Here is a 72089-nt window from a genome sequence, read left to right on the forward strand (position 1 = left end):
AGAAAATTCCCAAACTGGTAAAGTCCTAAACAAAATCTAGAATGAAATATATGAATGGCAATTTAGAATTCTCTAAAATAAAATCCATGGCCAGAAATTGTGGTTTTATACAAGAGGAGATAAAACTATACTAAACAAAATTGAGAATTGGAAATAAGGCAAAAAAATATGTCAGAATAAAGGACAAGAAGATATCAGATAATACAGAGTAGAATCACAGAACCATTTAAGTTGAAAGGGACCTTTAAATGTCATTTAGTCCTACTCCTCTGCCATGAACAGGGACACGTACAGCTACATCAGGTTGCTCAGAACCTCCTCCAGCCCGATCTCGAATCTCAGGGCAACCTGTTTCAGTGCTTCACCACCATTATTGTAAAAAGCTTTTTTTCTTATATCCAGTCTAAATTTATGATAAATCTCACTTCTTTTAATTTGAAATTATTTCTACCTTGTCCCATCTTAACAGATCCTGTTAAAGTTTGTCCCCTTCTTCTCATATTCCCCCTTAAGATACTTAAAGGTTGCTACCAGGTCTCCTCAGAGCCTTCTCTTCTCCATGCCAAGCAGCCTTAGCACTTTTACACTATGCTCCATCCCTTGGATCATTTTTGTGGTCCTCTTCTGTATGCGTTACAATGGGTCCATGTCTTTCCTTTACTGAGGGTGAGCCTCATCAGCACGGAGTAGAGGGGCAGGGTCACCTCCCTCAACCTGTTGACCATGCTTGTTTTGATGTAGCCTGGAATATGGTTGGCTTTCTGAGCTGTCAGGGCATTTTGTTGATTCATGTCCAGTTTTCCATCCACCAGTGTCCCCAGGTCCTTTTCAGCAGAGCTGTGTTCTATCCATATGTCCTCCATCTTGTATTGACAATAAGGGTTGCCATGACCCAGGTGCAAGACGTTGCGCTTGGCTTTTTGAACTTCATGAGATTCTCCTGCTGAAGCCTGTCTATGTCTTTCTGGTTGTCATCCCATCCCTCAGGTGTTTCAACCATACCTCACAGCTTGGTGTCATCCATGAACTTTCTGAGGGTACACGTAATTCCACTAATTCCACTACTGATGTCATTGGTAAAGATATTAAAGAGCATTGGTCCCAGTACTGACCCCTGTGGGACACAACTTGCCAGTGATCTCCATCCAGACACTGAGCTACTCTCTTGGTATGACCTTGTGGTTAGCTCTCCATCCACTGAACAGTTCACCCATCAAATTCATATCTTTCCAATTCGGAAGGAAGAATCTTACGAGGGACCATGTAAAAGGTGTTACTGAAGTCTAGATAAATAAGTAGAAGTCACAGATGTGGAAATGTGATGAACTAAAAAATTAGGAATAGATGCATATCTGGCAGTTTTGAAAAGGTTTTTCCCAACAGAGGAGTAGTAGTATTGTTCAGGATGCAAAAAGGACATAAATATTCAAGAAATGTTTTCCCTTGCATTTCAAAATAAGGAAAGCAATATCCTTCTGTTTAATTAAGATGATGATGTGTATTACCAATTTTTATCTCTGCTAGTGGAACAGAAAAAACAGCTTTTAGATAACAAGCATCTTTTAAATTGAGAATAGAAATAATGATTTTACTGCTCAGTTTGCAGGTTTGATTGACAGGATGTTCTGTAAGTGTAACAGATTTTAGTAAGACCTTTTGAATTAGTGAAGCATAATTTTCTGATTATAGAGCCAATGCTATGCAACATCAATAAAGAATATGTTAAATGGATTAAGAGCTGCCCAAATGACAGCTCTCACAATTGCAGTCAGCAGCGATCAGTGTTGCATCACTGTTGAGTATTTGTGTCCTAGTGGTGAGATGTCACCATAAGGATTAATGCAGGGCCAGTATTGTTCAGCATTTTCATTTGTGATTGGGAAATAATGAATTCCAGCTTTGGAAGGTTCTAGGTGACAGAGAAATTGTGGGGGCAGGCACACAAAAAGATTTGAATCAGTTGTAGTTAAGATTATTCAAATGAACTGTTTTGAATACAGATAATTAGTCTTATCTAAGAAGAAAAATAGATCTCATGACAATACTAGGGTGAGAGAAGGGAAAGACTGTTGCTTGGAAAACAATGCAACTAAAATAGAGCATATGAGGCAAATAGCTCTCAGCAAATTTCCAGAATGGCTGGAAGGCTGAAGGAACTACTACCATCCACACGTAAGGGAAGAGAACAGAGAACATATGCAGGAAAGTGATCTCGTATGCATTGGCAAATGGGTTTAGAGTACTCTTGACCATAGTTTTTTATTAAAAGCAAAAATGAAAATGAAGGACACTGAAATACTGGAAGAGGTACAGAAAGAAACACAAATGTTTTCTGAGAACAGAGCAAACATAGTCTTTTCAGTTGATGAGAAGGATGGGATTTGACTTGATCAAAAGGGTTGTTGAAAAATATTTAGTGCTACTTAAAGAAGAGGGAAAAATAGAGATAATCAAAGGCTGAAACTACAGCCATTCAGAGAGAAAATAAAGTGCACATCTTTAGCAGTAGTGCTGGGGTGGAATAAATTGCCTCAGCTGAACACTGTTTTGATGGGCCTTCAAATTAATACCTTATGTCTTTTTTGAAGATATACTTTAATCAAACACAAATAATTGATCTTGATACGTGGTAATGCATGAGAATTGCAAGAGTGTAGGATATAGAAGAAATATGACTCAATTTTCTAATGGTCTTTCTGACCTTATACTCAATGAATACATGACTTAACATCTCCAAAATTTCAGCTCATATGAGCTTCCTTTGAATTTTATGTAATCATTTGGTTTCAACCATATTTCATAAAAATCATTTAGTTCACACCTTTGAAAAGAACAGCCATGATCAGTAAGAGACTCTTGAAAACACAAGCTGAGAAGGGAAATTATTTCTTCATTAGCCACATGTTACTCTTTACTTTTAAAAGACAGTTTATCTCTTCCCATCCCATGTTCCACATAAGTGTTAAGTCAACTACCTTATATCTGGTATCCAAGTGCAAAGTCTTGCACCCAGATCAGGGCAACCCCCTCTATCAGTACAAGCCAGGAGACAAAAGGATAGAGCACAGCCCTACTGAAAAAGACTTGGCATCACTGGTGGATGGCAATCTGAAGGTCAACCAGCTATATACACTTGCAGAGCAGAAAGCCAACTGTATCCTGTGCTGCATCAAAAGAAGCGTGACCAGAAGGTCAAGAGAGGTGATCCTGCTCCTCTACTCTGTGCTGCAATATACTGCCCAGAGAGGTGGTGGATTCCCCATCCCTGGAGACATTCAAGCTCAGTCTGGTTGGAGCTCGGAGCAACTTTATGTAGCTGTAGGTGTCCCTGTTCATTGCAGGAGAGTTGGACAAGGTGACATTTAAAGGTCCTTCCAGCTCAAAGGATTCTGTCTTAAAATTCAACTCACATCCTTACTTTTTTTTTTTTTTTTCTCTCTTCTTATGGATGGGGGGAGGGGGTGTGGAAGGGGGGTGTGCCTAATTTTATGTTGCCATTTCATTTCTTTCTTTTTCATCTTTGTTTTGTCCCCTTCCTGCCACTTTTCGGATGTTTTCCATGCAGAGCAGGCAGACTTGGAGAGCGGTAAGGGGCCATGAAGTAACGTGCCATTTAAAAGGCATAAAAAGCAAAAAAAGAAAAGAAGCAGACATCCACAACTATTTATCATATGCTCCACTTTTTCTTGGCATATCTTGATCCCATTGTAATGAAGAGTTTCCTAATACTCATAATATTACCTAGCCTCCTAATAGTATTGAAGCATGGAAAATTTAAAAGTGTTTGTGGCACGTAGCTGATTTGGTGATATTATCTAGGATGGTATTAATGTAGCTTACTGACTGTGATTACCTGTCTCTACATGCAAACAGTGATGAAGCAGTGAACAAAAGCTTTGTAAATGAGGGAGGAAACAAGGTACAATCTGAAACTGTTAACCGTAAAATAGAACTAAGAGCAAGAGTTAAAGGCCTGAAAACAGAATATAAGGTTACAATTTGAAAGGAAGAGAAGGAAGTGTGAATGTTTCTACAACAGTTTTTGTTTTTGTTTATTTCTTAATAGAACTTGCCTAATTTAACCCTATAATCTCATACCTGAAAGTATCATTATGTAGCATCCACTCTAAAAGAAGTCCAGAGCTGAAGACAGATGAACTGTGGAGCAACTAGTATGAAGACTGACCTTGTTTATACACATGTGAAAGTGCAGAATTGGATCAGATTTGTGCATGAAGGATACATCCTGTCAAAAACTGGAGTGCTGGTAGCACTGTCACTGTTTGCACTGTGAGTAGATAAGGGTCGAATTTAGCAAAGGGATTTTATGGAAAAAAAAAAATTCAAATTTGAATACCTTTTTATAAGAGTAGGTCAAGCATCATTATCTCATTTTGGTGAAAGGAAAAGAATAGTCTCATGATTATTGTACTTACTATGGAGACATTTACTGCTATCATCTTACTCCATACTTTGGGCTGATGATAAAATAAAACAGAGCAAAGGAGTTTTGTATACATTTCCTTGATATCCCAGCTAAGAGAATAATTCAGGTTTGGTCTCCATTTTATTTAAATTGTCCTGTCCTATGCAGGGAAAGATCACAGCTGAGATGAGTTGCTCTATCTTTATTTACATGGTTTCAATTGTTACTGCCTCCTTTAGGGCTCTTTTAGTCATATTTTGAGGTAGGAAATCTTCTGTTGCAAGAGCGACTGTACTGATAACACTTGAGATGCTCCAGAGTTGCTGTCAGTACCTGAGGAACTGGGATAAGCCCTGTAAAGAATCTGATTCTCCCTCTTCTTCACAGTTCCTTTAATTGAGGAGAGTTGAGATTATATTTTGATGCTGTGAATGAACACCCACAGTTACAGAGATATGAAATATATTTGCTTAGGCAGGTGTGGTGTCATTTCCCCTTCCCAGATTTGCATGTTGGCGATATACAAAATCATTATTCCAGTCCTCTAAGAACTCCATTAGAAAAGAAACTGGAAACGTATCTCCTGCAGCAGAAGTGCCAGTAGGCTGATGGCACTGAGAAATGGAGAAACTACAATAAGCATTTTTAAATTCCAGAAATGAAATTTGGGTTAGCTTGGGTACTGAGTACTGAAGTCAAAGATTAATACAGAAGAATTTAATTCTTCTAGATGTTTCTAAGATAGAGCAATGAATCCCAGATTGTCCACTTTGGAAGAGCATGTGATTTCTGCCATTTCGTTGTTTTACCACTATTATCACTGAACAGCAAAGTGTCCAGCTACATGAGCTGAATGACTAGCTAGACATTTTACTCACATTAGCACTTTGGAGGCAAAAAAAAAAAAAAAAAAAAGCCCACCATGAAACATCAGTAGTGTAGAATATTTCCTTGGGAAAGCTACTGTAATCTTATTTTAAAGAAGAATTTAATAAATTAATTAATTTTTTAAAGAAGTTTTAATTTAAAAAAAAAACATATTCAATATAATTAGGATATAGGAGAAGGTACTCCAGATATCTCTTTCCCTTTAGGTGACCTCATGGAAAAGTGCTTGTATTCATCAAGAAACTGCCAACAATGTTAGTAGTCAGCAACTTTCACTCTTCTGAGAATTGCAGTAGATCCACTGATAATAGAATTTGTGCTTGAGCATGCAGCATTGACTTAAGGTTAGTGCTTATGAATGCATTAACTTTCCGCTCAAATTGTAAAGGAACAGAAGAACTTTAAAAATAATTAAGTGCATTCAGGAGTCTGCTGCTCCTCTTATATGTTGGATTATTCTGCCACTGAGACCTCCTTATGGTTGTGGTCTTCCATTGCATGGCCGGAGTTTAGAAACTATGAGTGCTGAACAGAGAAAATGAGCAAGCTGGTTGGATTTGTGGGCTTTTTTTTTTTGTTTTTTGATTCTTTTTGTGTGTGTGTGTGTATGTGTGTATTTGAGCATCAAGGTGCTCTCTCTCCTTCATATCATGTGAAAGTTGAATCGCAGGTCTACCCTGTAGAGCATCCAAGCACCAAAGGTTTGAGCCTCAAAGTTTAACTCTAAACTTGGAGCTATTTCTAAGATAGAGGCATAATAACTCATCTTCCCACAGAAACTGGTTCAATTTTTTTTTTTTCATCAAAAAACAAATGCGCTTTCTCAAACAGGTAACTTTATGACATTATAATGCTGCAAACAAATGAACTACATCTAAGAGCTTCACCTTTGGAAACACATATTGTATATTTGATTGTGTGTAAGTGCCCTTTTTTTATCTTACTTGTCTTCTTCCAGTCTATAGCAATGATTTGCTTATAGAACTCTTGGAGTGGGTCCACAGGAGGGCCACTAAGATGATCAAAGAGCTGGGGCACCTCTCCTGTGAATAAAGGTTAAGGGAACTGAGCTTGCTTAGCCTGGAGAAGAGAAGGCTCTGGGGAGACCTCATTGTGGCCTTCCAGTACTTGAAGGGAGCTTATAAACAGGAGGGGGAATGGCTGTTTATGAGGGTGGACAGTGATAGGACAAGGGGGAATGGTTTTAAACTGAGACAGGGGGGGTTAGGTTGGATATTAGGAGGAGGTTTTTCACACAGAGGGTGGTGAAGCACTGGAACAGGTTGCCCAAGGAGGTTGTGGATGCCCCATCCCTGGAGGCATTCAAGGCCAGGCTGGATGTGGCTCTGGGCAGCCTGGTCTGGTGGTTGGTAATCCTGCATGTAGCAGGGGGTTGAAACCAGATGAGCATTGTGGTCCTTTTCAACCCAGGCCATTCTATGATTCTGTGATTCTGTGATTTTGGAGCACAGAGACTCAGTGTTATTGAGCACGTGCCTTGCCAAGACAGGAAGACTGAACATGATGCGCTCACCTATGTGCGCCTCTGATGTAAACAGAACAGACAACTCTGTGATTTTGCTGTTGAATGGGGCCTAGAGGCTACAGCAGAAACTTCCGTGCTCTCAATGATATATCAGTGTTAGGAAGAGGATACTATTTCTCTCAAGCTTTCTTTTGCAGCTTTAGATTACAACAAGATCTTAGAGGTATGGATTGACTGGTTGTAGATGTGTATTTCACAGTGTGCACTGGAACACAGACACAAGCAGCACTTCTAAGAGTTACTGTGGAACAAATAACAAAGAGTATTGATGAGGAAATATGAACTGCTAAGAAGTGAAGGAAAATACTACCTCCATTGCTGTGAAGTCCAAATTAAAGAAGCTTATGTGCCCTCTGCTTTTCTCCCTGTGGGTGATGCATATTCTCACAGCCTTCACTAACCATTTCAGAGCAGGACAGCTGACCTTCAAAAGTAAATATGATTAAAGCTGAACAAATCAGGTAATTACAATAAAAACATGACTTGACAAGCAGCCTCTGGACAGAATTACAGTTCTATACACAGACTTCACATTCAATTAGGATGATTGGAAATGGCAAAAATATTTATTTTACTTCTGTTTGATATTTGTGTGGCATGGTGTTTCTTATTTATATTAGAGTCCTTTAGAGAAAAAAAAACAAAAACAAACAACAAACTATTTGATACTGAGTTATTGCAGCCTTCCCTGGAAAGGATTTTAGCAAATTGTTACTGGAGATACCTGGACCCTGGTCTCTGACCAAGTCCCTTGTGACACAGGATTTCCCACCCTAGCATTCTGCTCCTCCCTCACCTGCTCTCTTTCTGCAGCCCTTTAGCAGCTCAAAATTGGCACAGCTGAGGAGCCATTCAGAGAATGGAAGCATATGCCTGTCTTCAGCTTCTCTTTCACCTTTCCTCATTGGGGAGAAGTACAGATAGCAGTCTCTCAGCTCCAGGGCAATTCTAATAAAAACAATGGGAATGGTGAGAACCATTTATGGAAAAACATAAATGCCATAAAAAGAGAAGGACACAAGACTAATGCCATGAGTTTTACTGTGTTAGCACATCATAATATTGGCATCACCACTTAGTCAAGGAAAACACTTCGGTGTTATTGTCATTACTGCACTGTCCAAGCTGGTGGATGTTCCTGAAACAAGGATCAGCAGCAAAGCCCAGATAAAAATGATGAGCAAAAAAAAAAGGTAAACTGTGAGGACATGCTACAGCTCTTTGCATAAATATACAGCAGTAGAATCAGAATCATTAAGGTTGGAAAAGATCTCTAAGCTCATCTAGTCCAATTGCCATCCCTACCATGCCCACTAACTATATCCCTCAGTGCCACATCTACAGGTTTCATGAACACCTCCAGAAACAGTGACTCCACCACCCCCCTGTGCAGCCTGTTCCAATATATTGGACGATGTCAATTCTTTAATGGACCAAAAATTTGATATCCCCCCATGATAAAAGTCAGTGTCATGTAAGCCTCTGAATATCCCATTTACTTTGAAAATCTCACCCCATGCTGACAGTGTGCAACATTTCACTCTGTAGAAATAAAAAAGGAAATATTCAACTAAGCAAAAAAGATTGGAAGTGCACTGCAAACTCTGTGGGATCTTGCCATACTGCAGTGTGTGAAAATTGTGATGTCCCTGAGGAGCAGGACCTGGATACGGCAGGAACAGATTGGATGGGGATGAAGAAGTGGAAGATCTTTTGGTTGGGAATGAAGGAGAAGCAGAAGAACTTTTCTCCATGGACTGCATTGCAATCCCACTGCCCAAGGGCTCAGAGTAGGATTATCTTTAATGGTATTGTGATATGGTGCTTTCTGGTGAAATGTTCACTGCAGGGACAGAGAATGGAAATCCAGAATGTGCACTGAGAACATGTAAGTAGGCTAGCCCTGGAACATAGATGCATAGGGGGTAGTCAGTACTCCTTGGATCTGCAGGACATCAGTAAATCCTTCTGAGCACTGTAAATCTTAAAGCACTCCAAAAATTCAGACAAATTCTTATAGAAACAGCCTCCTACAGAAAGGCCCTTCTGCAGCTTCCAAGTCTAAGAGTTTGGTAAGGTCAGGCTCATGGTGCAACCAAGGTCCAGGTAGGTGGGAGGTCTGGAGTGGCTTTGACGAGTCCAGCAGAAGGGCCTGCCAGTGCTTGGGATCCAAGTCAGAGAAATGTGTGCAGGGCTATATTTATTAGCAGCATTACTGCAGTGCCTTGGAGTCACATGCCATTCTATACTGGGCCTGAGTTAGTGGAGATCAAAGCTGGCAAAATCCATGTGGCACAGCTCCGTGCCATACAGCTGTACCAAGATGGATCCCTAAGTGGTGTGATGGCAATGGGACAGCAAGTGGTGCTTGACAGAGGCCTGCAAGAAGCTGATGGTTTTTTAGCAATGTGGCACAGCACTACACTGCTGTCTCTGCTCCCAGCAGGAGCCAGGTGCTGTTGTCTTGGGCATCTCTGTGTGATGTAAAAACATCCAGTCACAAAGCAGAGTCCCACCGTGCAAAGTACTTGACAAACACAGCGCACAAAGATACCTTGCCCCAAGGAGTTTACTATCTAAATAAAATGGAACTAGTGTAGAGCGCATACTGCTCTGTGTATAAAGCAGTGCTTGTCACTTTTTTTGCCAGCAATGTGCCAGAAGTCAAGCTATTAAATTGCAGTTAGCAGATGGGCTAGGTACTCCCATTGCTTTTGCAGAGTACAACACAGCTATCAGGGCCCTTCATCATACACCTGATTCCATCAAAAATCCATAGTTATATCCTAAAGAGTGATATAATATCTCCAAGCTGAATGAGTTATATTCCTCTCATTAATATACCCTTTACTTTCAGGGAGCTCCCGTCTTTTGAAAGGGTGAAGATTACTTGAGGTTTTAATAAATGAACCTCTGCAAAGGAACATGTTGCCTTCCTCCTCCTAAAAAGACGCTATTTATATCAATAATCCCATTGTGAGTGTTACTCCAAGCCTCAGAACAGAACAGTGACAAGTTAACCAACCACTTTTGTAATAACATTTACTGCCCTTTATGAAGTTAACAAATCTATTTTTCAAATTTCAGTCATTTGAAATACAAAGGAAAAAGCCATTTTTTCATATGATAAAATGTAGCTGCTGCTGGAATCAAAGAGTCAACCACATTTTTTTCATTAATTTGATTATTCTGAAATGATTGATAAGATTAATTAAAATTGGCTTGATTCAGAGATCTTCAGAGGACCCATCTACACAACTCTTGCAATTTCCACTTGAATAAAAATGGAACAGCATCTATAGGGAGACAGATATACCCAGAATGCCTCTTTTCCTCTCTAACTGTATGATAGTTATTATGCCTATTATTCTCCTTGTGAAGCTGCAGTCCATCCAGAATATCTTGTGATTTTTTTTTAGTAGGGCATAGAAAAAAAAAAAAAAATTCTTTGAGACAGACAGACAGAAAGAAGGAAAGAAAAAAAGGGAAGTAAAAAGAAAGGAAGGAAAAAAAGAGGGAGAATGACAGAGAAAAAGGAAGAAAACAGGAGAGAGGAAAAAAAAAAAAAGGAGAAGAGGAAGGAGAGAGAGAAAAGAGAAAAAGAAGAGCAAGAAAGAGAGGTAAAGAGAGAAAAAAAACTCACCAACATTTCTACTAATTAAAGCCACTTAGCTTCTCTGCATTGAACCTTTTGAGTAACAGATAATTTCCCCTCCCTGAACATAATGCCTTAAAGATTTCATAAGGGATTCCTTTAAAGATGTGAATAAGCAGTAGCTCTTAACCCCTTCCCCCCTCCCTCTCCTGAGCTGTGATCTAGAGCTCGGTGTACCTAATAAAACAATAGTGTTTGCACAGATAAAATCAAGCCTGTATTAGCAGATCAAGGCTTCAATATTATTCACATAAAATTTGGGCAGGACTTACTCTCTGGGGTCACAGAAGTTCTTCCTAAGTACGTCTAGGAAACTCTGTTAGCAAGCATCTATTTTCTCATTTCAGGATGTGTCCTGCTGTTGACTGCTCTGCAGTGTGACTTGCTTTCTCCTATAAATACAACCAGCAGAAGGACGTGGATGATGCTGGACTCCCATCACTGTCCTCCCTTACAACTGTTTTCCAAAATATTTGTTCACCAGAAGAATTCTTTTGTAATATCACTGTAGAAGCAGACATTTCAGGCAGATTTTCATTATTGTTATCTCTGAAATTACTTGATTTTATCGCTACTATGGAGTCACCTCTGGATATCTGCAGATATTCATAAAAGAGACGCTATTACTTATTAAGCAGCCCTCATACTAATTGGGACTCTTTAACAAATAACATATTTAATAGCTATGAGAGGGGAAAGTAATCCCATTTAAAGAAGTAAAAAGAAACAAACTACCACTTCAGGTGGGTGAAGTAAAACCACTCATTAAATAAAATGGCTCTTGGTCGATCTAACATTAGAAGTGCCAGTTGTTAAACATTACAATGCAGTGGAAAACTGTTCCTTGTCCAAAGTCAATGGGAATTTAGGGTATTTATTTTACTAGTTCCAGAATTTTTCTCAACACTTTTCACAGCCATTCGCATGCTTTGGGTAATGCTCATGCATAACAGATGTATTTTAGGTTACCATAGCATTACAGTTTAGTCAGAGTGCATATTAAATTTCTCTTTACAGAACTGGGCAATGATTTCCATATCTGCATGAGTCTATTTTTTGTAAACTCATGTACAATGTAAGCCAACATTTGCATGTGAAAAGTCATCAAAAATCAGGAGGAAAAGTGCCTACCTCAGTCATTTTTAAATAACTCACACCATTAATTGGTAACCTTTGTTTCTATTTCTTGCATGGCTGTAAATTAGTTTTATGGATTAAGTATATTTGAACTTTTAAAAATGCTTTTATAGCTTACAAAGCAAAACAGTGTATTTCCAATCACCTTTCAGAAACAGCAGAGAAAAGGTGTGAGGGGGGTAAATGATTAGGATGCCAATTTCTTGCATCTTGATTATAAATTGCTACTGGACAACAAAAAATGCAGCATTTCGTTTGTTTATCAAGGAAATCATTAAGAAATGAACAGCCATAAGCGAGCTGTATGTTGCATACCAATTAAAACAGAGAATATGAGAAAGCTCCCGTGTTATCATAAAACTATAACCCCCGAGTGCCACTGAAGATCTCATGATCACTTTGATCTCCTTACTTACAGAGATCCAACATGATCTTAGGTACTGGAATAATCACAAGTTGTCTTCCATTTTTTCTGATGGAAAGGTTGATGTTAAGTGATGTAAAACCCTCAGCTTTAGAACCAGAAGGGCCAGTCTGTGTGGCAGCATCACCCTGGTGGTGATGGACTTGTAGAAATGATGAACAGCTGTAGAAATCACCTGGTCTTCCTACAAAAATCCACTCACAGAAACATTCACTACTGCTGAAGAAAAGCCTTTCTGAATGCTCCCAAAGCCCCTCACCTGAATCAGGAGAATCAACCAATGAACCCAGGAGTTCCCTGTGCTTGCCTTGTGCTTTCCAGTCTTTTGTTCTCATATCCAACTTGTCTTTTCAACCACGCTTTAGAAGAATAGGCCATGAAACCATGAGTGTTTTGCACAATCTCATGATTCCAGGAGATGGAGCCTTAACAATACAATTTCTGGATATATCTTTAGTAACTCCTGCCTCTGTTTTACCACTCTTGGCTTGAAATAGGCAGTAGCTTTTTTCCCGTACTCTTTTCTCCCAAGGGCAGCAAAAGATAGGTCTCTTTCTGCTGCTAACTGCTAGAGAACTTCTCAGACCAGGTAACAACATAGGCACAGAACTGAAGAAACTTCCCATCATGACTGTCTTGCAGTGCAGTTTCGTAGACATGTTTTTCCATTCCTAGCATGTATCTCCTGTCCTGAATTAGAGCTAAAGAGTACATCAAAAATACCTGCTTCAGCTCTAATTCAGGAGATAAACTAGATGGAGAAACTCCTCAATCCTGTCAATAATTGCCCCTTGGCAAATACCTTCAAGTCTGTGATGGTGGGTCTCACCATAGTGGACATGCATGCTTTTCTACTTCTCTTGACTGCAGTATGTTTCAGTACTCTTTTAATTTGTGCTCTTTGGTCCAAGTCTTTTGATACATGCAAAGTGACTGGGGAATGTCACTCAGAAGCGTATCCAATGGGATTAGTGCTGCACCCTCTCTGTAACCCAGTTATTTAAGCTCATAATCTTTCATCACCTTTGTAATAGCTCTGATTTGTAGTTCATCTCTTCATAGATGCTGCGAAGGATTAACACAACTTTTCAAATGTCCTTTATGCCATTAGCCTAAAGTTAAGTCTAAAAGACAGAGCCCATGCAAATACTGAAATAAACATGCCCACTCACTTCCTGAGTTTTCTCTCCATTCTTAAGCATTTATCTGAATCTACCAGGCCATTCAGGATCTCGTCCTTCCCTTTCCATAAAGACTTGTATGGCTCTGCCTTGACCACCTGGCATCCCGTCTTATTCCTGCAACCAGTGAGGTAGCCAAGCACTTCTCCCTCTCAATAAATGAGATGACAGAAGAGCTTTTCCTTTGTAATTGCCAGATTTCCTTGTCAGACAATCAGTTACTTAGTTACTGGCAGGTGATTTTTTTCTGGGTGGCAGCCAATTTATTACCTGCAAGCAACTTTGTGTGAACAGATGATTATTAGAGGCTCAATAATTTTCTATTCTCTCTCTGTCTTTATCCTGTGGAATTCCAGTCCAGCAAGGAGGTAAAAAAGAATAACTATACAATTCATTCCTAATGGATAGGGTGCTAACATCATAGCAGTATTTCTCAAATGTATGTGCAAAAATTCACACCCTTAAAGAGAAAATGATTATTTGTACAGTAAGAAATTCTCACAGTTGCTGTGGAGATCCTATTCGTATACCTCTAGATCAGTTATTTTGCATAGATGAAATTTTTTACCAGATTGCACATGTTTGTATCTTGATGAAACATGGGGCTGATAGTGCTTTTCATCAGACAGGCCGGATCAATCCATCAATCAAATATTGTGCATGACTAGCAAATGAAATCTATCCTTAGTCTATCAGTCTTTCATTCCTCCCTATCTTCAAAGTTGCCCACTCCCACAGAGCAATTAATTCGGAGACTGACAGTTGTACTCTTGCTTTGATTTCTCTGTGACAGAGTATCCAAAACTATTTCTTGGCTTGTTCTAGCACTTTCCTTTGCTTAATGGTTCAACAACAAACATGCACACTATTGCTAATTAATATGTTTGAAATTCTATCCTGGTCCACAGAATTAGAAAAAAATCTCAGAAGTCTTTGACTACGGTAGCTATTAATCAGCCCTGAGCCTTTGCATGTGTCCTAATTCAAAGCATTTGTTTCACAACATATTTTCTGCATACCACACCAGTGTTGATCAACATAAGTTTCAGAATTCTTGTTTATTTTATTTTACAGCATGTCAGTCTGGGAAGAGAGACAAAAAGAGAAGGAAAAAAAAAAAAAAAAGAGGAAAAAAAAAGGAAAAAGATGCTGTTTATTTGTCTCATGCTGGGGAATTTCAGACTCCAACAGGGTTCAATGGAGTTTGTGTCACCATCACAGAACGTGCTAAGGAGGCATGCTGAGTGGGAGCTGGCAATGAGAGGGGAGAAGAAGCAGCCTGTGTTTGGCAACTGGGAAGATACAAAGGAAAACAAACGATACTCTTTGCGGAGAAGCCTCTTTCATGATGTACAATGGATGCATGTTATTGCTGGCCTGCATTGTCTACCCTGCTGCATGCATGAAATACCCTCTTTCCACAAAACTTGACCTCACTGTGCTCAGAAGGCATCAGCTCTCCAGCAACTCTGCTCTGCTACCTTGAGGACAACAGTGGAGACGCTTGGAGCTGAGTCTGAACTGAGAGGCTGCCTGGGGTGTGGGGAGGAGTAGGGCAGGACGCATTGCTCTCATCCAGTTTTTTCTCTCCAAGAAAAAAAAGAATAAAGCAAGCCATTATGCTGATATGGACATCCCAGGGTTGCTGATGTGCTAAGGGTGGATCCAGGCAGCCTCCTTCTAAAATTTTGCAACCCAAGAAGAAGGAAATTTGAGATGTTTTCTTTGTCCCTGATCTCTCCCACATGCATTGACTTTGGACAGAGGCTAAAACACTGCTGTCAGCAATGACCTCTCCTTGCCTTTTTCAAAATACTGATCCATAAGTATTAGTTTTACCCCTGCAATGAGCTGGATTTAATCAAATGGCAGGTATTTTCAATGTATGCTGGCACAGTGACAAGTTCTGCTTGTTGTAACCCTCATATATAATAATACCATGTTGTTCCTGTCAACAGACAATATCGTTTTAAGGAAAAAGTGTTTGCCTATTTCCAGAAAAATGCAGCTGTGAGAGGAACCCAAAGAAACCCTGTCTAGCAGCAGTGGAGGTGGCCCTGCCTACTGTTTGAATGAGTTACTTAAAGACAACAGAAAAAAAAGAAAAGAAAGAAAACCTACAGATCTATTTTTTTTTTAAATAAAAACTAGCTTTACAAAATGGATATGCAAAATAGGTAGCAAATTAATTTATATATATATATTTAAATGCATCTCTGATCTTATCCCTTCTATCCTTGTGATTTTCCATGTTGTGGATGCAGTGACTGTGTTTGGCAGCAGAACCTGATCTGACCTCCTGGAGCTGCTTTCCCATCTCCTCTGGGGCAGCCAGCTCCTCCACAATGAATCCCGTCTCAGCAGAACACTCTGGGTATTTCCCCCAGCCTCACAGACTCCATCTGATCTATTCTTACAGGAATATACAGTAACTTAGTAGACATAAATAAAAAAGATATCCCCTTTCACAGCAACATGGTATTGCCAGCTATCTGAACAGAGTGCTTTCACTTTTCCTTGGCTGTACAAAAATTTCCTGACTTAAACAGCAGATGTTACTTACTTGGATAATTTCTCTCCTTTTGCTCCTATGAGGATGTTCAAGGACAGAGCACTTGTGGGACAAAACAATCTTTAACACATCTCTCCTTAGAGCAAATATTGTTTCTAGCTTCTGATTCCCTTTTTCCCCAAAGTAAGCTTAGCTCTCATTTAGTTTAGTTATTTGGTCTATCCTTGCTTTCTTCTCTAAATATGTCCACAAGAAAAAAAAATAAGGCTCTGTTCCCGCTCCCTTTTAGTGCAGAAAGACCTCTGCAATTTTATCGAAGATTATAAAGAAAAGAGAAAAATTGGTTGATTTTTTGAAGGATTTGTGATTTCCCTCTGCTGGGCTGGAAGACACAAGACTTGTTTGAGAGAAGAACTAGCAGAGATATCAGATCACGAAAAATCACAGCTTCTTCAAGGTCAAGAGTTGCTTGAAACACTACTGCATCTTTTAACTGCTGCCATTTCCTCTAGATAAAAATGTCCACCTGGAATTTGAATACAACTTGCATATCTGCTTAAAGCAGCTGATTCACTGACACTTTCTTCTAAAGCCTTTCCTTGTCCTCTGCGAAACAATGAAGATTTTTATGCCTCCGCATCTGCTGTCATTATGTTATAATCAAGGCAGTCTTTGGATAAGGCTGCCAGTTAAGCAGGATATTAGGATATTCATTTTTCATAAGAACAGCAAAGGTTGTATGCATGTGGATGGAAAAAGAAAGGGAGAGAAAAGAGGAAAATATATTTGAGGTTAAGTTTGCAGATGATGAAGACGTAGGGAATTTTTGGGGTTTTGTGTGTGTGTGTGTTGTTTTGTTTTTAATTAGATCATTTGGAACAAAGAAGCAGAGAGGGGAAGGGAGATCAATATTGTTTTTATTTTTAAGTTCATCTTCAGAATTGGTGTTACTCAATGCAAAATATTGACCCGCATCCGGAATTACAACATGACCTATCTATACTCGGTACCTAATTCTTACACAGAATAGTTTTATCCGTGGCAGAAAATTGCACAGCAAATTGCAAACTTTGCTAAAATAGTCTCTTCTCTCAGTCATGGAAAACGTAGGTATTGTTGGCAAAGCCTTAGATGTAATCCAAATTTCTTAAGTCTCCAGATCAGCGTGTGTATCAGCGCTGCTAAAATCGATGAACTACATGATGCAATATGACAAAGAGATGTGTTTGCATTGAAACTCTCCTACAGCTTGTCCTTGACAGATGTTTGTTTTGACAGCAAACAGCCCAAAAGACAAGCCCTGCACCATGACAATTCTACAAAATCACTTAAAAGAAAAAAAGAAAAAAAAAAGAAAAAAAAAAGGTACTATCTCGAGGGCTCCAAACCTTCCAAATTAAGGAATTAAAATCTCTATAAAATGTCTGACCCTGGAGGCTTTTTACCATAGATTTATCACTGGTAAATATATAGATTATTTAATTAATCCACTTGGCTTCAAGTTGTCTGCTCCTTTATTTTCCTTCTGCTCCTCACTTTGGTGTTTTGAGCCCCCTGGCACGTTCAGAGATTGCTGAGAGGTGTCTGGCAGGAAGGATCAGAAGTTCACAGGCACAGTTGGTTATGGTGTGAGAGACCTCATCCCAGTGTCTCAGTCCCATCTCCATTCAACACTTACCCATTGGATACAGCCTGGAGTTCAAAGGTACACCCAAAGTGGCACCCCAATGGTACAGTCTTGCCAGCTTTGCTTTTAATGAGATCAGGGTTTCACTAGGCTCTGGAGTCTGTGAATCAAATGCTCCCCTCACTGTTCAGTTAATGGGATCAGAGCAGCTCCATCTGTAATGTGCGGGTTGTCTCCTGGGTAATCTGCCTCAAGGAGATGGATTGAGAAGCTTACACCTTTAAATATGATGCAGTCAAGGAGAATTATAATTATTGCATGTATTAACACTGTGTACAAGGCTCAAATTACACAGCATAGAAAATACGAAACAAAACGGAATATTGCAATAGCCAGTTGTCAAGGAAAAATAAATAAATCAAGAAAAAAACTTCACACCTCATTGACAGGGCATTTTCATGCTATTGGAAAAGTTTGCTGTGGAGAAAAGAAACACTCTTTTTGAAACTGTTGTAAGACCACTGGGGCCGTGAGGCAGATCATCATACTTAGCTTGTATGTGGGAGTTGGAAAGAACCCTGTCAGTCTTATTCTGTCGTTTCTTCCTCCTCGGGATGACTCTTTCCCCTTACTTTAAGAAATGAGAATATCTTTTGCCTCTTTCCTTGGCCAGGCATGTTCATTTGTCTAAGCATGCTGTTTAGTCCAAATGCTCATTCTTTCAGAAGAGTCGGTCCCAAAATTTGTCCAATATTCTCCACGCTGATAAAACAGGAAAGAAGTAGAGTGGATTTTGCGAAGATATCTTCAAAGGTGACTGAAGGACCCGGGTGACCAGTTTACTTTTCCGTTACTGGGAATTACGCACATAAAACCCTAAGCTCTTGAATACTGTAGCCAAAAGGTTTGACATGTCAGTCTTAGCCTTAAGGAAGGTGGGTATCAGCAGTTACAAATACAGTAGTTGGCATTTAGCTAACAAACTACTTCGTTTGTATGTGTAAAGACTGTTTTAGCTTCCAAATATTGTCTCTCTTGATTGTGACTGAATTGAGTGCTGAGCACAATGCTGCACATACAAGATTAGGCTCTGAAGCCTGAAAAAGCCCTCAGAAAACAGAGCCCTTGCCTATGTAGACAGATTGAAGACAGAAGCAAGGGAAGCTGAACTAAAATATAGTTTAATATTTGTTTTTAAACCCTTTTTATTGGGCCCAATAAATGCTGTTATCTAAAATGACACTGATTATAACCGTTACATATTTGCTTCTTTCAACACTAAATTCAGCACCAGGTAAGAGACTGAATACTTGTCAAAGAGATTTTCTCCCCATTATGTGAAGTTTAAGAGTCCTTTTCATTTCTACAGTGACAGAAACTCCATCTGTCCCTATGTTCTTTTAACTAATTTCTTTCTCTGTATGATTTAAGATATAGGAACTGAAACTTGAATTTCTCTACCTCAGAAATCTGCTCCAAAGAATAGAAACAACATCTTGTACATCTTGTATTGCGAGTATGAGAAAGGCATTTTCATTACTTGAGTTGAGGGTTTTCTTCATTCCCTGGCAATCAACTTCATGTACTACCAATCGAAAGTCTCAATAAGAAGTACCTGATATGACCTAAACCCTCACTGGTAATTGCAGTTTCTGACATTTCATATAGGGTGGACCACAAGTGAGCACATTAGAGGGCCAGCTTCAGAAAAAAATTATGTTTGTAGACAACCTGATTATACTGTGCAGTCTCAGTAACATCAGTAGGAAAAGAGTAGGATACACCAAGTGTGGGTGAAAGTCTTAGCTGTAATGCATCTGGGTTTGAAAGTGAAATACTCCAGATTTTTGAATGGAGAAAACTACTGCAGCTTCCAGATGCAGACTTGCATGAAGCTTTAAAAGCCTGCAGGAGGTTGAACACTGAGTAAAAGAACTTGATATGGAAGTAATTAGGTAGCAGACAATAAGTAAGATAGAGAAAAGAGTGGGGAAAAAAAAAACTTTTAAGAAAGTTTAAATGACTGCTCAAGCCTCTGCTTCTCTTACCATTCCTGACCTCCCTTCACTTAAGGCAGGCATGATGAAAGATCTACACACTTTCTTCTAATAATTTCCTCAGTAATCAAGTGGCGGAAGTTGTTAAGCATACTATGATCAGTTGGAAGAGATTTGCTCCAGCGGTTGGTTCTTGTGCCAAGAATGTAAAACTGTCTAATAGGGAGTCCTCCATGTATAAGCAGGGAATAAAGCTGAAGTGGCAATGAGCATCTGATTGAGGCTGCCTTACCACAAGGACCAGCTGTCTGAGCAGGGATTTCAGCAAGTGGTTGCTGAGCCATTTTAAACTAGTCCATGCATCAGATGCCATGGACTCTGACTGTAGCGCTATTCTTTGGCCAAAATCCTGCAGCTGCTTGCAAGGCTGTACAAGGGCAAGAATACAAATAGTTTTGGGGGTCAAATAAGCAACAAAGAAAATTCAGAGTCCCAACAACAACAACAACAAAAAGAGGTGAAATTTTGGAAAGACCCATACACAGGAAATTGTAAAGAACATAACACTGTGGGATGGAAAACTGAGGAAATGTGATCTTTTCCTCTCATTCCACCATCTTCTTTTTCTTCCCACCATGAGTAAGGAGCATTTGGGTGGATAAGTGGATCCTTTGGCTTGGTTTAATGCCAGCAATGAGAACACTTGTGAAGCAAAGCCAAGCGTGCTGGAAAACATCCATTGATCATCCTTTTCTTCATTAAAGGACTCTCACCTTGTGAGAATAAATTGATTACACTAACATAGGACACGCTTCCTCCAGCACTTCAAAGCCTGCAGAGGTGGAAGCTGGATTTGGGCCATACTGCCTGGAGTCTTCAGGATTTAATTAAACATAATAGTAGCCTATATATTTACAGGTCCCTTTTTGATGACAGCAACAGAATAGAGGTTAACCCCACTTTTCAGGTTCTCCCTCAGGATTTACTTAAACTTTGCTCTTGTTCCACCTCAACAGCAGGCATTAACTGAGTTCTGAATCTCAGAGAGAAATGCATGCTGAATTTCCAGCCACAGACATGGACAAGAGGGATGGAAAAGCTGAGTAATATGCAGGAAGTTACACAAGAAAACTGTGGCAGGGTACAGTTTTATCTTTATCCTTCTCTTTCCTCACTAATTCCCTGCAACTCTCCCTCTCCTGTGATGAATCATGAGGATACCAATAAATACATATAAACGTTGCATAGGCAATGGCTGAAATCCTGCAAAGCACCTTACTGCTGGTGAGGTAGCAAAGAATGAAGGCTAGAAATCTTTCAGATTTACCAGTTCTAATGCAAGCAGCGTTTATTTAATCTTCCACATAAAGATCAACTAAGCAGATTTAAAGACCTCACTAATACCTTCAAGCTGCATAACACTGATGAAGAATTGACTCAGAATCAACATGATGCACTGTACTAGCCCTGACAAGGTAGATAAAAATAGCAAGGAAACAATGGTGGTGTCAATCAAAGACTAAGAATTTTGCAAATACTCCCACGTGCAATGAGTCAGAGATGGAGTCAAGAGTTTGAGAAACCCAAGGCAAGCAAAATCTCTTTAAAACAAGCTTCACTGTGTGCTCAGAAGTGTTAGACAAGTTGAATTTAAATCAACAGAGATTTTTTTTTTAAAAGAGGGGAAAAAAGAGTCTTGAAGATGTTTCAGTCCATTAGCATAGTGACAGGTTCTTTAAAATACTTTTCTCAAATCACGTTACTAATAAAATACCTCATGAGGTATATAAGGCCGGCTTACTAGAGAGTAAAAACCTCCCAGTAGAAGTTTTGGCAGCGAGAAACTTGATCCCTGTGTCTAAAGGTGAGGATGTGATTGCCACCGTGTGAGACTAGAATACTGGTCAGAGTCAAGGACAAGCTCAGCAGCTGTTCAACATAGTGTGGCACACCATTATGCAGTAGTTTAGGAGAGGAAGTAAAGCAGAATATTGCAGCCAAGAGGAAATGTGGAGGGAATTTTCAGAGTCGTGAAGTTATTTGAACATTTTCTAGAAGCAGCAGAATGGGGAAAAACAAAGCAAAACCACAAGAGCGTCTTACTGCAGTAAACATATGAAACAACCAAAAATGTCCTGGGACTTACAGAAGACAGGGTTTTAAGATGCAGTATTTTAAGGCCTGATACGCACACCAATGACAAGTCCTTCAGTTTGTGTTTACTTTGGATATATCAAATTAACAAGTTTTTAAAAATCTCAGCTAGGAGGTTTTGCATCATCTGAGGACCTGGTCCCTTCTACAAGTACTGAGCTTTTTGCTGATGTAAGTGTAGAGCCCTAAGGTTATAAATTTTAGGGGTGTACTTTTTTTTGCTTTTAAGCTCTCAGAATTGCAGCCACTACCTTGATCAGCTCAATCCACAGGTCACAGAGGCCCTGCAACAGCATCTGTAGTAGCCAGAGGAGGTATTCTGCTAACTTAATTAGGCCTGAGACAAGGCTCCTTAACAACATAATGGAAACAGACATTTTTCATATAGGACAGCCATGCACGTATGGTGTAACATGTAGGAGTTGCTCATGTCACAATAAGGATCTTTCCCAAGGTGAGGAAAGACATTTCTTTCACAAAGCTCTCTGATTTCCTTCCCAAGTCAGGCCTTTTCCCCACAGACACTTGTTTCAACAGCCTGCTTTGCAGCATGTGAAGTTTACGCAAAACAGTCAAATGTCCCCAGGAAAGCAACTAAGCCATAATAACCAATTTTTTTCCATTTCAGAATTGATACTGTCATTTTCTTGTAATTTTCTTCTTCGCTCCAAACAGTAAGAGCTAGAGAAATATAAGAACCGTGGAAGAGCTGTGGGCTGAAATCCAAGTGGCTTGAGACATTCATATTCATTAATAAGCAATAGGTTTAACCAGAAGAAGGTCCTCTTACAGCAGAAGGTCCTTTTGTACCAAATCTGCAAATCCTCATCTTATTAACTACTTGCAGATTTGGGGCTGAACCTGGAAAACAGAACACCTGGTAAGGGGACAGCTAAGAGAAGCTTATTTTTTGTTTTGTTTTGTTGTTTTGTGGTTGTTTTTTTTTTTTTTTCCCTGCTAGGTTTTCTACACCTTCACCCTATGCTTCTTTAATGTTTCAGTCTTTTCCAACTGTTGAGTAAGGAAGATGAAAAGTTGATACTCTTATTAAAAGTTCAGTGCCTTTGCCACTCCTTTCCTCTTTTTTTGACTGAAAAGCCAGCCAGAATGTAGATACTATCTGTGGGTAGGAAACATCTGAACTGAAAATGCCATGGTCTCCAATAGTTACACACAAAAAAACACAAATATTCCAGTATACACGCACTCTGATAATTAGCACTTTTAAAGACAGCAAGTACTCACTTGCACTGGAAGACCCATCCTAATATTGTATGTGCAATCATACATTTTTCACTTGAGAGTACTTCATGTGACAGAACGATGAGAATTTCAAATTAAGCTTGCAAAAGTGCTAATATTTTCCATTTTAATTTTTGGGATGAATGTACAAGTTTTTTTAAATTTTCTTTGGTCATATGGAACTACCTGATCCTATTCTTCCTCTACCAAAATTATAAACTGGGACAGCATAATTGCTATGGTGTCATGATTTTGGAAGACAGGTTGAGAAGCAAATCATATTTTAAGGGAAGGTATGTAGGCCTTACTAAATGCTGGTGTCAGAGTAGCTTTACTACATACGAGTGTTATTCGCTTTTGGCTTAAATGAAGGTTTTGGATGAAGGCAGAAGCTTCAATTTTCCTAAGGAGAGAAAGACGCAGCAGTCTTACAACAGAATGAGTTTTCCACTGTGCTAAAGTAAATACTGCAAGACTCTGCAGGGTTAATGCATAACTACAGCAGCGATGCTCAGGGAATATCTCTGTCCCATTCAATAAGGTGAAGTGTTAGTCAGCAAAGCTGTGGCTAATGGGAAGTTTCTACGTAGCTCATGAGAAGGTCATTTCACATAACTAATTTCATGAGAAGAACTCTCAGAGTTTATCTAACTATGGAAGAGTCATCTATTACTTTATTCTATAAAACTTACGCCACCATTTAAATGGTGACTGCTGAAGGATTTCTGGGTGAAACCTGACCACTGTTCAATACAAAATACAACGTAAAGTACCAACCAAAAATAACTGCAGGTATTTTAAGTTATAATCTACAGGAACATAGATCAAATCTGCCATAGATCAAAATCTTCTTTTGATAGATTGAGAGGAAGTATTTAAAATAGCAAACTGTGTTGTAAAACATCGACAGGATCAGGCCCTTAAGTACTGCAAAGACAATGTCTATATAGACTTTGACTAATGCATGTTTTGTAAGCAATTACTGTCATTTGTCCTCTGACAGTATTTTCTGAAACACTACAGAAAAATGAATAATAATTTTAACTTGTACTGTATTAAATTATATGTGTATTAATTATTAAATAAAGATAATTACTAAAAGTTAATGAAAGAAACTATCATCATAATATCTGCCACAAATAAAAAATCTACCTACTGTGTGCTAGAAACAGTTCCACCCATTAATTAGCTTATATATCCCAAAATCTAAAGGAGTGTAAAGAATTCCCAGTATTTGTTCAAATGCATCTTGCTAGATGATGAAATTTTTGATGGAGCCACAACTATGTGCTGGATATTGGAAATAAGGCTTCTCACCTCACTGATATAACCTCTCCCATCTTCACATTAATGGATGCTTAAAATTAATATAAATAAGTTATTGGTTCATGTCATCTACGCCTTAGGGATTAGCTCTTGAAAATTTTCAAGGCATGGTTATTTGCTTGATTTTACACTTTGGAGGATAGAAACAAACTGACTGATTAGAAATTAAATTCTAGTGATGCTTTTTAATCTATCATAACTAACTTGTGTCCGGATTCACTGGTGTAAGGGAAATTTATCGTTAAAATTATCCGTACATATATTATGTATATGCCCTTACCTTCCTAAACCAGGACCTTATTCCAGGCTAATTTAAAGGGATTATTTTTCACTATTATTCTGGTTGACATGAGACAAAACAATCTACATCTTTCTTACATTCCATTATTTCTGATTTTTTTTTCCTGATGTTTAGGAAATCACAGCTTCGATGCAAATTAGTTTCAATTGTGGGAAAGAGGTATTTTGTGAAATACAAAGAAAGTTGTGAAAGACAAAATGTGTTATTTACTGTTTGAGTACGTGTGAAGGGAGTTGTTTATTTGTTCCCCTCTCCATCTCCCAGGACATACAGCTGCAATATTCTGTGCTACACAACAGCTTTACTATCTACAGCTGACTAAGAACCAGAGTACATCAAGCTGGAGGTGTAATAATTGAGTTGTCCACAAAAGTAGTCTTTGAGGGCATAGAGTCCTCGAGCACAAATCCATTGTGAAGGGAAGAGAAACAAGTGATCTGGGGAAAAAATGAAACTCACTGTCCTCTTTATTGCTGTTCTCTACAGTAGGTTTCTTGCATTAGATGTTGGGAGATATTTTAGTGTGGTCATACTGCAAAACTATGCATCACTTCCCACAAAACCATCATGGCCACAACATGGCAACAACAAATGCTGACTAAGGGGTCCCCGCCACAATGGGTGAGAAATCCACTGATCTCATCTTTGCTGATCTTTTTGCCAGTTGCTTTGCATAGGCCTTGGGGAGTTCAACAGTACTGAAAAACTTCACAAATGTGGAAGTAGGACATGCAGCACTACAATTCTGATGCATTCAGAAAGCCATGCAAATACCATATGAGTATGTGAGGTACTAGTCAGGGAGACAGTTCCAGTTAAAATAACTGACATACAGATCTGTAAAGACAGATGAGCTATGCTGAGGTGAAAAGAATAACCGTGCTTTTAATATTCATGAATGGTATAACGGAACAGGACAATACAGAGCCAGATATGTTCAGAGAAGTTGGATGTCACTGAACAAACACATGACTGTGTTCCCAGAAGCAATGCTTCCCAGCACATTATTTTGTTATAAGGGTAATATCCTTGATCTTGAATGACCGTATGTTTTAAGGGAATACAGGCTAACAGTATGTCAGCACTTTCACACTGAAATCATTAGAAATGACAACTTTAAAGCATGCAAAATTGTTCCACTGATAAAGAAATGCATGAACTAGTGGAGCTCAGGAATAAATATCTTGTAGCACTATATATTCTTATACACACACATACCTATGGATTTACACATAGACTTGTATGTGTGGGTATATACATGAGTAGGTATAAGTATATAGAAACAGAATCACTGAATCATCTAGGCTGAAAAAGGCATTCTAGGATCATCAAGTTCATCTATCAGGTTGAGCTACCGAGCTCCATCATATGTCCCTTAGTGTCATGTCCTCACATCTCTTTACCCCCAAGGGTGGGCACTCCACCACTTCCCTGGGCAGACCATTCCCATACTTGACCATCCTCCCCTGTGCAGAATTCTTTCTAATATCGCACCTAAACCTCCCCTGGTGCAACACCATTTCCTCTCATCCTATCATTTGTCACCTGAGAAAAGAGACCCTTGCTGCAACTTCCTGTTAGTTGCTGTAGAGATCAATGATGCCACCTTTCAGCCTGTTCTTCTCCAGACCGGACAGCCCAAGTTCCCTCAGTCATTCCTTCTAAGTGTAGTTTTCTTATTGTTTCCCCAGCTCTGTTGCACTTCTCTGTACACAGCTGAGCAAGTCCATGCTTTTGTAGTGAGAGGCACAAAACTGAACGCAGTGTTTGATGTGCAGTCTCACCAGTGCTGAGTATAAGAGGACAGACACCTTTCTGCTCCTTGCTGGCCTGCTGATACGAGCCAGGATACCACTGGCCTTCTTGGCCACCTGAGCACACGTCTGGCTCGTGTTCAGCCCACTGTCAGCTAATACCCCCAGGCTTCTTTTCTGCTGGACAGCTTTCCTGTCACTGTTCCCTAAGCCTACATTATTTCATGGGGTTGTTGTGACTCAAGTGCATCACCCAGCTCTTAGCCTTGTTGAATGTCACCTACCTGGACAGGGCCCATTGGTTCAGCCTATCCCAATTCCTCTGCAAGCCTGCCTACCCAAAAACACATCAACACTCTGACCTACATTCTTATCATCTGCCATCTTACTGAGCGTTGGTACTAAATGTATATACAGCTACACAAAAACGCATGTAGAAAAGCACATTTGTAAACACGAATATGCATATAAAATCAGAGAATCACTTAGGTTGAAAAAAAATCTTCAAGTCCAATCATCAACATATGTGTATTAATAAGCACATGTCTGTAATATTCCTATGGATTTTTGACAGGAGTAAACTATTCAGAAAATAGCAGGTTTATTTATAACAATTAAGACATTTATAATTGAGTCACTCAGTCTTTTTTAACCTTCTTTCCTGGCCCCTTGAAATGTTCCTTCATACCATGGTAAAAATCAATCCCATAACTCTTAGCTGCTGATTAGAAAATGTAGTCATAAGTGGCACCATTCTGTTTCAAAACATACAAAATCTTATCTTGTAAATCACTGTGATGGGAGCTGCAGGTACTGAGCTCCTCTGGAAATGCAGACCTACTAGAGGGAAGGCTAAGTAAAGGTATCTATCTCTATCTTCAGGTTTGATATGGTATCTGACACCTGGCTATCAGGTTTTGGACATCTGTTTGACAGTTTTGACTTGTAATTATTATGATAAATCCTTAAACAAACAGATCATAGTAGACAGTGGAGACACACATGAACAATGTAGAAACTTTGTTGCTGGGGCCTGTGTCTGCAAGAAGAATCAATAAGCAGTGCCTTTTGTTTTGTTTTGTTTTACATGCAAACCTACAAACCTGCAGCCCTTTTCTACCTACTGAAAACACACAGGACAATAAATGCATTTGGCACTGATAGTTTAAATTGTGAATTATTTGGTAGAACTACATCTTCATAAGCAAAAGGATATTATTATTGCTTTTACTATGATGTTTTTACTGTGGCACATACTTGCAAAATAAAGAACATGAAGCATTACTCCTAACACTCTGTTCAGACACTCAGACATAAGCAGACTGAAATCAAAGCATCAATTGCTCTCCTTTAATTCAATAGGATTTGTGAGGGTATGACATGTTAAGAAAATAAGGCCATTTTTACTTTGATTCACTAGTAAATGGACTTCAGATCCTAACTGGAAAGCTGTAACTTATGAGCACAGCAAGGGGGTTAAGGTGGCACAGGGTTAAGGTGGGAAGGCATCCTAAATCTCTGCTCTGTTTCAATCTTCTGATATTTGATGCCATTCACCAGAGGTCTCCTAAGTGTAAAAAGTTTGTCTCCTCTTGTTAAATTGCCACCTGCTCAGGGAAAAGCTAATCCACTGAGGTCAAGCAGTTCTGAGAAGGTGCTGCAGTGCCTGGGGCAGCCTCTTGAGTTTCACTTCTAGCAGCTGCAGGAGGATGAAGTTGGGATGGTCCTTGTTACTTAAATTAGACAGATCAGGAAGTAAACAGAGCTCGCCTTTCATCTGATCTGGCTTTGAGATGGGAAAGGCTGGGGAGGGGGCAGACAAGAGGGTGAATTCCTCTTCTAATTACTTTACGGGTCAGTTCTCCAGACTTTATGTCAATGTCAGACATGCATAATCTTTTTTTTTTTTATAAATGAGAGAAAAAGAGAGAAAAAAAAAAAAAAGAAATCTCAGGGACTACTGAAGATTTTAGGTTTTACTATTGTTTAGCTCTCAATACCATGACTTTCATGGGAATTACAACATCTTCTTTGAGAATGAATAGTCAACAGGGCTAAGGAAGAGAAGTACCATGTTCTCTGCATGAATTTCTCGTCTTTACATATCCACCTCCTGTTTGCTACTTTGCTCCTTTCTTCAGAAGATCTGGGACTTAAGTAAGGTGCTGGGCTGATGGTACAGGCTGGAGTCCTCCATTTATTCATACCTGAGTTGCTCAGATAGCTGCCCTACCTTGTGAGGTCGTCTCTTCCCCTCTGAACTAAAGGGACGTGTACTGACATCATGGAAAGGCCTTCCCAGTTCCTCTCCCTTTACAGCCTGCACCAGGTCCAGTTGGTCCCAACTTCGAGCAGGAGAGTGAAAAAACTAAAGGATGGAAGCCCACTCAGGACCAGCATACAGCCGTGCTCAGCACGAGCCATAACTTGTGCCAGCCATTTGGATGAGCCATGGCAAATGAATAAACCAGACTCGGACTCTGTTTTGTCTCTCTGGGAGCTGATATTGTTTGGGATCAGGTTGTGCAGAAGCAGACTTTTCAACACCTTGTTTTGAGCAACAGGGTGATATGAATTCCACAGGCGCAGGCAGCCTTATTGCTTCAGTTGCTGCTTCTCACACACCCACTTGGAGTCCTATTTTCACAGGGTTTTTAAGAGCTGCTTTAGAGAGCTGTGATAATCCAGGGGATTAGTGAGAGCCAGAGGGGAGCCAGACACATGATGCCCCACAACTGAAACATGCAGATGCTTTGCTTTGATGTGATAAGGCGCAAGGAAGCCTTTCAAAAATGAGATGAAGGAGTGTTTTGTAGAGCACTGCAGCATCCTAACTCTACCGGGGCCGACAGAAGCCAAGATGCTGTGAAGACAGCTGGTCATCTACTTGATAAAAGTAATTTTTTGCCTTCTTAATTCTGCTCGGGCATAGTGCTCCTCTGCTGCTGAAGGTCTTCTCTCAGTGTTTATGGTGTGGCACAGGTGGTGTCCTAAGTGAGACAATAAGATACTCTCCTACTTCTCAGACAACTGTATCTGGATTATAAGTATCCAGAAGGAGGCTTCTGACTAGATGAAAATGTTTTTTTTTGTAGGCAGGTTCTTAAATCCACCTTCTTCCTCTGACATACAGCAGGCCTTTAAGTCTCCTAGAGCTGATGGTTTATTTTGATTTTTTTTTTTTCTTTTCTTCTAAGCTAAGCAAGATACTCAAGCTTCTGCCTTTCCCTCTGTGAATTCTCAGCATGGTTCTTCACCAGAGATAGAGGCAAGTAGGTACATTTCTTTTCCTTAACTGTTTCTCCAAATATATAACAAAAATCTACAATTTGCATGCAAATGCAAAAAGTGTATATTTAATCATATATCTTTATGCATGTACAACTTACTTGGGAATCTTATTGTTTACTTGGCAATTTTCTTTCGTGCAAGAAAGAAAATTGCACAATCTGATATTTGTTACAGCACTAGGCTCTAATGAGGATTATGTTCTGCTGAGTATTTTATAGAGATTAGAGACAATCACAACACCACAGTACTTACAACCTACATAGCACAAAACAGAAATTATGGAAAATGTGATGGACAATGGAAGAAAACCTTTTTTTCTAGTTAGGAAGTGCATTTTTCTAAGACTATGCCAAAAATTCTTTTCTTATGTGATGTTAAGGAAGTACAAACATATAGTAGCACTTAAATTTTGAAGTCAGTTAATTCGTAATTTTTTAAACCTTGCAGGCCAGCAGAAACACTCTGTTTGAACCTCCAAGGATGCTCACCATCAGAAATGTCTGAAAACATGAAAATACAATTCTGATGAATTATATTCATTTAATTGAAATATCACTAAAATACTACCACACATCCAGATTGTGTTTACTCTTAAAATTGGTGCACATTGAATTCTAGACAAAGTTCTTGAAAAATAACCCTCATAAAGATTGTATGGGACCAGAATTCTTCCCCTTTACTATCCAATCTCAGATAGATCAACAGAATGGGTAAAGACACTATTGCCTGTTCCTTTGTGGTTCTGCTGTACTATTTTCTTTTCCTCCTTTATTTATTTATTTTTTTCTTTAACACACTGTACTTTTTTCTATTCCTCACATCTCAGGTGAAACTCCTAATTTGACTCTCTACAGCCCTAAAGCAGTCTTTGCTTGAATGTCTGTGTGTGCATGAGAAAAGTTCCTGAAGGTTTTGGTTTCATTCTACATTAGAATGAAAACAGATCTTGAAACCTCAGAATTTGTCATTGAATGGAATTCGTTGGTTTTGGGCCAGCCTAACTTTTCTCCACCATCTGCTTGGCAAACTATCTTGTTTTTGGGATGCAATTAGAAGAGGTTTATTATGATTAGTATAAATGCTCCTGGAAAATAAATTTTTATTGGAATTTTTATGTTATTCCATCAGACAAGGAAACTCTTGCTAAATGGATCTTATTCCTCTACTGACAGTTTCAGTTAAGAAGATTGTAAGCAGTACACAGCTCAGATTTTGCCATTGTGATTAAACACAGTTATTTGAAAGCAATCTAGAGTAGATATATCATTCGGCATACTACTAGGTATACTTCTTTCCTTTGTCCAAATGTTTGCCCATTGTTATCTGGCACAGTCCTAAAATGCACGTTATGTCAAAAATGCCAACTGAATTCTAAAAGAGCATCAAATCAAGACTGGGCACAATCTGAATATTTTACATATAATGACAGAAAACCACTAAACAAACTGGAAGCATAGCTGGAATTGATCAATAATTGTAAAGAAACTGGCTCTGATGTGACCCAAACTCTGTAAAGACGATGTTTTGTAATAGCCTCACATCAGCAAATCTCTTCAAGATGCTCTTTTTAATCTACGATGTCTTGGTGTCAAAATCCCTGCAGAATAAGTGATTATTTTATCTTTCATTTTAATGCTCCAAAGGTACCACATATTCTTTCAAAAGTCACTTGACAAAGAGAACAGAAGATGTTAGCCCCCTTGCCAAGTAGAAAGCTTTAAAAAGTCCTCGTTATTATTCTGCAAAATGCAAACAAAGCTCAGGGGGGGTCCCTGTTAGGAAGCAATTTGCATCTCACAGAATGATTTAAAACTGACGAAGACGATAACTTGAGTGACTTCTTACCCTCTGTGGACCTCAAAGGCTCTGGCAGAAAAGGAAGTTAAATATTGAAATTATTTTGAAAGACATAGAAACTGATCTGATGTTTAGGCCTTCTGTCCCTGCTGCTAGGTCTTTGGCACTATATCATCAGTGACCTTGACTCAGGAAGCCACTGATCTCCATTCTACCAACAGCCAGTGGCTGCACAGTCTCTTGCCAATATGGCTACACATGGTACTGACTAAAAAAATGGCACCATCTTGCTTGAAAAAATAGCTCCCTAAAGATTTCTTCATCTATTTGCATCATTAAGATCATTTTTTTTTACATTTATTTATTAACCACAACAAAGTCCATGTAGCTACAGGAAAGCAAGCTGGAGTCAGTAAAGACTCCAAATCAATAGAATTATTTGCTAAATATCATTTCTAGAGAAATTCTAAGCAGATTCATTATGCTACAGCTATGCCTTTGCTGCAATTTGTCAGTTGTTTCAAAAGCCCAAGGCATACCTGCTTATTATATCTGAGCATGGAAAAGTTATGTGGGTTTTAGAGCAAAGCAGACCAAGATCCCAAAAGCATTTCAAGCAAAAAACATAAACTGACTTTCTAATGTAGTCTGCTATGCTAACAACAAAATATTGAAAACTGTAGACTAATAATTCTCATTATGGTTTTCAGTGTCACATAACAAACATGGGGAAACTGAATACAATTGTTCAAAGCTGCTTCTTGAAGATCAGTGGTGTGAATTATATTTTTTATTCAAGTATCATGTGTTGGTGGTTTTTTTCAAGAACAAATGTGAATAAGTAACTTCTAAAAGTCTCTGTTGTCGTAATATACTTTATAATGCATGCAACAATAGGATCTTCCCATCCTTCAGTTCATACAAAATCTTTGAAGGCTTTTATTCTCTGCCTCTAATTAAGGTAACACCATACATTCTGTTCATTATAGTGTATGGGAGCCTCATTATGAAATGAGCTGGAGAGGTCCTAAATTCAACAACAACAACAAAAAAAAATTGGGAAAAAATACTCACTTCCAGGGTACAGAAATTACAATCATATTGCAAAGCGTCATCATGTCAGATACAGTCAAAATGATCCTTGATGTTATATGTGCTATCAATAGAGAGAACTGCATGAGAGGCAAGGATGGAAAAGGGAAGGCCAAATTTCATTTCATTGAGCCTGAATTTAAAGAAATAACAAGCCTTTCTATAAATTGCTTCCCATTCGGGAAAATAGATGAATGTTCCTGGTCAATTGCCTGTAAGGATTTCAGCACATATTAAGATATTCTGAAGAACAGAAGACATTCCAGAACTGGAGTTCTGAACTGAAATGAAAGGTAGATGAAAAGGCATTCGGTATTTTTGCTCTATACAAAGCCAAATAATTACACTATAATTTCAGATAAAATATACTAAAAAAATGTGCTAAAAACAGGATAACAGTTTTTAGAGAAACACATCAGGAATGTTAGATAGTTATGTGGAGGATCAACAAATCCTTCAATATTATATCGTAACCAGTAATGAACTGGAGATCCAAAGCATTAACTCAGATGCCTGAGCAGGAACTGTTCTGAGGCTACAGAATATTTGCTGTGTAACACAATTTAACAAAAATGAATCAAAATTTCTAATGTACTGTGCTCATCTAGCAGATGAGAGTTTACCTTTGCCTTCTGAGAAATCAACATAAGCTTCACTATTGACTTCAGTAGTAGCAGAAGAAGGCTCATTAAGGACAGAGAAGCAAAATGAGAACCTAACCAATTATAGAAACACCACAGAAACTATCCATCTAAAGTATGACACAAATAACTTCAGAAGAACACCAGATCTCAGCTTGCTATCCATCTAAAGTATGACACAAATAATTTCAGTTATTGTTGCTATGTATGGGGCCACAGACTGTTGTAAAAGAAAAAGAAAAAGCTACAAAGACAAGTCAGCCATCAGACTCTCCACACACTTGCCTCCCAGTTTTGTCTCCTTTGGGCCCACCACACCCGGACTGGGTCTTTGTCCATCAGCCACAGGCAATTAGTGTCTGGGCTATACGACACAATAAGCAACTGTGGCGAAATCATAGCCTATTGAAGTCGATGCTATTGACTACCACAGGGGCCATATTTCATGCATTTGCAGTTGTTCACACAAAACAGAATAGCTTCTAAGGCACCTACATTACCCTTTTGATTTCTGCCTACTGCAGCAGTGCATTTAAAGGTGAATTGTAGTGGCTAGCAGGGGCCAGTGCAGTATTTTCTCACACATTCTTTTTGGTGAAGTTGTCTTCTTCCATCTGCTGTTTGCAGAGTTGCAGAACAAAACCCTATTCCAAGAGGGTTTGTGCAGCTGTAGTTAACTGCCAGAGTTAGGGAGTCCATAACAGGTAGGCTGACAGTGACTAAAAAGATATGAAGTATTATTGCTTCCCTTGACTTGAAATTGAAATCTTATTTTAGCAAGGTAGTAAAGGTCACTTTTCTTGCAATCTGATAATTAGCAGTTAATCTGACCCTTTGGGAACCAGCACATAGCACAGTGGTGTTCTGAGCTCGATTACAGCTTCTAAGGACAGCAAACAAAGTTAGTAAATAGTAATCATAGCAACCAGTTGTGCCTCTTACATCGTCAAATATAAAGAAAATCAAAGAAGAAAGAAATTCTTGAAAAATTGAAATTGCTGTCCATAGCAGCAGGTCAAAAGAAGTAAGATAGGGAAAAATCAACATTCAGAGTTATCCTGAATACTTCATATGGATGAGAATGTTGCTTTCATCTGCACTGAGAGGCTCAGAATCTTTTGGATTATGCATCTAGCAAGTTGGTGGCCAGCCATGATTGGGTAATGGAGAGTAAAATCAGGCTCCTCTTGGCAGCAAGAATACAATAGTGCCTCTGTTACTACATTCATTTTTTCTCCTTACTATGCTTCTTGCTCATATCTGATTCATGCTGAAAGGGTAAAGATGTTCACAAAGATCAGAAAGCTGCATGCAGAAGCAAGGATTCTTTTGCAGTTGGAACAGCACTGCATTTAATAAGTGTCCTCAGCCTTAGTTCATTCAAATGGATTTTGTAAGGAAGCCCAGTTGTTTAATCTTCTCTCCTCCCATAGTTAATAATATTCTAATTATAATAATAATAATGTTTTTGCATTTACATAACATTTTGTATCTTCAAAGCATTCTCTAGTAATGAATCACACTGCTCACAAGTTTAGTTATAGAACTAGCCAGAATTTTTTTGAAGGAAAACATTTTATGGTGTGGAGAGGGACAGTTTCTTCTGGACCATATTTGAATCTAAATATCTGGGAGAAAACAACCTGATTCCTGCAGGAACAGATGAAGTCCATAATATGCCCATCCAAGCAGCTGAGAGGTGTTGAGAAGGATATTGAACGACATGTAAAAAGTTCTCAAACAAGTTGAAATAGAATATTTAGTTGATTATTGTTAAAATCTGTTTGGAAATTCTTTGAAAAAAATACAACCCACAAAACTTTATGTGGCTAAATGTGAAAAAAAAAAAAAAAATGGAAAAGCTTTTTTAATATTAATATGGAACACATAAAATTTGAAGTAATGGAATTTCCTTCAAGATTAACATCCAAGTTTTCATCAACAACTCTGTTAAGTCCAATACTCTGTGACAGAGCATTGTGCCATCTCTCTCTCTCTCTTACCAGTTGCTGTGTGAATGAATTTTGGTCTCAGAAAGCAAATGAGGATATCATTGTCTCCAAATGCATCAAGCTGAAGAAGGAACCTGGGAAATGATGTTCTTGGCTAGGAAAAGGCCAAGGGTGGGATCTGTGTCCCCTATTAAGCTATTACATTTAACAATAAACTAGGTAATCTGCCAAGAAAATAAGCACTACTGTGTTTAACTTTAAATGAGATGATTGCTCTTGGACTATGTATATTAATGAGTTTTGAATGAGTGACGTTTAATAAAATATTCACTATCTCTTCAACTTTCTTTCATTTCTTTTCTTGCTGGAGCCCTTTCATATTTGAAAATTAATTATGCACACCATATTTAACCAGGGTGAAAATGAGACTTACATGGAACCTTTCCAGCTCTTCATTACATATTTAATTGTTAAAATAATCAAGCTATCCATCATACATTCTGCCACCCAGTCGTCTGTCATCTTGGAATCAGTCAGACACATTACAGACAGAAGTCTGGAAACAAAAATTTCATGTCTCTTGTGCTGAACAATCTTGCCTCTGAGAGGAATGGTCTCAGAACTGGCTGTCTGTGTTGTAATAAACAGTGTCTTCAATGGCATCTTCTGTATTCTGATTAACATCCTATTTAACACTAAAAACTCTGGCCATGTTACAGCGAAGTTCTTTAGCAAAGAATATATTCAAGCTCCTGTGTCTTCTCATTGATTTTAGGGAGGACAGTACAGAACATATTACATAGTACATAATGATCTATCCAGCATTGAGTAATTGCTACCTACTATGGGATGCTGTTCATCAGAAAACTGTCCATGCACTTTGCTAAAATGCTAAGTAACATATTCCTTGTTTTCTGGAAGAGAAACCAGAAACTCAAGAACTGTATCACGGCTTAGCATAATCTCTCAAACACAACAAGGTGCTCTGTGGAGCTGAGTTCTCCGTCCAGCAAAATGACAAGTAAATGCAGGAACATGGAAAAAAACCTGTATGTTCTCAATCTGACTACAGTCTCCTTCCACTGAGCCTTCCACATATGAAGAGCAAGCTGTGGAGGCTGTTAGGACACTGTATTTAAATGTGGGGTTCAGTGCAGAATCAGAAGGCCAGATGATGCTATGACTGTACAACCTCTGAAAGATGCTAGGTGCAAAGAATTCAACTTTGTGGATGTTGAATGGACTCCTGGCTTTTTAGAAAGCAGGGGATGATTAAAGTACAATGAGGGTGGAACATTAGTTTCATCAAAGTTTTGTTTTATCGAGACAGCTGTCACTTCCCATCTGACCTTACAAGTGTTCATAATATCACCAGTAATACTGCACTGCACAATGGAACATTTTGAAATTACAGGTGTGTTTCAATAGTCATGAAAACCCAGCACATTTTCAATTCAAAAAGGAATGCGAACATGATGCAAGTTTTAATTTTGGCATATTACTGAAAGAGTCACCATCTTCCATGCTAGAGGTACAAGGACCACAAGGAGTATCAAATACTTATGCTCCATCCCACAGTTGTAGGTCAGATTTTCAAAGGCATGTTGGTAGGAACAGTGTATGACAGTTTGTGTGTTTTTTAAGTCCAGTCTCAGTATGCATTTCTCCAGAAAAGAGAAGTTTTAAAAACTAGACAGGTCTAACAGGGCTCAGCAGCGTTGTCGATTTAAATGACTCCTGCCTAACATTTTAACTGTCCCTAAACATTAATGGTAACCTTGCCCTGTGTTCTGAAGGGAAAACAAGCTTTCTCTTCTTTCATGCACAGAGGTAGAACAATATTATTAAAATCTAACTCAAGAGCTTTCTAGAGATTATTAAATAAATCTCAGCACAGTCGGGCTGTGATGTATCGTGAAGGTCAAAGCTGATGTAACAATGAGATAGCTACTTGCATAGAAATAATGTATTTGAATGAAGAGGCTGCCCCTACCAAATAAAGATATGAGCTAGAAAAAAAGAAAAAAAAACACAAAAAATCCCACAAAGTATGTAAGAAGCAGAAAACAAAAGTCACCAACACCAGCAGTAGCTAGAAAAGTATCAAGGACAGACCCAGTGAAGCGAATGATCTATCTTATAAATTAGACTTCAACTAGGGTAAAAGCAGCCAAAGTGAGGGCCCAATTGTTTTTGTAGCCTGTCGGAAATAATTTCAAACCTGACAGGATACCACGGCTCGTAGTGTGATCTCACAGATTTCAGTGGTCACGCTGAGAGATAAGCAGAGAAGCACGGTAAAAATCCTGATAGCAAAAGCACTGCTGCCAGCTTTGCTGTACTAAGAGATTATCATTCACTCCAAATAGCAGATCGGGCAAGCGCTGAATGACTTCCCTTTCCTCCGCTCACCCCCCTCCAGCTGCCTCCTTGCTACCAACCTCTTTCTCCCCCTCTTTCCTCCCTGGGAGGACACGAAATGTTGTGTTTTATAGTATCAAAACCAGCTGATATATCCAGTAACAACAAACATCAAAAGAAATTACACCATCAACAAACTATCTTATAATATCATTAGTGACCTAAATTAAAGCAATATAATTGCCCAAGCAGACAGCACACAACCATACACGAATACTAATAACACTGCAAGTAGGTTCTAGCTCTTCACCAGAGGAGAAGGTGCCTGTGCACTCACTCTGTAATTATGTCGGGAATCAACTGACGAAGCTATTTCTTCAGCTATGGATGTTGAAGAGCAAAGCAGTTAGCTTTGCATGCGTGCCTTGGCGTGCCTGTCTCCCACTCATTGGCTCTCCAGCCTAGAGAGTTCTGCCAGCGTGCTTTGGAAGAGGAACACCATCATGGCCTTGCTCAAGGGGCAGAAGGACAGGTCTTGGCAACCCCGCTAGACCATGCTACTACTGCCTGGCCTACATATGGGGAAGAGCATCAGAGGAAGCCCTTGAGAAGGCATAGTATCACTGCTGCTATGGAAGTCCTGGAGCTTTCTTGAGCAGTGCAGTAAGAGAACTGAGACAGCCTCGGTATAGGCCAAGAGATGGTCGCAGAAGCTCATGGTCTGGAGCATCAGAACCACTGAGTGGGAATTGCCATTGACTGCTTAACCCACAAACTTCCACCCAATAAAGCTGCCTTTAAGCTATTTCCCTCTCTTGGAAGCTGCTATGCTGGTCTGCAGAATGGGAGTGCTTATGCTTTATGGATCTGCTAAGCTTTATTTTCTCTGACTTTTGAGTATAACCTTATATACTTCAATTAGTTTTACTATTTTTTGCGTTTGTGTGATACTATGAGGTGCTGACCAAAACAAAATCCTAGGAGATCACTATTTATATGACAGAAACAGCTATGTATTCCACAAAAGGCACAGTTTGAATCCATTCAAAGTATGGATACAATCTTTAAGCTAGTAGGAAGAAAAGAGAATCCTGTGAGAGAAACACAAAGCAGAGATTGCAGGGAACCAATTTCATTTCCTATCATCGTCGCAATTTTGATTGTCAACAAATTACTTCATTAGCCTGTGCTCACTATCCCAATTGGAAAACAGAGATAACATTTCCTTTGTTCAACATATCTAATTCTACAGTAGCAGTTCAGGACAATAGCCATTTAACAAATGCTCACATTTCTAGGGTTTATCACAATTTGAGTCCAATATCAATTTGGCTGTCTAGCTACTGTGATGTAAATAACAACTGTGCTTCTGGGGCTCATGTACAACTAGAAGACAGAGTACAGAACCATGCATCTTTCTCTCAGCAAAGATGCAGAGTTGAGTCTTTTCTGCTTCAACCAAAGACCCCAGCACTACCACTATGTTTCAGCACTACCAATGTGTTTGGTATCCATCAAATTAGTAATCTAATCCAGGTTAAATGCCTTAACTTTCCCCCCACCCCATTTTTCATCCTGCAGATACTTGTACTAATGCAGCTACAGGTCTGGAGGAGGAGGAGTATAAAGGGGAGAGCAATTTTCCTTCCAAAATGTTATTTTGTTGCTGGAAAGATGTGCTTGGCAATGTACCCCTGTAGACAGGCAAAGGCAGTATCATCTCCATTTAACAGTCAGAGAATGAAATCACTGAAACATTAATTGGTTCGCCCCAGGTCACAGAGGAGGTCTGTGGCACGATCAGAAATTTGACACGCATCTCCCAGGTCTCATTCAGACCAGTGCCTTCATCATAAAATAATCACCAGAAGGTTGAGTGTATAGATGCATAGATTCACTGTAGATTTATTTTATTTATTTATTTATTTATTTTATTTATTTATTTTGTGGCGCACAAAGAAAGAAATGGCAGCAATGCCCTTCTAGTTTCTGGAAATCCTTAAGTTAATTTATATTCTGAAAAGTGATTAGGAAAAATGACACAGTGGGGTTCTATGTTTATTCTATCTCAGTTAGTTTTGTATGAAATTCGCTCAGTTTGAGGTTCAAAGGAAGGTTTTTGCTCAATGCCAGCACAGTGCAATCTCAAGAGGACTGAAAAGCATGCTGTATGCTTCAACTCATGCATCATAGGTAACCAGGAAACATTTTCAAAAATATTCCAGAAATGAAAGATCTCAAAGATCCAGACAAAAGAAACAAAAAAATCCCATGAGATTTGTTTTGATTTCACCTGCTCCTTCTGGTGGCAGAACACCGTCCAAAATCTGGAGGACTAATTTCACAGAATCACAGAATGACCAGGGTTGGAATGGACCTCAAGGATCATGAATCTCCAACCCCCTGCCACAAGCAGGACCACCAACCTCCACATTTAATACCAGACCAGGCTGCCCAGGGCCCCATCCAACCTGGCCTTGAACACCTCTAAGGATGGGGCATCCACAACCTCTCTGGGCAGCTGTTCCAGCACCTCCCCATTCTCTCTGTAAAGAACTTTCTTCCAAATTTAATCAGAAATTAAGAAGAAAATTCTTCCAGTTCAATCCAAGCTATCTAGTTTCTAGGATGGCATTACTCTCTCTGTAATACGTAAATATTAACACTAGTAATAGAATAATAATATTCCTTCCAGCTCAGTTTTTACTAATTACTTTATTAATCCAGTGGAGCAAGAAGGATTTCAGTTGCCCATTTTACTATCTCTTTATGTGCTGAATCTTCCTGATCACAGCCTTTCACTAACTGGTACTCTGCTTTCCTATAGGTGCCCAACAGTAAAGAGTGCAGCTCTGTTCATGCACATATGTGGAGTGAGGGGTAAGGCTTGTAGTAACTTTTTCCCATGAATGCAATTCCAGCCTCTAGCAACTACTGATGTTCACTTCTCTTATTCCATGGTTCCATGCCTGCTGGGATAGTGGGCTTGTTCCCTTAATGCTCCTGGGAACAGGGTATGTGGCAGTGAAATGTACGGTTAAGTCTTGTAAGAGCCCAGATGATCCAGTGCATGTACACCTTAAATTCCATCAGGAACGAAAACGATCATATTGTGTAAAGCCCACTCCTGTTTTAGAATTTTAAAGCAAATATCCAGAATTACATCTTTCTGAGTCCATTCATGTACTATGGTCTTTGTTTTCTTTGGGTTTTGTAATTAAGGGAAAAAGAAGTACAAGTCTCAAGCTACTGACTTGAGGTGTCAATGACTTGGAATTTTGTAAGAATATCCAAAGACAAACTTTCTTGTACATATTTACATCCAAGAAAAAGCTGAGATTTTAGTTCATAGCCCACCTTGCAGCCTTCCACTGTATAAATGGGCATCACAGCAAGATAAACGCCTCCTCATCTTGAGATGAGTACTGCTCACATCCCATCTCAGCCCCACCTTGGAAGGATCTGTATCTGGTTAGAATCCACCACATGGAAATGTTCCTACTGTGATGCTATAGCTTCTTCATTGCTGCATAATTATTTTTTTGTTCCTGTTTTGGAAGTATTCTCAAGCTGCTTTTTATGAAATAAATACCAAGAGAGCACGGTGACAACAAAGCCTAAAGGTTAGGAAGGTGTAATGAAATTTAAGAATGGTAATAATGCAATAGGAGTACTGTAGTTGTGTAGTATCTTTGAAAAGAGATTGCAGAAGAAAGCATTAATTAAACTTCAATCATTTAACCGTGGAGGTTAAATGCTACCTGCTCCACTAATGAGCAGAGGCCTTGGCACGTTGTTTGCCTTGTGTAAAGTTACACAACAAATCAGAAGAAAGGGAAGAGAGGTAATGAAATTAACAGTAGCAGTAGCAATAAATATTTCTAATGTGACATCATGCAAATTATCTTCTCTACTTCCAGCAACTAGTGTTACTGCATTTCGCATATTATGGTATTTTAAATTCACAATCCATGAATTAACCATCTTCCTGCCTTGATTTAAGCAGTTCATTGTCCATTGAAATAGACACCCTTTAAATCCATATCTTTTGGTGAGAAGGATGTTACAGGAAACCGTGTCAAAAGTCCTTACTGAAATCCAGATATATCAGATCAGCTTTACACCATCAATAGGTTTATCAGGCAGGACTTTCCCTTAGTAAAGCCATGCTGGTTCTCCTGTCAATTCCCTCTCTTCCATGTGCCTTGGCAGAGTTTCCAGGAGGATCTGTTCCGTGGTCTTCCCCTGCACAGAAGTGAGGTTGACAGGTTGGTAGTTCCCTGGCTTGTCCTTTCTACCCTTCTTAAAAATGGGTGTGACAGTGCCATTTTTCCAGTCACTGGGGACTTCTGACTTTTCTAATATCATTGAGAGTGGCTTGGCAACTACATCAGCAAATTCCCTCAGGATTCTGCATATGTATATAACATGCAAAAAACTTCAATGAATACACAGTCCCTTAAATTTGGAAAAGTCACCCCAGGTGGAGAGAAATAAGTAATGGTTTCCAAATATACCAACTTCATTTAAACTTCCTCAGACTTCATGAAAATTACTCTTTCTAGAGAATGCAGACAAAATAAGCCTTCACACAAATAAGCACAATCAGGATGGATGACTATTTACAGAGAAAAAACAGAACAACCATCTTACTTTGACATACTAGTCATCTGGGAATCGACTGGAAACGATTGGAACCTTAATCCTCCTACATGGATCGTGAATGGCTCCAGTCATCTGGAGAATAATGGAGCAAGGAGACAAGATTTCACCCCAATGCTGACTTACTTGTATCTGTGGGCAAGCCACAGCACTATTATTCTTGCAGCACATGTAACACTTCTTAGCTGAGACAGATGCAAAATTAGCCTCTCACATCTTACGAAACTACAAAATGTAAATGCTAGCATAATTGTAAAGGTAGGTGATGAACCAAAGCTGATGCGCAGTTTCTTTAAACCTTCTTTTTTTGCTTAATTTCTGCCCTAACTGGTGATATTTCCTTTCTCCCTCATTCTGATTCAATATCCTTGACAGAAGTCCGCAGCTCCCCCTCTCTCCCATTTATTCCAAGGCATAATGCGGTAATTATACTTACATTTTTAAAGGTAGACATTTCTCCATAGGCCCTATCAACCTGTGGCCTCATGATTGTAATTACTTGATCTACAGACTGCTAATTTTTTTTTTTTTTAATCTTCCATAGGAATAAAATAGCACAGGAATAGGACACAGGGAAAATGCAAAGAAGTTGCAGACAGATACAGCTAACGTTTCTCTCCTGACTATCAACTACAACAAAAAATATGAATATTGGGGGGCCTCAGAAAATGAATTGATGTCTTCCCCCTCCCTTTTTTCTTAACGTTGACAGAGATTAAGTGAAACAGATTCAATTTTTAGGTTGCTTCCTGGGTTATAAGCAACAAGAAATCTGTTCATGTAGGTCTCTGTTTATTACTTTTCCAATTAGATTTGCATGCCATTGATGCTTGCTCTCAGGAGTCTATTTGCAATATTGGGAAAGGGTGTGTGTGAAATGAGGCCAAGTCCCTGACAAGTTTCTACTTAGCCTAGCTTTCCCTCAGTTGCTTATGACATTTCTGTTTTTCTACCCTGTAAATGAGATGAAAACCAGGAAAAACAAGACTTGGTAATAACAGTGCTTACTCTGGCTGGAAAAGAACTGGTCCAAACAGCAAGCCTGGCTTTGATTACATCTAGTAATCAAGCTGTGTTTAGAATGACTTGACTTAACATCCCAAGAAATATTAATCTGCACATGGAAAGCTTGGTTCTAGAGACTGTATGATGCTCTGACACTAAGTAAAAAGTTAAAGTACCTTCACCTTGGGGAAGTCTCTGAGGTGACCTGATAGCAGCCTTTCAGTATTTAAAGGAGAGCTACAGGAAAGAAGGGGACAGACTCTAGTCTGTAGCAGTAGAACAATGGGAAATGGCTTCAAGCTTAAAGAGGGTGGATATAGGTTGAATACAAGGAAAAACTCTTTAATAGTGAGGGTGGTGAGGCACTGGAACAGGTTGCCCAAGAGATGTGGTGGATGTTCAGTCCATAGAAACTTTCAGGGTTAGGCTGGATCAAGCTCTGGGCAGTCTGTCTAGCTGTGTATATCCCTGTTCAATGCAGGGGAGTTGGACTAGATGGCCTTTAAAGGTCCTTTCCAACTCTAAGGATTCTATGATTCCATGCTTCTTTTTCTTTTTCCTACTAGCTGTGCATTTTAGTCTCCTCTTGTGGGGAGGGGCTAAGAGAAATAGCAGAAAAGTTAGAAAGTGATCATTTTTTATCTTCTAGATGAGCATGGGAACAGTATTAAACAAACAAACAACAACAACAACAACAACAAAACAAAAAACAAAACAACAACAACAAAAAAAAAAACAAACACCACCTCTGCAGCAAGTAGAGGAAGCTGGGTCTAACTTACGTGGGAGTTTTTATTGTGTTGGACTTAAAGCACACTATACTGGCAGTATATATTTTAGTATAGTCTGGAATTTGCTAAACTAGAAAAACACTTTGCTTGCTGAGAATACACATTGTAGTAGAAGTGTTTTAAATAATCACCATTATGATCCATCCTCATTATTAAGGGAAACTGTAAATGTTCAAGTACAGTTTCCTCAAAGTCTCCTAGAGAAATACATATGTTAGGTCTCAAGCCACAGTAAATTACACAGTTGCACATTACATCCAGAAATAGAATAAGCTGGATACTGTGGAAGTGGCTTGATTGACAGTGTGAGCAGACTGAAAGAAGTTCATGGGATGTGTGTTGTCTTGTTTATGTAGCAAGGGAAGTACTGTGGCACTGCAGAAACTCTAGCAAAACCCATTATGAGATTGTTTGATATCAAACACCAGTGTCTTCTTACTATCTATAAACAACTTTAAACTTCACAACTGCTTCCACAATCATCTCCTATTGCTTAGTTAGGTATGCAATGAACTGGAAAGGGGAAAAGAAAATAAAAGCACTTTTTGGGGAAAATTCACAGCGATTATGCAAGATAAACGAAGAAATGCTTAAGACTGTACTCAAGTTTAACATAACAATAAAAGATTAAATAAAATCAATAAAATCTGGCAATCTGGAGAACTCCAATGAATTATCAGTGACTATTTTGACAGATAGACTCAAATTCTGCCTCTTTGTTATGTACACTATTTCTCTCCAGCCTGGACAAGGTTTTCCCAGGGTTGAGGAAACCTCAAAAGCTTCATTAGTGCCCTTCTGCTTTTTTATGACATGGTCAATCATGAACATATTAAATAAAACCTGTCCTAAGACTTAGCCTGCAGGAACCTGTGACTGCAACATCTTTCCTTTCAGCACAAAGTACTGTCATATTGCCTTTCATTTGTTCTGCCCCACCTCAAAGTTCTTGACCCAATCCACCCTTTATACATTAGTAATTTCCCATCAATATGGTATCTGTGCTTCACAAAATTCCAGACAAATAAAATCTCCTGCACTTCCTTTCTCTAGGAAAATGATATCAAAGGGCAATATCAGTTGTGTCTAATAATCACCTACATCAGTAAGTCTGTGGTGCATATTTCTTCCTGTTTTCCATTTGCTTCCATGCTTTATTATTTTTTTTTCTCAAAAAAATATTAAAGATTTACATACTACAAAATCGAAGTGGTAGACCTGTAGTTACCCAGATTCCTGCTTTAAAATCTTTATTTAATAAGAATAACAAATCACAATCCACTAATTTTTAAAATAAAGATTATAAAGAAACAGTTCACAATACCAGTTAAGAGTTTACCAGAAGTAAGAAGCATGGAAAACATTTTCACGCCGTTAACAATAACTGTTGATATAATTTTTGTTAACTGTCCAGACACATGTTGATTTATTAAATCTAATCACATTATTTCTGGAAATACGTTCCCCGTATGCATCATAGGTCAACAGCACTGCCACACACTATAATTTTGGCAAGAGCGAAAACATGGCAATGCTTACATGTAAAATGCAAATAGAAGAAAGATGCTAGACTGAGACTTCCATAAATCTATTATTCTTCAAGGCCAGCAATTAAAAAATAAACAAACATACAAATCAATCTATTTCAAGACCACTCATAAAGCTTGATCCCCATGTATATCCACCCTGAAAATATCAGTGCATTATTTGCTGTTTGCAAAGTACTAACTGGCTTATTTTAGAGTGACTAATCTATCACTGTAATCAAGGACAGCTGGTTGTCTTGCAGAGTTACCCAATTCTCTTCAGGAGCCCCAGCTTCTAATTATCTCTAACTAGGAGCAGCCTACACCTTCCCTGCCCAGCAATACAAGAAGACCATAGCACAGCACCACCAGCCTCCAACTCTCATTCCAACACAAAGAAATGTGATGCATTAAACATACAATGCATGTTCTAATAAGTGGAGCCAACGAGAGCTAAAGAGCTTGCAGCTGCTGGTACCACCTGTGTCCCTCAGCTTCCAGCCAGAACAATCTCCTCACTGCAGTCCCTAGTTGTGGCGAGAGATAAAAGAGGCAGAAAGTGAGAGTGACATGTCTGGCTTGTGTCCTGCTCTCGTCATGAACGAGCCAGTTGATCTGGAAAGCTTGCTCACTCCCTCTGCAAATGTGGATGATTACGCCTCTTCCCCCAACAAGCACGCAAACACAAAATGGCCAAGTATGAGTCTCTGCTGATTCCTCCGTGGATTGTGCCCCATGTGCTCACTGTCACAGTTTACCAAACTGTAGTTTCATTACTTAGCATAGTTAGCTCTCCCGGGTCATGAGGATTGCTGCATAAACTTGGGCTGAGCAGAGAGCAGACATGGTGGGGTAAATGTGGCTTTGGCTGACAGAACAGAAATCTGTCCTGAGGTCCATTTTATTTTCAGAGGCAGGGTTTTTTTTAAGGTTTCTGACCCCAGAGAACTGGGGATTCTTTTTAACCTTTTTTTTTTTTTTTTTTAAACATGCTGTTTCCTTTTCCTATGCTTGACTGAGTGATGATATGGATGCCTTTCAAAGTCCTGGGATTGTCTGCTGGCTACTTCAGTGCCTCAGGACAACTGGAGGCTGTTCAGAGATCAAAAAGACCATCAGTTGTTTGGATCTTTTTCCTTTCACATGGAGTTTTGTTTTGCTTTTTCCCTTTCAGTGTATTTCACTTCTGAGTTGGTTGTTTTGAATCAATGCCCACCTTGGGCCAGATTGTGCCATTAAAGCACTGGCCAGTATTATTATATCCTTCCAGCCTGAATAGAAGGCAGAGTTGGCAGAAATAGGCAGTCACATAAATTATTGCTGATATTACTTCTCAACAGTAAGAACTGAAGCTGATCCTTACACAATTTCTGCTGCATCCCCAATCTAGACTCCTTTGTGCACAAGGTTTTCCCCGATTTTTCCACACTTTTTATTACTTTCCTTCTAGTCCAAGCATGAGTGATGGAGAATATTCCCTTGGTTGTGTTGGAAGGACAGTACCAATATTCTTTCAGTCCTGTCCTTTTTCACATCTCAAATCCAGACTTCCTTTCCTCATTCCCCTTCTTTCCCTCCTCTCCTCCTTTTCAAACTACAAATCTGAAAAAGACTGGATGTAATGGACACATGATTTCACCTTCTGGTCCAACATGGAACTGGTTTCTTCTGTTTCAGTTCAAGATAAAAGTAGTAATCCAAGTTACAGAGTTATTTATGCTTTGTGGAGTTTTCTGTTCTTAAAACCCAGGCTCGTACAGTTATCACAAGGCTCTGGTTTTAACACCATATACTTCCTGCAGGCATACCTTCTCTTCCACTTAGAAATCCTGTTTGCATACATTTAGAGAATTTCCTGTGCTCGTCTTGTTTCTGAATCTGCTACAGCATTTGCAGGGAGTTTTTCTCCAGAATCTTCTGCTTTAACTAGTATCACTCACCTAATTAAAACATATTTATCCCCCTAATTTAGAAGGAAAATAATTGGATGTGGTGTCATAATCCCTGCTCCACTTACTGCAGCAGTTGTCCTATTGCTCTTGTATAGATGGTGTTCATAATATCCAGGTGAATTTACCTTGTGCAAGCAATAGAATCAATGGGAGATTTTATTACCTTCTCTGAACTGCCCTACTGTGGGAGCTTTCCCTCTCCACTGGCTAGATATGTTTGGGACTCACCACCACCTAACTTCATAGGTGACTGAAGTTGGTGGAATGAATTCTATGCCATGTCACTACCTATTTACTCTACTGCATGTCAACTGTTTCTTGTTCATTGTTACATGCCTTGTTCTCCTTTGTAAAATACACAGTAAAACCTCAGATGCTGTGAGAAAAGATGCATGCGTTTGTCGCACTGATTGATTAAGCCTGGCCTTGGAACAGAGGGAGCACAAAGGGTAGTACAACAAACACTTTAGGGGACAATATAATTTGATACTCAGGCTAGTAAATACATCAAGCAGAAAGTGACTGCGTTAAACTAACAACCTGCTGTATATTTGTACCATTAGTCCTGATAGTAATGAGGGAATAAGTTGACCCTCCAGCTTGCATGTCGTCCCACAGCACGTCCTGGCATTTGATTTTGTATTTGCACTGTAGCTCATTCCTTTCAAGCATTGCAAACTGGCATTACGCCAATTTCATTTCCCTTGGACTGCTTCTTGCTTATCCTCTCTATGCACTGATGGCCCAGTCCTAAAGTGTGACAGATGCTGTCCTGGAGCAGACAAAAATTGAACAGCACTGCCCTGCACTTTCCAGGAACGAACCATAAGACAGTTCAGACTTTTCCAAATGGTACTGAGATTATACTTCACTTTCTCATCTTTTTTTTTTTTTTTGTAGTTGTTGTTCTGGCACTGGAAACACACAGTTAACAGCGTGTTGCAACTGATACTGCAATTCTACCACAGAGTGTTTATTTTCTTTAGGAACAATTGGGTTTTCATTTTAATTGTGTTCCTCCACTCCTTTTACAAACATACTGTTTGTACAGGCTGTTTAGAGAACCAGATAGCCTTCCATCCACAGTTCTGTGCAAAAATGTCTTCCCTTCTTGAATTCAGATGTGATTATGAGTACATGAGAGAGAAAATAATGTGCAGTTAATGTGCAAAGTTGGGTGTAACTCAACAAACCACATTACTTTGAAAATGTATTCCAGTATTTAAAATAGTGTTGACACATTAAATTAGGAAATGTTTAAAAGTATTTACCATTTCAAATATGCTTTTATTCTCCCTCCATAGCATATGCAATTATTGATTTAAAACTTAAATTAAAGATGTTCACATTGCCATTTACTACAAAACATTTTTGGGGCAGTGGTCTGCAGGAAAATTATTTTCCAATAGTTCTGTTGTGTGAAGCTGTGCTGTGAAGGGGCAGTACTGTCCTTAGTTACTCACCATGTGGTGTTCAGTTAGAATGTTAATATTGTTTTCAAATTGTTCTACTTAAATTGTTTTTTATTATAATGTTAACACTGTAGAAGACCAACTCTTTGACAGTCTAGTTAGAAAGGATTCCTCTATTTTTCCCCACTGCCAATGGGTGAGGGTGCTCTTCATCTTTCCGTGCTTACAGACTTCTTTCCAATCATTAGTGTCCACGTTGTAATGGCCAAATTAGTGGGATTCAATTTTAATATCTTCTTCAGCTGGTCCTTTTTTCACAAAAAGAGAGACCAAGAGAGCTCTGAGAGCCTTAATCATGGATTCAAATCCTGCTGATTTGATTTCAGTGTGGCATTAATTAATTTGTGCATACAGTTCCCTTGGATTTTAAAAGTTGGACTGATTTTTACTGTACGTAGAGATAGAAGAACCATAAGAAAGTGCTGAAAACAGTACTTTTTCTGCAGTTAGGGCTGGCTACAAGTGATTGCAGGTAAGCAGTTATCACTTACTTAACTATATTTTGTTACCCACTTGGGATAAAAGGACAGGCAGAGCAGCATTTTCATGTCATTATCAAATGTATGTTATAGCATAATGTTCAGCAATTACAGTGCACACTGAGATACCTGTAATTTTTCTTCAATCTTCTTCAGTAGTTATTTTGATCTCATAATGACATAACCAGAAACAGAAGGATTTGTACTATTGGAATTCTCGTTTGTAGCAGTCATTTGCTGCTGAACAGACACTGTGATTTAAAAACGCATTTTTTTGTGGAATCATATGCAAAACACCTGCAAACCAGACAGTAGAGTTCAGAAAACATAGAAGGAAAAAGAATGAAAGAGAGGAAAGAAACACACAAAAGGGAATTATATGGATTCCGGTTGTGATTCACTGCAGTAGCATAACAGTGAAGTAACTCAAAAGACGTTAAGCCAGCATAATATTGGATGAGATTCATGGTGGTAAATCAGGACTTCTCTTGGCATGCTCATGTACAAAAGGGAAATTTGCTCATTGGATTCTCCTCTCACTTTCACAGCATAAATCAGCAGTAATTCCACTGAAATCAATGGAGTTAAGCCAGGTTAAAATGAAGGGGAGATGAGAATCAGATTCGCAAAGCGCAGTTTGCTGTGATTTAGCACGCAAACGAATGCCTTATAATCTGTTTACTAACAATGGATGAAATATGCAAATTGTCTCTCTGGAAAGCGACCATGAAAACTGAGCTTTACAAAAGCGAAACGAGGGGTGGGAATGCTCTTAGTTCCAGACATCCGCATCTGTAGTCTGATACACAAACGGCGTCTCAGAGAGAAGAAAACTGCCAAGGGTTGATGACATGTGCAGAAGTAAGGTAGATTATAACAAGATGTGAGATCACGATTTGGAATGGCCAACAGCCCCTTGCAGATGCTGGGATAATCCCGCAATCAGGCCCCAAACAATGTTCCTCCGAGCAAACCCAGGCAGGCTGACCATGCCATCGCACAGCATGGGCTGTGCCATAAATCAGCTGCAGAGCCTGCAAACGCAGCTGAGTGCAGGTGGTACCAAGTGCCTGATGGTCACAGGCAGGAAAAAATGTAAAGAAAAAATCCCCAAGCCTTTATCTTTGGTAAACCACTGACGATTTTGATAGCTGCAATAGAGAATCCAGTGAACGGAAGCTCCTCAAATAACAGCACAGTGAAATGCTTTCATGTTCACTTACCCATGGAAGAGACAGGAAGAGTTAATTTTAATTGGCTCTGAGTGACTGCTCATTTTGGGTTTCAGGATGCAGTTATTTATAGCCCAGTGAAACTGCACCTCGCAATTACACAGACTATTTCTGTGTGGTGTCTTTCAGTTGAGATTTCCTTTTTTGAACTTTATTTTCATTTTGATGTTGGTCCAGTCTTAATGTAGATATATATGTTAACTTTCAGAAGATATCTGCCAATTGCTGTATTATGGAATTCAAGATCAGTTTTATCATACAGGAAGCGCGACACGTGGAGAGATTGGGATCTGTGTTAGCTGCATCCCAAAGCAGCTCCTGAGGAGCACTCCAAGTATTACAGAAGCATGCAGTACAGGAGAGCAGAGAAGATCTTTTTTCTCAGCAAACTCATGTGCCAACAACCTCATTTATCTCTTCAATTCCTGTTAGGTTTCGGAATGGCAGCCTCACTGTTTGAGACAACATGGGGTACAGACAGGAGGTGACAGCATGAGTAGTGGTTGGTGGTAGCTCTGATTGCTCAACATCCCTCAACATCCATGCACTGACCCTCAAATATTTCACATCTGGCTCTAGCAGAGAATGAGGGAAACCAAAATCTGCCATCACAGCAGGCTCTGGAGCCCTATTGCCCAGAAGAGGGCAGACCTACAGTGTTTTACCTTGGTGGCATTCTAACATATCTCCAACCTGTGTCCCTTTTGTCTCTCTAGCTTGCTGTGTGGGGTGGAGAAATTAAATACAATGCAAAAATGCAAACAACCACAACTCTAGAAGAATTCATGTGACTGTCTCAGTCCGTGGGCTCAAACCTTTACTTTTTTAGTTTCAGGCAAGTACAGTTTTCTGTCTGCTGAATGATCGGTGTGGTCCAATGAAGAAATCTGCACTAGGCTTGTTTCACTGCTTTAGATCAACACAGAAGGCAAAGTGTCCTGCTCTGAATTAGAAAGAAATCTTATGACAGAAATAAAGAATTTTATTAAAGTTCTCATTTTTTCCCCACGTTAAAATGAAAATAATCATCTGACTTTCAACTTGTGATTATTTTTATCTTTCTTCTTTCCCTTCTTGCCTCATTCTGCTTCCCAAAAAGAAATGATTCAGAAAAGAAAATCTGAATAGGGATGATTCGTGTATGAGGGCAGCTCCAAAAGTAATGCCTGCTGTTGTATTGTGTTTTCCTGCAACATCAGAAGTAGATGTTGTTGGTACGGTAGTAGAAGCTGAACCTTCCCACCAATATCCCATTATACTTTGTTGCCATGTGACAGATGGCAGCAGAGGGGCAGTGTGAGAAAATGGTGTCTGACATGGAAGCATGGATGAAAAAATGGCCCCTGCTGGCATTCATTGATGCTTGCTGAACATTTTTAAAGACCAAACAGTGGATGTGAGAACAGTGAGGTGGTGGATGGTGTGTATGGATGGTGGTGGATGGTGGATGGTGTGGCAACAGTGATATGAAAGACAAGCCATTTTCCAGGCAGCCATGCAGATTTTACAGGTTTAACGTGAAGGCTACTTTTCATTGCTATTGAAAATGCATAGCTAATGGTGGTGACTATGTTAAAAAGTAGTGTTTCATAGCTGAAGATCTGCTCTGTCAGTGATTATTGTTCTCTTTTTATCTGTTGTAGTTGCCATAGAAATAAACAGGAAGCATTACTTTTAGATTAACCCATGTACTATTTATTAAAGAATATCTAACTCTCCAAAAGAAGTATTTGAACAGATGGCTCTATTTGACTGAAAGTACATAGCAGAGGATATAGTCAATTCTTGACCTGTTGGACTTGGGGATTGTAATATCCAGGAGATCCCAAATAACTTAAAATGAGAGAATAACATCATTGTGAATCCATTTTTTAAAATTACCTCCTTAAAAAGATGTCCTTGTCCAGCATTCTTAGCTTCCAAGCATTTGTTTAGCTCAGATTAGCTCAGACATACAACTATGATAAAAAGACTTTTCTTTTTTTGCTTTAAAGCATCCAGAAATTCTGCTCCAAAGTAGGCTGTATTGTAGTGAAATTGATGTTGAAATCTTATTTCTCTATTTTTTTTTCGCAGTTGTTCTTACTCTTGAAGCCTACTCAGCTCTCAGCTCTCTCCTATCCTTTCAGTCTGCTTGACACAAAGTCTTACTATGGCACAGCACACCAGGGGTGCACCAATGGAGGCTGGGTACTCCAACAGGTAGCCTGACCCAAACAGACCTCTAGCCAAGTCTTTATACAGTGAAATGTGGCACAGGGGGAGCTTAGCCAGGTTCTCACTGTTTCCTGATATTGATCTCCCTTCCCTTTCACACACCTTTAGTAAGACATCACCTTAAAACTATGCAGAATCTGTCATGCAATATGCAATATAAACCTATATTTGCTTATGTACACTTGGCAGAGACCAGATTATTGCAATTTGCACATCATCAAGGTTTCCTTGAAACTGGTTAGAAAGCTGCTGTGGCTGCAGAAGGTGACTGCTGTCTCGCCGTTCAGACAGGTTTGTGTGAATCAGACCTACACTCTTCTTGGAAAGCCGCAAATATTCTGCTCCACTAATGCACTGAAACTTAAAAGGTAAGGAAAAGTGCATACAGGACTATCCTTATCCTTATGTTACATCAAAGCACTTAAAATCAGATGAAACATTTATGTTCTCTACTCCAAGTTTAGCACAGACCAAAAGAGCATAAGGTAATGAAATTCACCATGGCATTCCCTCCCAAAAGAAAGGGACCACACAGCGAATCAGCTCTGCAGTAGACCTGTGTCAGAACAGCTTAGGACTCCACTGCTTCAGAAATAAATAAATGAGGATATTAGAAAAGTAAACCATACCGCAAATGGCATGGGAAGAATGAACAGATGATAGTCATTAGTTCTCATTAGCTAAGAACATGAAATTATCACAGCCACTTTAAAGAAAACGGAAGGAAATACTTTTTCATTTAACAAGTAATTAAACTATGGATCTTATCACTACAGGAAATTTTGCATCCAAAGAGAATAAAAAGGTTAAAAGAGCAATTAGATACTGGTACCTAGAAGAAAAGTTGATTAGAACTATTAAACAAAAAGATGTGCCACCTTCTTTTCTTATAGAAGGCTTCTACCTGCCCAGGGGCTTTAGGATGACAAGTTCTAGTAGAGATATTCAGAATATAGTTTTGGAATAAAGTCTCCCAACAAAGAAACAATATTTTCCAACAAAATCAGCCCATCCAGTATCTCCCAGAAGTTGAGAGAAGTGCCTGTGGTAACATCTGAAACTGAGCATAGCATCTTCAGAGTAACGTTTGGGAAACATTTACAGAGTAGCATTAACTTTGGCTTTTATGCATTTTTCAGAATAAACCCCTCAAATGCCCCATCGATTTAATGCAGCTAGCCATTGTGGTCCCAAATTTTTGTCAGAAAGTGTTAAATAATTCGATTCACAGACCACTGTGTCTCCAAAGAAGCAGACAGTGTTAAAAGATTAAAAGTCTAGCAATATCATTTTTAAAACTGAAAATGACTCAGTTATAGTCTAATTCAGCCCCAGATACAGTGTCTGCTGCCTTAGAAACATAACCAGTAGTTGATGGGTACAACATGATGCAAGTCAGGCTCAACAGTTTATGTTTTTCTTCAGGCCTGACAGCACCTCTCTAGCAAAGAGCTCATCCCTCCCCTGGTTTTCCTATCCCTCCCAGGGCAAAAGGGGCAAGAAGAAGTGGGAAGCATTTTCAAAAGCAATAGTAAAGCATCTGTGAAATTCAAAGGATGGGCAAATGTGAGCACCGGTGAGATGCTTTCTTAAAACCTTCCCCTATTCCTCGCTCTAATGCAAAGGCAGAGCTTGCAGAAAAACTAGTTACTGAGAGAACAACATGGAACTATATGGAACAGTGGGGACACTTGACCTCAGACCACCCATATTCTCTGTCGCTCAGTTCCCAGATGACGTCTGCATTCCATGTAATCACTTTTCCTGAAAGGCCAGCCTCTTTCCTCCCCAAAATTATCCCAGTTCTTTGCAAGCCATAGCTTTATTCTGCCCACAGTGAATCAAAGAACTCCACATAAGTTTTCAGAATGTGCATCTAGCAGAAATCAGACACTTCTTCATCTGGATGCCAGGAATCTGATTTTGTCAGTTATACTCTGTACATAAAAAGCCTCTGCTATCTACTTTCACAGTATCCTGGGGAAGTAATATGAATAATTTTGAACTAAGAAAATGCTGCTGGGAATATTGCTTTATTTGGGAATTCTAAACTTTGAAACACATCTGCATAGAGTATTTTATAATTAATAATATTTAAATGAATATATATATATTTGTTATATATTTTGGATTAAAATTAATAAAGTGGGGAAAATGCATCTTAGAATCACACATCAGTTAAAGTGGCCCTAAAAAGAAATATCTCTGGACAAAGGCAATAAGCATGGGAAATCCTCTGGTGCCATTGGTTCAGGTGAGAATGCTGTCTGTGGCACAGAGATTATTCCAGTTACATAACTTCCTTTGTGGCATGGTAATTTTGGAACATTCTTTGATGTCAATATTTACAGTTTCCATCTGGCTTCTTTTACAAATGGGAATGCCAATAAGCTGTAAAGGACAAAAGGAATGCTGACATCATTTGTAAAAGGTAGTTTGGGGTAAGATTTGTGCCGTGCTCCACTGCTTTGGAAGTTACATCCTTGCTGATCTGCTGCTCAGAGAGTCACCTATTCATTACTTCAGTAACAACTCCAGTGTCATCCTGACCACAGCAGTTTGGTATTTGATATTCTTCTGCCCATGAACCTCTTCTACAAGTGTGTTAGTTTTTTTTATTACAGAACTGATCACTCTTACTTTTGCAATCTTCTGGGCCTTTTTGATGCCATCTCATCATTACGATAATCTCATTTCTCTCTCTTGTTAAATTACCGTCACGTAAAATTATTTGCCTCAGAAAAAGGAGAAAAGAAGGCTGCAGGGTGACCTCATTGCAGCCTTTCAGTACCTAAAGGGAGCCTACAAATAGGAGGGGAATCAACTCTTTGAAAGGGTTGATAACTGCAGGACAAGGGGAAATGGTTTTAAGTTGAGGGAGGGAAGATTTAGGTTGGATGTCAGGGGGAAGTTCTTTACTAAGAGTGGTGAGGTGCTGGAACAGCTGCCCAGAGAGGTTGTGGATGCCCCATCCCTGGAGGTGTTCAAGGCCAGGTTGGATGGGGCCCTGGGCAGCCTGGTCTGGTATTGGATATGGAATTTAGTGGCCCTGCCTGGAGGGGGGTGGGGGTGGGGGGGTGGGTTGGAGATTCATGATCCTTGAGATCTCTTCCAACTCTGGCCATTCTGTGATTCTGTGAAACTTTACAGTGATGTCTTAGAACTGCTGATACAGAATCACAACACTGTTATTCTCAACAGAGCAATTCTCTGAGAAATACACAGGGGAATTACGATGTTTCCACACTGCAATTGTTGGCTGCTTCTTTTATGTTTCATGCTATTCTTTTTGGTGAGTGTTTTTTTTTTTTTTTTTTGTAGCAAACAAATTGAATTCATCTTGAAAAATGAATTACAAGCTGGGATTTTTCTGAGCTGTCCTCACAATTTTTGTTTCATCTCCCAGCATATGTTTCTGCATGTAACAGTGGGACTGCCACTAAGGAAGGAGGTGTTTGCCAGCAGTCACCGCAGAGTGGTTTCCAAACTCTAGCGTTATTTCTGGATCTCAAGTGTTATTGCATAAAAGATTATTAGTAAAAACTGATCTTTTACAGATGACCAATACATACTCAGGATTAGAGAAAAGTTTTTGAGACTTTTTAATGACAGCTTTTCTTTTAAATAGATGATTTTGTACTGAAACAACAAAAAAAAAAACTTATGAGGAATTCTTTTTATTTTATAAATCTCAGCAAACTCATCTCCTATCCCTTCTTTAGCAAAGAAAATAAAATATTTGTTAACAGAATTTTTAACATTCTTGTATATTAATTGGACTTATTACACTTTTACTCCAAGATATAATCTGCCTTCCCTGAGCCCTGAAATATTTTCTTTCTCAGCTGAGGAATTCTGCAAAACAATCTTAAATCATACTACCTTGTCTATTTTATTAAAAGCTAATGCATATATCTGTGTCTTCCCAGTGGTCTCTTACACGTTGTATTATATTTTTCTGCTCATCAGCATTTAGCTAATGAATTCGGCTTTCTAGAAAATGCAGTGTTTTCCTCAGAAAATAACAGGTTTTTTTTGTTACTATTTTTCCAGATGAACAGTGTTCAGCATTTCACTTATGTTAAGCATACTTACTAAAAAAGACAACAACTCAACCCTTCAAAATGTTAAAAAATAAGCCCATCATTAGGTGGAGAGAGGTAGATGACAGTTTAGGTAAGCACAGATTGGCATCTGGTTTCTAACTCTGTAAAAAACCTTATTTCATGAAGTTGTATCTGATGTTTTACAAATTAATGGTTTTGTACTTGTTAAAATTTTCACCATACCTCCCAGATTCACCATCAGCAGAAATTAATAAACTTGTCCTCTACCTTTCCTAACAAAAGTGCTTAATCATGCTAAATCATGAAAGAAAAAGAAGTGTAAAGATCTCTTTTACTGAACACCGTATTGCAGTGTCTTATCTCTGTGAACTGCTATCTACATATGGTGTCAAATATAGATAGATGAATTGCATAAGCTTATTCACACAGACACTAATACAAGTAAAGTAAAATAACTTGCATTAATACCCAGGATATCTGTGGTGAAATGCTGCAATGCAAAATAGGTGAACAAATCAAAGGAAGTAAATAACACGCTGTAGTCTTATATACGTTTCTTCATAACATGAATCCTGACAATGTTACCTACTGTTACATATAGCTTTCTTCAAGATACGACATTCCTATGCATTAAATGTAAGGTTGTTATGCTTTCAAAGGTTTTTATGATTTCAAAGGTCAACTAATATCCCAACCATTCAAATACACTGAAACAATTATCATATTAGCACATGTGATTCAGAACAGTTGTTTGCAAATAGACTATATGTTGATGTAATTATTTATCTATATAGGATTTGAAATTCCAAACTCAGCAAATCATTAAAAAAAATAATAAGGAAGACACATGTCCACTCATTCAGGTTTGCATAATAATTCACCTATAAAGGAATAGAAAATGATAACCAGCTAGACTCAACAGTTCTGTACAAAACAGTATTACACATGATTGTATTTTTTATTCTTCAGTGTTGTATCGGGAATTTTCCTCAGTAAGAATTCATATTTCTTCTCATTCTTAGAAATAGAAAAGGCTTACAATTCTGTGAAATGTAATGTACAGGTTTAATAGGATTGTACTCTTGCCTAATGTCACAGTAACAAATAAATGCAATAGAGAATTGCTGACACAATAGGAAACCACTAGTTCAACACAAATGAGTCTGTGCAAATAAATCTGAAGTAATTTCTCTATACATCTTGGCTACTGCTTTTAAGCTCTGCTCACAGTCAAGTGGCAAGGCATTAATAGAGAGAAAAATAAAAGTTATAGCTACATCCTCTGTATGTTACAGCACACTGCTACACTAAGCAAGAATGACTTGATGGTTCTACTCTGAAATATCTCACTTAGGCACAAACTTCCATTGCAGACCACGTATTAACAAGTCCAGAACAACCCACCCCAGTCAGGCAGAGAAAGAATTGTGAAGTGAAGAGAAAGAAATGTGAAGTGACATAATATTCCTGCACACTTGACAATGGCCAGATACTCAGATTTGGGGCTGTTGCAACATGGTTGGCACCACCATGGTAGAAGGAAGTGAAGTAACTCCTTGCCTCTCCAAGCAGCAGCTCTTATCCCCTCTTCACTCTTTCCTTACTGGTACAGGGTTTCTTCTGACTAACAGATCGAGCAACAGTTATGATGGGGAAATGCACATTAGCTCTACCCTAACCATTTTGCTTATTGCTCAATGCTGAATATTTCCAATGTGAGTAAGGATGATTTCTTTCCCTCTACTGCTTTTGACATGATAACATGACTGCCAGAAGCACTCCGGGGAAAAACAAAAAAAACAACAAAAAAACCAAACATAACATGCAGCTGACAGACTGTTATGCATTGTATGGTGCCATGAATCATGGAATGAGAATCATGGATCACAGAATATCCTTAGATGAAAGGCACCCACAAGGATCATCAAGTCCAACTCTTGGCTTCATGCAGGACCACCCCAAATTCAGAAACTGTGTCTGAGAGTATTATCCAAACGCTCCTTGGACTCCAGCAGCTCTGGGCCACTACCACTGCCCTGGGCAGCCTGTTCCAGGGCCCAACCACCCTCTGGTGAAGAACCATTTCCTGACCCCCACTTGACCCTCCCTTGACACAGCCCCATGCCATTCCCTCGGGTCCTGTCGCTGTCACAGAGAGCAGAGCTCAGCGCTGCCCCTCCGCTCCCCTTGTGAGGAGCTGCAGGCTGCCATGAAGCCTTCGCTCAGCCTTGCTCCCTTCAACATACTCATAGTCCTCCTTTGGATGCTTAGTTTAATGTCTTTCTTATACTTTCTTATACTTTCTTATACACAATATATGAGCAATATATTAAAGAAAAGGAAGAAGAAAAACTTCAACAAACAACAGTGAATGAGTTGCTGTTGGTAGTATGAAATAGGAATGGATAATACAGCTAGGCTGTACTACACACATCACACTTTTTCCTTATCTTTCTCTCTATTGACATGTTTCTTAATCTTAATTTCCCATAGTGCTATATGGGATACAGTTTTAAGTAGCACATAACATAGTCACATAGTAAATTAAAATATTTTTCATTTGAAGGTATGTGCTTACCAGCCACAGTTGCCACTCAAAATGTCACATTCACAACACAAATACAGAAGACCCCTTTTCTTTTAAGTGATTCACAAGCACTCACTAAACAAGATCCAGATAAGTCTTCTTAGTTGATATGCAGGTATGCCAGGAGGAGATGAAATTCTGCTTAGCGCGAGGCAGGACCTTGCACATATACTGGATGGTTTTTCCCGCTTTTTTGTTATAATATAATGTAAAATAAAATTTATTTTACTATGAAGTATGTTACATACTCATAGATTGCCTCCTGCAATTCAAAAATATTACAGGTGACAAAATCCTGTCGTTGCCTCCTTGTCACAGTTTTCTTTCTCTCGTTAGGCTGACCTTGTCCAGATATCCATTAAACTGGTCTTTCACTTTCCTTCTTCACCAGGACAGGGTGAGAACCCACATGGATCAAGATAAATACAGGAAGATTACTTACCAGTTACTCTCAGACTCGAAACTTAATATATCACCAGTGAAAATAAGCATAGGACAGTGAGAAGCAAAGATGAAAAACTGAAATAACCTCCTACCATGCTGAGCCAAGCCATGACGTGTGGTGAGACTTTTGGAGCCATCTGAAACTGTCTATGGCATAGGACAGCCCCAATCTTATCTCACACAGCAGCCCAACAGTACCTACTGTCAAAACCTTGACATCCTTTCCCATTCACTGTCTTGACTGCCTGTACCAACAGAAATCTAGAGGCAATTGAACAAGGAGGCTGGAATGGGCTTGCCTTTGCGCAGACATTTTTGGGGGGTGGTAAGGGAAGAGAGAGCGGTGTGGGACAAACTACTCAGGAAATAAGTGCCATTCTTGCCTAATCTACAGTAACTGGCAAAAACTGGCAAAACCTCCGTTATCTCAAAGAGGCTAAACTCATTTACATTGACTTCAGATCTGGCCCAGACTGCCTTACTTGGAAGACTAAGCTGTATGACACTCAATAGAGAAACTTATCATTACTGTACCAAATGGGGGTGGAAAATACCTTTTAGCCATCTCCAGTGATCTGTCTTCAGTTAAAGACTATTACACAATGTGACATGTAAGGAATAAGAAGCAGCATGAGGACATGGTAGTTGCAGTTGCAGACAATCTCCTTGGGTGGTTTGATTAACTCAGGAGCAGATGCTGTTTTTCCCCCTTTCTTGATCTATTTTTGTTTGGAAAATTTGAAGCTGATTGCACATATGCTTGAAGTTTAGGTATGCAGATTTGGAAAAATCTAAACAAGTAAATGCATTTCATGAATATTACCAGGTAGGCACTAAATATTTATTCTAACCATTGAATTTCTGTGCATGAATGTTTAGCTGATGCAAACAAAAGGTCTCAATCGGTCAAATCTTCCTTAGGTTATGAAAAGAGTTTGTCTTTGTTTCTGTCCTGGTTTAATTATCTTCTTTGGTCCAGATGCCTTCACTGAGCTGCATCTGCAAAAGATTTCTCAGCTGAGGTATGAGTAAACCCTTCCTATATGGCCAAGAACCAGAGAAGCTGGATACAAACACTGTTCTTCCTGCAAGAAGAACTGTGAGTCGTCAGCACCCTAAGCCATTTTATTGGTAATTTTGTCTATTATCTCAAGGTTGAAAAATTTATCTACAGAAGAAGTACTTTTGGACCACTCCTCATATACACATATGCATACAAGTACCCTTAATTTTTCATACACTGAGGTGAGAAGAGACATTACTTTCATGCTCCTTGCACGAATGGGAGAGCAAGAGGAAGTGAATGCTGGCTAAAGCATCTGAGATACACTTGTAGGCCTGTGCTGGAGGGATTCAGGTACCAGGGTGACCAAGGACTTCCCTCTCAAAAGAGAGCAGCAAACAGAAGAAGAATCTTTATTAAGGAGAACCAAAGGACACCTTATGGCACATTACTGCCTGGTGAGCCCAAAGCAATTAATTCTGGCTGTATCTGCACTTTCCAGAAGACAAAGATTAGGCCCTATAGGAGACAAGATGGAGTGTGATCGGGGATCACAAACCACAACAAAAACATCACAGCGCGCTTGTTGGAGAGCTTCTCAAGGTCATTTTGGTCTAATTCTGAGTCACTAAGTGTGACTCAAGGCTCAATAATTTCCATTGAACAGATGGGTGCACAAAGCCCATGTTTTGATGCCAGGAGGCAGCTACTCTTCCTTTGTAACAGTCTTTTTATTCTGGAGGGAAATACACATGCAAAGGGGCAGGGCAAGTATATTTTGTTGATATTTTTAATTGGATGAGTCATTCTGATAAGAAAATATCAAGAATGCATTTTGGTACATTTTCAGCATTGCACCAGGAAATAAAAAATACACGTTTTCATAGCATCACTGGACATCCTTACTATGGACATCCTTATCATGGATCGCCCAAAATCCAACCTCAATCTCTGAGAGCATTGTCCAAACAATCCCTGAACTCCAGCACTTCAGGCCATGCCCACCACCCTGGTCAGCCTGTTCCAGGGCTCGACCATCCTCTGCTGCAGACCCTTTCCCTCACCCACGCCCCTCCCTGATGCAGCTCCATGCTATTCCCTTGGGTCCTGTTGCTGTCACACAGAGCAGAGCTCAGCACAGACCCTCCACTCTGTGAGGAGCTGCAGCCACCATGAGGGCTCCCCTCAGCTCCTCTGCTTTGGGCTGAACAAACCCAAGGACTTCAGCTGTTTCTCATACATTTTGCCCTCTGGACCCTTCCCCATCTTTGTAACCCTCCTTTGGGTTTACTCTCATGGTTTTATGTCCTTTTGACATTGTGGCTCCCAAACCTGCACCCACAAGGCAGAGCACAGTGGGACAACATCTCCTCTTGCCTGGTGGCAGTGCTGTGCCCGATGCACCCCAGGGCACAGTTGGTCCTTTTGGCTGCCAGTGCACACTGCTGGCTCACATCCATGTTTTGTTGCTGTCTAAAGTTTTGCTTCAGAATCTCCCCATTACCTGATGAGAACTGTAAACTGTAGATTAACCTCAGACTTTAATGTTGAGGCCTTTTGCTCCCTAGCCAATTTATGAGCAATGGTACGCTACATCCTTCCATAGTGAGTCCAACACTGTGTTGTAAGTTTGTCACACTGTTATTTCCAATATAAAATACTTTTTTTCATTTTGATGAGTCGGTCTTTCTGTTTTCAGCAGATATTTCAATTTTTTTCTCTCAACTTCCAGGAGGAAATATCCTAAAAGAGTAATAGGAAGTTCTATAGTTTAATCTGTTTTCTTAACAATGAACCAACCATCAGGAAGAAACTCCTAACAGATCTGGGCACAATAACATGCACTCCAGGTGTAATTAATTAATGGGTCTCTGTTAAATGCAGACCTGTATGAGATTACCTACAATCAACGGCTACTATTCTATCTACATAGTCACAAACATAATTTAGAGGTTTTTGAACCCAAGAATGTCTATTTCCAGAGTTTTAAGCGGCCTGTAGAGCTGAGATCAACTAACTGAATTACATACAGTGAAAATGAGCAGGTAGTTCTTAACAAATTCAGTGTGTCAGACAAGCATTATGATTAGAAAAAGAAGCTTGCTTGCATTATCTTGTACAAAGTTAACCATTTTTTTGGTTCAACTAATGGTTCAACTACTTTCATGCCCAGAGCTTTCATTTCCAAAATACATCCTAATAGAAAAATCTGTTTCTTCCCATAATACTTTTGAATGTAGTTTACTATAGGCAGAGTGGCATTATATAGTTTACACAGATGGTCTGAATAATATCAAATTATTTTGGCCACTCTAATTCAGACAGTTTTGTTGTAGATGTTGCTTTGTAGAAAAAAAAGTGTAGCTTGTATTTTATTTTTTTCCTTTCAGAAGAACACTTAATAAAATTTGGAACAAGAATTTCAAAGGCAACCAGTAGTTCTGGGTTCGGGGCAATATCAGAAATAAAGAGTTCTTGTTCAGCATCCTCAGAGAATTTGATCTCCTGAAGGCATCTTGACTGAGCAGATTTTTGAAATCATAGCAATGGTTTTAAATTTCAGTATAGATGCACCAACTCAGTGCACAGCTACCTGGTTTGCCTACCCTGTTCTATATGGTGCATATGCAAGGTTAGCAATGACTCAATTTTTCACTTAAAAAAATGAAAATCTGCTGTTTCTTACAAAATTAGCCTTTTTAAACTCCTTGTTTATTTGTTTTAAAACCAAAAATTTCATTATGTAAATACGTGGGGTGCGGGTATTTGAGACACCATTTCCCCCTGAAAATAAATGGATTCCATTATTCATTGCAGCAGCTCAGCGAGACGTGAAAACTATATGCAATGTTATCTTTTTAGGGAACATCACACAGCAAGAACAATGGTTGGCTAAAGATCCAAAATTTAACTCCCATGAGCTCTGTGAAAGTATTTTTCAAATAAAAGTATTTTTTCAATTTCTGGTGAAAGTTTAGCATATTCTAGAGAACAGCTGCCTACTTAAATTCAGTCTCGCTTTCTCCTGTGTGACTGTGACAGTGGACACCAGCTCCTTTATCTGTACAATATTTGCATATACTAGCACAACTTGTTTGTTTGTTTGTTTCTGCAGCACTGTGGCAGATTACGGCACTTGGAAAACACATATCTTGTTATCTGATATGAAGCATTGGAGGAAAGACATAAAACTCCACTAAATTCTCCAACCTACTACTATACTGTTGGTAGCTTAATAGTAGTAAACAGAGGTCAGCATTAAAGCCTATATGATTTCATTTTCCACTTACCACATATTCTGTACATCAATCACAGACTATGAGACTTCATGGCCCCTTCCACAGCAGGAGGGATGACTTCATAGGGCATTAGATTTGAGTTTAAGATATTTTGGTTCAATTTCTAGCTTTCCTATGGAATCTTAGGCAAATTATTTAATGCGTCTGTTCCTATTCCCCAGATAGGAAGATGGTAATACTTCTTTTGTCACTCTGAGGGTTTATTCATGTATTAAAGCACTTAAGGGCAGGAACTGCCCTACAGTGGATGCCTGCGTGTAGGGCTCGGCACTGCAGAAATCCAACCCTGCTCAAGGAATCACTGCAAGACTGCAAGAATAGCAACAATAGCCTACTTCCAGATGTAAATACAAACACAGGTTAGCTGGAGCATGCACTTCAGCTGACATGGAGGGCAGGCCTGACAGCTGAGGAGGTGTGTGCAGTGCCTCTGAAAACGTGCAAGCAGGCCATAGCTGTGAGACGAGTCATGTCCCACATAAGCCTTTTGCAGCAGCCTTTGAGCAGCACCAGCAAGGTGATGCTACCTGGCACCTGCAGGCTCGCAAAGCCACTCTGCCTGAGATCTTCACTCATTATTTGTAGGCCACTTGACTGACAGAAGCTGAGCAGCATTGCACCCTTTGGGCTCACAACAGCCACAGTGGCTGTCAACACATTCTATCACTCTCTGCTTATGCAGACAATTTTTTTCCCCTTCTTCTTCCTTCCTCTTTTTTTTTTCTTTATGTATTCATCACTAGGCTGCAGACACCTAGTTAATCCATTTAGAACCTATCAGCTCTGTTCATCAGCTCATAAACCCATTACCTCGGAGGCGCTGTGCTCAGGGACACAGGTGCCAGACCAGTGCACAAAACCCAATTGAGTTATGTAGCAGGCAGCAAGGCCCTTGGATTCATGATTCTGCCTGCATGGGGAATTGCACGCGTTATGTGGCAGCAGCCACTTTATTAAATATCGATTTAAATCACAGCCTTTAATCAAATCTGATAGAAGACCTTTCTCACCTCCTGTCTCTCCTCCCTACCATGCCTTCTCTATGCTCCCCTCTCTCCCCTAGCCCCACACGGGTCTGCCTGATGACAGCAGAGCTCAGGAATGAATAGTTAGCAAGCGGTTCAACAGCACACCCTTATCAACAGTAATGAGGCATTTGCGATAATCGAGTGATGAAATGTAAATGGACAGTAATGAGCACAATTACATCCGCTGGGGAGCCATCGAAGCTGATTCTTCCCTGCATATAGATAGGCTCCCTCACCCCCATTCCCCATTGCTGCCTTTGTGCTGAACATGGCACAGACATGGGGATTGGTTGGGAGGAGGTGACACTTGGGAAAGCCAGGCAAAGCCAAGGAGCTGACTGATGGAAGGTAGCAGCCAGGCTACATCCATGTTAATGCCACCTAGGATGCTTATCCTTCTCCCCCTGCCCTCTCCTCCCTCCCTCCTGGTCCTCAGGGATGATTTGATTTGCTGCAATGTTTGAAAACTGCCTCATTGTGCTAACAAGATTAACTCAGGCCTGTGTCTGTTTGATACACTGAAAATGTGCAGGGCGACTCGAAGGGGCTTTCAGACAGATCTGAAAAAGCTGAGAAATGGATGGTTGCCAGGGAACAGGCCTGACGGTGGCATGAATGCTCCTCACAGGCAAAGGCTTGGTGGGGAGAAACGTAGGCATGCTCAGGAGATGGGAAGAGTGGGTGCTACCAAAGCTGGGCTGATGACTGCTGACAGGACCCAGAAACTGCTCGCCAAGAAATAAGCCCACCTGACTGTGCAATCCAGCCTGTTCACTCAGTTTTTTCAGGGTAATTTGTACAAGTAAATAGTGCTAGAGAAAAGGCAAGGGTTAAAAAGCTGGGTTGCAGAAAAACCCCTGTGGGAAATATCAACATGTCTGCAGGGCCTTCACCAAGTTTCTCTCGACGCCTCATTTCCTATGCATCAAAGGATTTACCTGTAGCATACAATGCAACTGTCAGAATCCTTATTTCCTTGCTTCAATCTACATTGCCAAACCCCCATGATCCTGTGATTCTATTGATGAAGACTTACCTGAGGAGTGAGGAGGTCAAGAAGTGATCAGTTAAGGACATCTCATCATTTGTGACTTTTAGCCCTAACGTGGCACTCAGAGTTATCTTTTTTAATACTTCCTTGCATTTAAACCCCTTACATTATGCATTCATTGAATCACATAAAGGATTCCTGTGCTGACAAATCTCTCTACTGGATCACACACTTGAAAACCAAGCATTGTGCAGATGGCCATGAAGCATGCTGGAAGCCTTCCTGACCCCTGGCAGAGCTTCAGGGAAGGGTGAATGTCAATTTTGGCATGGCCAAAAGCACACCAGCCCACCGAGGGTCCAGGAAAGGGCTGCCTGCAGAGCTGAGGCAGGGGGAGGAGAAGCACAGATCGGACAACAAAGTTCACCAGGAACAGTGAACTGAATTCACCCACTCTAAAGATGTGAATCCACAATAATTGAATTTCACAAGCTGGCTGGAAAGGTGAGGCCATGTACTTTGTTTTTGAAAAGCATACAAAGGTTGCTTAATTTAAATGGCCCACAAAGTCTCTGGGCAAACCTAAAAAGTCTCACAGATGTGAAACAAGTGGTATTGTGGCACCAAACAGTGCTGGTGGATAGTTTGTAATTAAACTGGAAAGAGTGAACCATCAGTAGATTTCCTCGTTAGTAGACTTTCCTCTTTCAAAGGCACTACAGGCACTCTAACAGGTAAGATTTGAGTGAAAACAAGGTTTGCCAGAGATCCACTGGCTCAGGGGCAGGAAAAAAAGACAGTATTTAGGAGATCTGAAATACTTGCTATGTGTTTCAAACAATGTCAGGGCAGCAGACACAGCCTGAATGTAGCCAGGGTGCCAGAAAAAAAGCAGTTTTCCAATATCACTGAGTTTCTCTTTCATTTCTAACTACCCAGCTCTCAGAACATGTTGCTTTGCAGCAACGAATTCCACAGGTTACCCCTAGTGCAATCATCCTCTCATCGTATTTAGATTGTATGACTTTCTTTTCAGAGAACATTCCCCTCTTTTTGGGTCAGCAGTGGCTCAAAGTGACCAAGTGTGCAGCCAAAGCAACATGGGCAGGAGCAACTCAGACCCTGGCAAACAAATCACATCTGCTCACCTGAGGATTAATTATGTCAGTGCTGCATCCAGAGGCAAATGATCAGTGCACTGTTGCCTTCTCAAGCTGGGAAGCAGCTTGGCCATGGACAATCATGTAGAGTAAGATTCCTTCCTGATGTCCTAAGGAGTTACTTAATATTATGGAGTCCCTTGCCCTTAGTGCCTGGATGTTTTTAACCACACTATTTTCAGTGTATGTCGCACTTAGAAATACACCAGGATCTTTTACTCATTACAAATGCAGTAGCTGTTAAATTGTATTAGTTATTGACCTTAGCAGCAATAAAGTGTAGCAAGAGCAGCAGACTACAGTAAACACAGCTAAGTCATAATCAGCTGGCATTATGCGGGTATTTCTGACCATTCACACTATGCTCTGTAAAATGCATTTGATCACAGTATATAAAAATGTGAGAGCCCTGTATAAGATTTTGAAATGTACTGAGTTTAAATACATACTCAACCAATTTATCATTTAACTTATGGCTTCGCTAAAGCTATTAAACAACACTTTGAGCCTGGAGGCCACACATATACTACAGCTCTGGAAATGTAAAGAAGTTCTCTTGAATCCTTTAATAATGACCTTGACCTATTGAACAAGGCTTATGTAATGTCAACAATTCACCTCATTTTTGACCCTGGTGGAACACCTAACCCTTGAATACTTACAGTGGGGGAGGAATGGCTTGGTTTTTTTTTATCTTTCCCCTGGTGAAATGGGCCAATTTTTTTCCACTGTTTAGCAAAATCTGGAACACAGATCATTAGAATGCTTTTGGCAGCTAATTTGAACATCAGTGACTCAACTTCGAGAAGGAAGCCTTTTTCTGCCCTAAAGAATCTCAGAGAGTTTTCAGACTACAGTAATTGAAAAATCCCCGAACACTCACTCACAGAGGAGATACACATTACTGCAGGAACAGTCTACAAATTGTAAAGTATTCAATTTACATTCTCAGTACCTCAGGGCAGTTGTGAAGAATTTATATCTTCAGAAACCTTTGAACTAACAAAAGATAACATTTCACAGCAAAGTCTACTTGCATAAAAGTTTTTTAACTCCCTTCATTCTTATTCTGAAGGAAGTGTCTATTGCAGTCCTGGAACCAAGGCTCAACACAGGTATCTGAGATGTGAAAAAGGAGATGGAGAAGGAAATAGAGGTGTTTAAAAAATTTAATGGACATACTGCATCTCATCTAGATCATGAGTTCATTATTCACCAGCCCACACGTGATGTATCCTTGCTCTGAACTTGATGTCTTTTTAAATGATACTTCGGTTTGATCAATGTGTAAGAATCCTTTGTTACATTAATGTCCTTTATGCAAAGGGCTTTATAACATGTAGGTAACGTGGTACAGCTACACCCTGGATGAGGGCAAGGGGACCTTTTTCTTCCATGCATGCATTAATTGGGTCGGTGAGTATTGCCACATCTAATGTAGTCAACAGGCTATGTGGCCCTTCCCATTACACTGTGGCTTCATCTGCTTGGAGACATTACATTTAAAATGAAACAGAATCAAACCTGACACTTGGAAATGGAAAAGAGAGCTCTTTTCTTTAGAAGGTAAAATATTTTTTTTATTTTTATTTTTGTAATTATTATCCATCACTGTTTTTACATAGGGTGACCTATGATCCTATTTGGATCTTCATGAACAAACCAACATTTTCACTGTTATGTGTGAACTGCACAATTAGTTCTTTATTTAGGATCAAAGAACCCTAAGGGACTGATGGAACAGTAGGTAACTTTCAGGGTTTCCTTAAGTCACACAGAAGTCAAAATTGATGCCTGGGTGCCATTTGAGTACCCCCATAAAGAGACAGAGCCTGCTCAGTCAATGGCTTTCCAGGGCGCAGAGCCAGACCCCATTTTTTGTGAAGAAAATTGGTAATAGAAGCAAGCACAATGTTTGCTAGCTATGACATGATTTTTTTCTTCCTCTGCCCCTCTTCTTGATCAAAGAACACGTAAATATGATTACCTATCTAATGACATCATTTTGCTTTGACTATTTTTTCACATGTCTCTTTGGAAAAAAAAAAAAAAAAAGAGAGAGAGAAAAGGGAAGAAGGACAGAAAAAAATTATGCTTGCAGCCAATCCTAAATCTGTGATTACCATATTCATGTCTAACACTAAGCACTATGTGGAAACATTAATGAAAGTTTTAAAATGCAGTCATTGGTTAAAGTTTTTTTCCCTTCTCTATAAAGAAATTGATAAATGTTTCTATTAACTAATAACCCAGGAATCAACAGTCTTATAAAACCGGTTTATTCAGCCCAGAAAATTAGGCAATCCATCATGACTGATTTGCTCACATTTTCCCCTGCAAATAAGTGAGATGAAAACTTTAAAACCAATAAGATAATGCACTTAACAAATTCAGCTGAGAGAGATGGATAAACTAAGATGCCACTGGCATCAGTTAAGGAAAATCTGTCGTGTTTCCAATTATTTGAGCAGATTTTGTATCCCAATTTGCTGCCAGACTGGCTGCATCCCCCACTCCCCTCTTTCAAACCACATCATCTGATCTTAAATCAGAACAAGCTCATCATATCACACTATGAAAGGCCAACAGGGGATAAATGACACCAGATGTTATATGAGTTTTCTTTTAGGCTTTCATTTCAGACTTACTGCATTCCCCATGCTGCTTTTTACTTGTCAAAAACTAAAATGTGCTTTGATAGATAACAACCCTATTTTCTTCACTGCCTGAGCTTAGAGAGAATACCATTAAGTATTGATATTGATGGTTCTTAACTAGGGAATGCAACCTGGGACTGCAGAAGGCGGATACTGGGATCCTGAGGTATCTTTTGGTCCCACAGATGCCTTTTCTGCTAGTCCCAGGGTGCTGCTGTTGTGGCTGTCATGGGGTAGTGTTGGGATGCACACTGTGTGATTTTACAACACAAAATATGAGTGCATGGACCAGCAGGAAGAACAAGGAGGGGCAGGAGTATAACTCTTAGGCCCATCTGCTGCCGCTGCCTAAGCTGCTGAGGGAGCTGATCCCACACTGAAATACTAACAAGGAACTTCTGAAGCTGAACTGAGGCTCGCTGGTGAGCAGTCCAAGGCTCATCATTTTAATTTGCTTTGCTTATGGTCTTCTGGAGTGATTGTGCATCCAGACTAATAGGGAAGAGATGGAAAACAGCAGACAAAAAGAGCAGCACAGGCGTGCAAAGCAGATAACAGGCATAAGGCACATCACACCCCAGCACCGCAGGACTGAAGGGGGCAAATGTTCTGTAGGGCACAAACCTTTCAAAACGTGGGCTGCCTTTTAAAAGCCAGCTCTGGCCACACATAGTGCACTGTGCTAGCCTTTCACAATTACCACAGAGACTTTGCTCTTAAGAAAATACCTAAGTAGAAAATTCCCTTTAACTCTTAAACCCATGGAGACTTTTGACATCATATCCCAGTGGTGTTTTACATCAAGGTGACGTAATTTCCTCCCAGCTTGTCTGGTGCATGTTTTTGAAGCAGTACCATGGCTTGGAATACTTCAGTCTACTGCCCAGAAGTAGCTAGCTTGTCTCATGGGTGGCTGTGGGAGTTGGCAGCTTAACCTCATTGACTTCCTTTCCAATACACCCTCCAGATAGAGTGATGGAGTATATGCACACACACTGTGACTTGCAGCTGCTGGCAAGCAGCTTGCTTCAAGGTCAGCAGGGTTAAACCTCTGGAGCAAAGGAAAAGAGAAGGGCATGGTCAGTTTGAGTAACTGCAGCAGCAGCTCTCCTTTACAGGTCAGAAATGCTCCATTACAAATTCTGAAGCAGAATTCAGTTCTATTTAAATGCTACAACAGCCCTTTCCCACCCCAAGCCTTTTCAACTCCCCAGTGCTCTGCTGATGTTCTGTGCATTTCTGCCTGCCATTGCAGTTCCACACACTTCCACTGATATCATCATCACCTTTGCAGCTCATGCAAACTATGAACAAAATACACCAATAAGCCAGCAGCTGTCAGAAACCATGACTTATAGCATTAAACAGCATCAGTTTGATTTGGCTGACACTCTGCAATATCTACGTAGTGCAGCATCACTTGATACTGAGAATGAGGAATGAGCTGGCCTCAGCTCCCCACCAAGAAAACCTTTACGGGAAAGCAGAAATCATCATCAACCAACTTGTGCAATGAAGCGATAATGCAGAATGCACAGGGTGTGAGGGGGGCAGCTGGCAGCAGCTGCACCCATGTTTTAGCCATGTCTAGAAATCAGTGTCCTTCTGAACCCGCTTTCTTCCAAGGTGCTGCACAAAACACACTATGAAGCCAATAACAACTCTTCAATCTGTGATGACAACAAAAGAAACATCTGTGAATACATCACTGATATCTCATAACAGAAAAGTGGTGCCAGATTTGCCTCATCTTTAGCTGCTGTCCCATTGTGCCATGCTTGTGATTTCCAGGAGCGGTATGCAAGAATTTTAGTCCATATTATATGCTCCTCTCCCAGCAATTTTCAGTTTTAGAATAAGCATCATATCACTTGTTCACCCAATCTGTATGTTTAGTCTTTCACAGAAAACAAGCACAATAGGATAGAAGATCATAAATAGCTTACTAAAGGCAACTTGCATTGGAGGTTATTTAAGTTGATAAAACAATCCACATCTCCTCAAACCATTGCTTCCTTCCCCCTCCCCACCCCAAAGAAAGTGATGGAGTAACCTTTTCTTCTTTTCTAAATACCTCCTTATTATAATTGCAGTTTGATATGCTATTTAGAAGTCTAGAAGAAAGATATCCTATCCTCTCATACTCTCTTTTGGGTGGATAGTGATAGATCAAGGGGGAATGGTTTTAAAGTAAGACAGGGGAGGTTTAGGTT

This window comes from Centrocercus urophasianus, unplaced genomic scaffold (assembly GCF_019232065.1).
Source record: "Centrocercus urophasianus isolate 14NV4802_14NV808 unplaced genomic scaffold, USGS_Curo_1.0 seq_11, whole genome shotgun sequence".
Taxonomy (NCBI): domain Eukaryota; kingdom Metazoa; phylum Chordata; class Aves; order Galliformes; family Phasianidae; genus Centrocercus; species Centrocercus urophasianus.